This window comes from Armigeres subalbatus, chromosome 3 (assembly GCF_024139115.2).
Source record: "Armigeres subalbatus isolate Guangzhou_Male chromosome 3, GZ_Asu_2, whole genome shotgun sequence".
Taxonomy (NCBI): Eukaryota; Metazoa; Arthropoda; class Insecta; order Diptera; family Culicidae; genus Armigeres; species Armigeres subalbatus.
In genome coordinates this window covers 129,689,804-129,747,634 of record NC_085141.1, presented here as the reverse complement: position 1 = coordinate 129,747,634, position 57,831 = coordinate 129,689,804, and the positions used below count along the sequence as shown (strand labels likewise).

The window sequence follows — 57,831 nt, the reverse complement described above, 5'->3', positions numbered from 1 at the left end:
CTGAACAAAGTGGCCAAACTGACCAATGATCACTTTTATAACAATCGCGAGTCTGTTTATGAAAAATCATGAAGAAAGAGCCGTCGCACGACATGTTTCGGAGCAAAATCGAAATTGTCCCCTTTGCAGGTTCCCTTGGTGTTCCTGGCTGTTCCAGGTGTCACAAGAGTGGTCAAACTGACCATAGACCACTTTTATAAGAACAGCGAGTATATTCATGAAAAATTGTGAAGAAAGAGCCGTCGCACGACATGTTTCGGAGCAAAATCGAAATTGTCCCCTTTGCAGGTTCCCTTGGTGTTCCTGGCTGTTCCAGGTGTCACAAGAGTGGCCAAACTGACCAATGACCACTTTTATAACAACAGCGAGAATATCCATGAAAAATTTGAAATAAAGAGCCGTCGCACGACATGTTTCGGAGCAAAATCGAAATTGTCCCCTTTACAGGTTCCTTGGGGGCATTTCGGGTGTCACAAGAATGGCCAAACTAGCCAATGACCACTTTCATAAGAACAGCGAGCCTATTAATGGAAATCGTGAAGAAAGAGCCGTCGCGTGACATGTTTCGGAGAAAAAACAAAATTGTCTTCTTTACAGGTTCCCTTGGGGCATTCCGGGCGTCAGATTGGCCAAACTGACCAATGACCACTTTTATAACAATAGCGAGTATATTTATGAAAAATTGTGAAGAAAGAGACGTCGCACGACATGTTTCGGAGCAATATCGAAACTGTCCCCTTTACAGGTTCCCTGGGGGCATTCCGGGCGTCACAAGAGTGGTTAAACTGACCATAGACCACTTTTATAACAATAGCGAGTATATTCATGAAAAATCGTGAAGAAAGAGCCGTCGCGTGACATGTTTCGGAGAAAAAACGAAATTGTCCCCTTTACAGGTTCCCTGGGGGCATTCCGGGTGTCACAAGAGTGGCCAAACGGACCATAGACCACTTTTATAACAATAGCGAGTATATTCATGAAAAATTATGAAGAAAGAGCCGTCGCACGACATGTTTCTGGAGCAAAATCGAAATTGTCCCCTTTAAAGATCCCTTGGGGGCATTTCGGGTGTCACAAGAATGGCCAAACTAACCAATGATCACTTTCATAAGAACAGCGAGCCTTTTCGTGGAAAATGGCGAAGAAAGAGCCGTCGCGTGACATGTTTCGGAGAAAAAACAAAATTGTCCCCTTTACAGGTTCCTTGGGGGCATTTCGGGTGTCACAAGAGTGGCCAAACTGACCATAGACCACTTTTATAACAATAGCGAGTATATTCATGAAAAATTGTGAAGAAAGAGCCGTCGCACGACATGTTTTGGAGCAAAAACGAAATTGTCCCCTTTACAGGTTCCCTGGGGGCATTCCGGGCGTCACAAGAGTGGTTAAACTGACCATAGACCACTTTTATAACAATAGCGAGTATATTCATGAAAAATCGTGAAGAAAGAGCACTCGCGTGACATGTTTCGGAGAAAAAACGAAATTGTCCCCTTTACAGGTTCCCTGGGGGCATTCCGGGTGTCACAAGAGTGGCCAAACTGACCATAGACCACTTTTATAACAATAGCGAGTATATTCATGAAAAATTATGAAGAAAGAGCCGTCGCACGACATGTTTCGGAGCAAAATCGAAATTGTCCCCTTTACAGGTTCCCTGGGGGCATTCCGGGCGTCACAAGAGTGGCCAAACTGACCATAGACCACTTTTATAACAATATCGAGTATATTCATGAAAAATTATGAAGGAAGAGCCGTCGCACGACATGTTTCAGAGCAAATCGAAATTGTCCCTTTACAGGTTCCTGGGGCATTCGGGCGTCACAAGAGTGGCCAAACTGACCATAGACCACTTTTATAACAATAGCGAGTATATTCATGAAAAATTATGAAGAAAGAGCCGTCGCACGACATGTTTCGGAGCAAAATCGAAATTGTCCCCTTTACAGGTTCCCTGGGGACATTTGGAAGCTTCCTGGGAATGTCCGTATGGAAGACTAACTTTCGGAAAAATCGCTATGAGACTCGTTATTAGTGTGGCAATATTGTTTTATACTGTTTGATATGGGTTCCATGGAGAAAAATTGAATAACTGGCGAAATACCCCAAACACCAGTTTGCTGGTACCCCAAGGGAATCTGGAATAATTCCGGAACCATCCAGAATTTCCGAAAAACTCAATGCGCAGCCAAAACTAGAATAAAAATTGGACCTTGTGTCAAAATTTCATCAAGATTGGACGAAAAATAAAAAAGTTATGATTTTTTCAAAATCAAAAATCGCTTTCTCAAAGAGCTTGGCCTTTTGGGTGTTAATTTCAAATTTTAAATGTGGTTCTCTCCTCCTCGTCCAGCGGCAACAAGCACAAATACTTCACCGCTCGTCTGATGATCGTGTCCTTGGTCTTCAGAGTAACCACTCGCACGTGGCCGTCCTTCCCTGGATGCAATTCTATGATACGCGCAAGATTCCACTGAAGTGGTGGAAGATGGTCGTCAACGATTAGCACCAATGCGCCCACTTTGATACTAGTCGTCGTGAAGTCACTTTGTCGTCGTTGAAGTTCTTGAAGATAGTCGTTTGACCAGGTTCGCCAATACTTCTGCTTCAGGTCCTGCAACACCTGCCATCTAGACAGTCTACCGTGTTTGATGGCTTCATACGATGGTTCGGATATTGCTTGAAACTCTCTGCCTATCAAAAAATGAGCAGGCGTGATTGCAGTCAAGTCATTTGGATCGTCTGATGATGGCACCAAAGGACGAGAGTTCAACGTAGCCTCAATTTGTGCCAACACTGTCGTCAATTCTTCGTACGAGAGTTTATGATCCGCCAAAATTGGTCGCAGATGAAATTTAGCCGACTTCACCCCCGCCTCCCATATTCCTCCGAAGTGAGGACTACGTGGAGGGATGAAAGACCACTCGATGTTTCGCTCGACGCAAAATACTTTAAGCTTTTTCTTATGCATCTCAGTTTCAAAAAGATCGGCCAATTTCGCTAGCTCATTGTTCGCACCACTTTGGTGGCGTTGTCCGAAAATAATTTCTTGGATAGACCGCGCCGAGTGCCGACTCACAAACCGCTGAAGAGTAGCCAAAAAGTCTGTCGATAAATTTGACACTGCTTCCAAATGCATAGCCTGTGTAGCCATGCAAACAAAAACGCACACATAGCCTTTGGTCATTACACATTTTCGCACAGAGACCGCTGATTTTAACAAAAATGGTCCGGCGAAATCAATTCTTACGTTGGAGAATGGATACGCAGCTTGCACTCTGTATTCCGGCAGGTCTCCCATCAGTTGCGTCGCTCTTTTCGGATTAGAACGGTAACATGGTGTACATTTGTGTGCCACGTTACGAATCAGATTCTTCGCTTGGAGAGGCCAAAATTGTTGTCTTACAACAGCCAGCAACGCTCGCTGACCGATGTGCATGTTGATGCAAGTGGCGAATAATTGCAACGGTCACAGGGTGTTTGGCAGGCATCAAAAGCTGATGTTTACTGCCATACGGAATTTGAGCGTGTCGAATTCTTCCTCCAACATGCTATGTGTCATCTCTTTCGTCGATGAAAGGGTTCAAGCATTTCAGCGGATACTTGAAGTTCCCTTCTTCCGTCAAGGCTCGAATTTCGTTTTTGAAGCACTCTTTCTGGATCAGTCTCACAATCAGTAACAATGCACGTTTCATTTCGTCCGCAGTATAGGAAATCCCTTCGCAATTTGTCTTCTTCCGTTCCGAATGTAGTCAGTGAAACGAACCACGTAGGCCATGGATCGTTGCATGATGGAAAATCGGCTTATGTTGTCAAACAATTTCAGTCGTTGGCTTTCGGTCGATGTGAAAAGGGCAACTACTCGTAATTCTGGAAGACCTACCTCCGGAACCAGTGATGGTGTATCAATTTGGAAATTTCTTCGCTTCAAGATTTCAGGACCGTTCCACCAAATTCGATGTCCTTGCAGTTGATTCGGTTGAGCGCGTCTAGAAATAAGATCGGCAGAGTTCATCTTCATTGGAATATATCGCCACTCAAACTGGTTGGTCAGCATCTGGATCTCCTTCAATGAATGTAGTCGTGCTCCTTCCAAAAATCCACCAAATCCAGCGGCAAAGCATCATCCCAATGTAGTTCAAGAAGCCATAATTCCCTCATAAACAATTTCGCTGCTGTTAGCGCGGGCCCAAGAAACCCCAGCGGGTCGAAGATTCTGGAAATTTCTCTCAAAATCTTCAGCTTTGTCAAGCATGAAAACGGTGATGGTTCTGCAAGTCGAAACATGAACACATCAGTGGTAGGATTCCAGGCGATTCCAAGCGTTTTCATCAAACAGTTGATAGCCGCATCATCGATCGTAACCAGCCTTTCTCGCTTTCCAACTGGTACCAGCTCCAGCAATTCATTCGAATTCGAACACACTTTGTGTATGCCGAAGCCACCGGCAGTAAGCATACCGGTTATCTGTCGCAATAGTTGCAATGCTTCATCCAAAGTTGCTGCTCCCGCAAGCATATCGTCGATGTAGAAGGATTTCTCCACAGCTTTAGCAGCAAGTGGATAACGTTCTTCTTCTTCTTCTTCAGCGAGTTGCCTCAATGCCATCGTAGCCAAAAAATAGCGAAGACGCAAGTGCGTACGTGACCGTTTTCAAAGAATATACCTTCAGTGGTTCGTCACGGTTACTCCAGAAAATACGTAAAAAGTCGTCATCCATCTGCACCTGCCGGTACATTTTCGGAATATCTGCGCTGATTGCAAACATGAACCACAGACAAACAGACGTAACAGCTAGAACAATTTGTTTTAAAATCCATCGACCATTTTATCACCACGTGCATATTGTACGAAACAAAGTTTTGTACGACAATGTCAACAGAAGGCGCTAGTGTCAGGTGTCAATTACAAGGGTATACGATGCGCGCGCCCCTGGATGTGAAACTCGCAAGCATTTTATTTATTATCAGACTAAGTCCGGAGTGGCCTGTGCTGCACATAAAAGTCTTCTCCATTCAGCTCGGTCCATGGCTGCACTTCGCCAACCACGCAGTCTGCGGAGGGTCCGCAAATCGTCCTCCACCTGATCGATCCACCTTGCCCGCTGTGCACCTCGCCTTCTTGTTCCCGTCGGATCATTGTCGAGAACCATTTTCACCGGATTACTGTCCGACATTCTGGCTACGTGCCCGGCCCACCGCAGTCCGGTTTTCGCGGTGTGAACGATGGATGGTTCTCCCAACAGCTGATACAACTCGTGGTTCATTCGCCTCCTCCACGTACCGTCCGCCATCTGCACCCCACCATAGATGGTACGCAACACTTTCCTTTCAAAAACTCCCCGTGCGCGTTGGTCCTCCACGAGCATCGTTCAGGTCTCGTGTTCGTAGAGAACTACCGGTCTTATAAGCGTTTTGTAGATAGTCAGTTTGGTACGGCGGCGAACTCTATTCGATCGGAGCGTCTTGCGGAGTCCAAAGTACGTACGATTTACAGCCACTATGCGCCTCCGAATTTCTCTGCTGGTATCGTTATCGGCGGTCACCAGTGAGCCCAAGTACACGAATTCTTCAACCACCTCGATTTCGTCACCACCTATAGAAACTCGTGGTGGGTGGCTTACATTGACCTCTCTTGAGCCTCTTCCTATCATGTACTTCGTCTTCGACGTGTTGACTAGTCCAATCCGATTAGCTTCGCTTTTCAGTCTGATGTAGGCTTCCTCCATCCTCTCAAAGTTACGTGCCATGATATCAATGTCGTCGGCGAAACCAAATAACTGGACGGACTTCGTGAAAATCGTACCACTCGTGTCGATCCGTGCCCTTCGTATTACTTCCTCCAAAGCGATGTTGAATAGCAGACACGAAAGACCATCACCTTGCCGTAACCCTCTACGCGTTTCGAATGGACTCGAGAATGCCCCTGAAACTCGAACTACGCACATCACCCGATCCATCGTCGCCTTGATCAACCGTATCAATTTATCCGGAAATCCGTTTTCGTGCATTAGCTGCCATAGCTGGTCCCGATCGATTGTATCATATGCGGCTTTGAAGTCGATAAATAGATGATGTGTGGGCACGTTGAATTCGCGGCATTTCTGCAATACCTGACGTATGGCGAACACCTGGTCTGTGGTAGAGCGTTCACCCATTAATCCCGCCTGGTACTGCCCCACGAACTCTCTTGCAATTGGTGTTAGTCGGCGGCATAAAATTTGGGAGAATACCTTGTAGGCGGCGTTCAGCAATGTGATTGCGCGGTAGTTGCTACAATCCAGCTTATCGCCCTTTTTGTAGATGGGACACACGACACCTTCCATCCACTCCTGCGGCAGAACCTCATCCTCCCAAACCTTGGTAATCACCCAGTGCAGCGCTCTAGCCAGTGCTTCACCACCGTGTTTAAACAGCTCCCCTGGTAGTTGGTCAACTCCAGGGGCTTTGTTGTTTTTCAGCCGGGCGATCTCCTCCTGGATTTCCTGGAGATTCGGAGCCGGAAATCGCATGTCCTGCGCGCGTTCTCCAAGGTTCATTACCATACCGCCACCTTTGGATCACCTCACGCTCGTTTGTAAGAAGGTTCCCGTTTATGTCCTTGCACATATCGGGCTGTGGCACGTGGCCCTTACGTGAACGGTTCAACTTCTCATAGAACTTTCGTGCGTTATTAGCGCGGTACAGTTCATCCGTTTCTTCCCGGTGTCGATCTTCCTGCTGGCGCTTTTTCCTCCGGAAAATCGAGTTTTGCCTGTTCCGCGCCCGTTTGTATCGTGCCTCGTTCGCCCTCATGCGGTGTTGCAGCAATCTCGCCCTTGCTGCATTCTTCTCCTCAACTAACTGCTCACATTCGCCGTCATACCAGTCGTTTCTCTGATCCGGGGCCACCGTGCCTAGTGCGGCGGTTGCGGTGCTTCCAATGGCGGATCGAATATCTCTCCAGCCATCTTCGAGAGATGCTGCGCCTAGCTGCTCTTCCGTTGGGAGTGCCGCATCCAGCTGCTGCGCGTAGTCTTGGGCTAGTCTATCGTCTTGCAGCCGCCCAATGTTTAGCCGCGGCGGACGACTCCGACGCGTGTTGATCACCGTCGAGAGTTTTGAGCGCAGACATACTGCAAAGAGGTAGTGGTCGGATTCAATATTCGCACTACGGTAAGTGCGTACGTTCGTGATGTCGGAGAAGAATTTACCGTCGATTAGAACGTGGTCGATTTGGTTTTCCGTTATTTGATTAGGTGATTTCCATGTGGCCTTGTGGATATTCTTGCGGGGGAAGAAAGTGCTTCGGACTACCATTCCGCGGGAGGCTGCAAAGTTTATGCATCGTTGGCCGTTGTCGTTCAATACGGTATGCAGACTATCCGGTCCGATGACCGGTCTATACATTTCCTCCCTTCCTACCTGAGCGTTCATGTCACCGATGACGATTTTGACGTCCCGCAGTGGGCATCCATCGTATGTCTGCTCCAGCTGCGCATAGAACGCTTCTTTCTCGTCGTCGGGTCTCCCTTCGTGTGGGCAGTGCACGTTGATGATGCTATAGTTGAAGAAACGGCCTTTTATCCTCAGCTTGCACATCCTTGCGTTAATTGGCTGCCACCCAATCACGCGTTGGCGCATCTTTCCCAGCACTATGAAGCCGGTTCCCAGCTCGTTGGTGGTGCCACAGCTTTGGTAGAAGGTAGCCGCTCGATGCCCGCTTTTCCACACTTTCTGTCCTGTCCAGCAGATTTCCTGCGGCGCTACGACTACGACATCGAAGTTGCGGGGATGTAATTCATCGTAGATTATCCTGTCGCAACCTGCGAAGCCTAGCGACTTGCAGTTCCATGTTCCAAGCTTCCAATCGTGATCCTTTATTCGTCGCCTAGGTCGTTGCCGATTGTATCGAGTCGTATTATCTTCTATGTCGTTCGTAATAGTTGTTTTTAAAGGCGGCTTATTGGGCCTGCGCAAACCTCCTGTCTCGTCGGAGGGCCGTCGTGTCCCACCTAACACCAGGACTTGGGCTTGTGCGCTTTGAGCGGCACACGGTCGCTTTGGCGGAGCCTACTTGCGGATACATGCAGCTTTTTATAGAGGTTTAACAGGGCCCACTGTCAAACTCCAAACTAGCAAGCAGTTGAATTTAAAAACGCTCATGGTCGATGGGAATTTTCTCAGTGTTACGTCTGTTTGTCTGCGTTCGGAACGTTCGGAATTTCAAGTGAATGGACACCAAATCGTTCTGCACCGTAGGACCAACCATTTGTGTTTGGTTGACAGATACTCCAGTCGACGATTCTGCCGAACCGTCGAATACTACACGAAGTTTTGTAGTTGAGCTGGTTGGCTTTAGCACGCAATTGTAAGGCAAATAAAATGCTTCAGTCGGATCTTCACATTGTTTCGAATTCATTTTGACCATATGCCCCAACTCTTCATACTCGTGCATAAATTTAACGTAGGGTATCTGTTCCTATATTAATAACAGCCCGTATATTAATCCCAGCCGTCGATGAACCAAATAAAAAATCAATTTAATTACAATTTCTCACATCGTATGTACACAATAATGGATGGAACACATTCTTGAATGTTTGGAATATTATTCAAGATTTTTTTAAAGTAATGTTTTAATGCACAAGAATCAAATTATTGAAAGATAAAATTATAAAGCACTTTTATTTTCATTTTCCTACCTCTGAACTGTTGGTTTGATGCACTGCTCGATTGCTACTAGCAGATTCATCTGTTTTCACGCCGTTGTTTTCCAGTCAATTTCAAGCTTAAACAATTCTATTCCTTCACAATTCACTTCACAACACATAAAGAACATCACACTTTCACTATACATATAATTATATTTGAAAAACCAACGCGATTTCCTATAGTTTGATATAGGTTTATTTCGAACAACGTTTGAATTATTCTTGTCCGTATTTCAAACTGTTTACATGCCCTGCAATACTCTCAAGGGTTGCCGACCTAGATTTTTATTTCAAAAATGCTTGAATGAACTTTTACTGTGGAATTCAACTCTTATGTTTGTAAAATAAAGTATATCGAAAAGATAATCTACAACAAACATAAAATTAAACTGATAAGTTGAAAAACTACATCAAAAACTGCAATTTTGTAATTATATTTCAACTCAAATGCAAAACATTGAAGAATTCGGCATCACTGCAATCATATCGTTACGTATACACACAAGTAATAGTGTGCGTATTTTATGTTGGAAACAGTATTATTGATATAGGTACAAGCATGGGATTAACTGTTTTTGAATGTTATTGAAATAGGTGCATGGCGGCGATGATGTTTTTAGCTAAATACTTCTATAATGTGATAATAATTTCATTTTTGAAGTTACCAAATTGTTTTCAATTAAAAATTACGTGAGCCAAGCATAATTATTCTCATGTTTCTTGATTATTGGGCGAGAAATCAATGCATTTTATATGCGCATTGTCTTATTGTTATTGATATAGGAACAGATACCCTATTTCCGTTTCGAATCGGGATCCTTATCCGGCCTCTTCTCAACGGTCAAAAACCTTTTCCTAGCCATGGTTTCGGAATCGCCCAAATGACCCTTCGCCTCGTTGAAGGGTAGTCGCACGAAAAATCGACTGACGATTGAATAATTAATTTGCCTTTCGCCGTTTCAGCCCAAACTTGGCAACCATAGCTTCCGTAATAAAGTGCTTGTATGAAGCAGAATCTAACACAGCCCGGCACTCCATCATTCGCTTCCCAGCACCGTGGACCGAAACTATCGCTGTAGCTAACAACGTATCTTGATCAGCTTCTACGTTCGAGCATAGAACCGATCCGTCATTACTTGTCGTCTCTGTAATTTCAACGGCATCTGCTGGTTTGCCTCGGCGCGTTCGCCTTTGATGCACCGCTGTACTGCTGCAGCCTGGTTCATCTGAACGCATATTAGTGGGATGCAGTGACGTATGATGACGTTTGCCCGACCGCTCAGATTTGCATTTTCCCGTGATGTGTCCCCTCTCCAAACAATTGAAGCAGGAACCACTTTTCCGTAACTAATTATATTTCTCACTCAAGGTCACTTTTTTAAACGCTTCACACTTCCAGAGTTCATGTTCTCCTTTGCAATGCGTACACTTTTTACTCGTAGTAACCAGACTATGTACTTAAGAGTCTTGTTTTCCAACGGAGCGCACTTGCTTCACTGCTTCTGCTGTCGCCTTGGTACTACGACTTATCTTCTCAAACACTTTGCACATTTCCTTGAGGAATTCCATCATTAAGGCATTTGTCCATATAAAACTTGCTCTTACGAGAAACATGTCTTGAGCGACCTGCAAGAACACGCCAAACCCCTTTCTGAACCGAAGTGCAGGGATTGTGATATAAGACTAATGTCAATACGATACCATTGCAATGTAAGTTTTTATCGATCAGCCTTTATTTACTGTGTTGGCTTTTCCGCCCTGGATTTCCACAAAAAAAGAATCACACGGAATAATTTCATCTCCTTGAGTTGCTTGGTATGGATCGAATGGTTCGTGGTTGATTCAACACTTCTCAAGGGATTTATTTCCACTTCAAGTGGAATGATCAGAAACATCCCAGCAATATAAGAGTGAACAGACGTGCAAATGATTTGAATTAGGACAGCATCAGGTTTGTTAGGATTCAAATTATTAGAAGAAATGTTATTTTTTTGCGTGTGCTCTTCTTGATGAATGAAATTAGTTATTGGAAGAGATTATACGTTGAACATCATTTAAAATAGTACATACATATTACGCTGATTCTGATAGGGGTGATCGGGGCAATATGGGCCACCTAAGGAAATCGTTCCGAAAAGCGCTGAAAAGCTCAAAAAAGCATCGTTCAAATGTAGTTGACTTATACTAGAGAATGTTACCTTTCATTTAACGTCGATGAATGACGAAAAATGCGTTTGGAAGTTGTTGCAATGCACTTTTGAAAATGTATTGATTTCAATGTGTGTTCCCGACTATGCGGGGCAATATGAGCCACAATTTGGGGCAGTATGGGCCACCCTTCCAAAACCTTTATTTAGGCGAAAAAAGTTTCGTAATATAGAAGAATATGATATTCCTACAACAGTTGTGAGTATTCCATACCAAATAAAATGAAAAAAATGCACAACAGCGGACTGAACTGATTTGCCACTCTTCACCGTTTGACCAGCCACACATTTCAATTGGTCAATAATCATTTTTTCTGTTTCTGTCACAATAATACGCTGTTGTAATTTTTCCGTAATGAATCTTACATGTATGATAATATTCTTGTATTTGAATACTGAAATTTGAACTTATTCGCATTTTAAGGCCAGGTATCTTGTTCTATGCCTGTATGCCCATATTGCCCCATAGAGACTGGTTTTGGGAAAAAAAAGTTTTATGAAAAATTCAGATTTGTATCAATATAAACATGTGTGCACAATATTCAATTTTAATATATCTTTTGATTGTGGTGTATTTTTGACCTGTATTTTAATCATTTTTGTGTCAAAACCTTATTTATAAACTTGAAATCTTATAATAATTTTGCATATGCAGTGAAAATTTACATTTTCAAGTATATTTTCATATTTGAATTGAATTTTAATGCGGTTTTCACGTTGATGCATATGTGGAGCATCCTCTTAAAGATCATATAACTTTTACATGATAAAACTTGTCAATAAGCTCAAAATGAGGGTGGCTCATATTGCCCCGTATGTTCATATTGCCCCTACTGCCCCTATTTTTTATTATTGGTCGGTAGTTTTACAAGTGCCAGTATGGTATGTTTCGTCATATCGCTTGATTTGGGAACATTGAAAATGAAGTGGTCATATGCAATCATTTGAGCACAACTTCAGCAATCGAACATAAAAAATTGAATGAATGAATACTTCAAAATACGTTTAACAAACATTATACGTTTTCGTGTTTGTTAGCATCATTGTGTATGGTTGTATGAAATTGTAAGCAGATACATTGTTCCACAATTGTTTTTTTTTTCCTTGATACTATTTATCAAAACTTTGTTTAAAATTAAAATGCCCCACAAATGATAAAACTAGAACTCACGACGATGGTACTTATCCGGATCGAAATAGGAAGTAACGACCACACGGTCACTAAACTTTCGTCCGGTAAGCGCTTGTTGCGCTTTCTGACAGTCGACAATCGAGTTGAACTCAACGAACACCTTACCGCAGCCGGGCACGTCGACACCCTCAATCGGTCGCGGAATCTCCACGCTCCGGACCACACCGTACTTATTGCATTCCTCTTTAATATCCTCGAGAATATCTTCGTATTCCTCTTCGTCTTTCAGCTCGTCCGGTGTGACCATGTTCAAGAGACAGAGAACCTCCGTTGGTGGTCCCGATGAACCAACCAGCGAGAGACCTGGGACCTGTGGTTTGAGAAATAAAAAAATTAGTTGAGTGAATCAATATCAAGCGTAGGCCTGAGGAGCAATACTTACTTGAATTTGAACCGGTGCAACAGCTGCGACGTTAGCATTCTTGGCCCCAACGCTGGCTCTTTGTACAATCAGCTTCTTATCGCCCAACTGCATACCGTTCAATCCTGCTATAGCCTGGCAATTGGAGAAAAATACATTTAGGTTCTGCGCTTTGAAACAATAGTATTACGATAAAAACTCACCTGATCGGTGATGGTGTATTCAACATATTCGGCAAAGGCGTAGCCTTTGCTCAACCCGGTCGCAGCATCCTTGACCAGGTTGAAAGCCTTCAGCTGTCCGAAGGAAAGCAGCAGTTCCTTGACCTGTTGGGGAAAATCACGCAACAACGACGTACCATTGTGCGTGAAGAGAACACGAATTGGAAAAATGAAGAAGAAAATAGTCTGTTAGATTGTGCGTTACATCGTTTTGGGTTGGAATGTTGACTGAGGGAACCTAGCCGACGCATTTTGCTACACTCTTCAGCATCCGAATTGTTGGTTTGCGCATCTGGATATTAGAGCTGTTAAATACTTTCTATTTCCCGAATCAAAATACTAAAAAGGCACTATTGAAATACTGAACAATCCAAAATTGTTATAAAAATGCAATTTGTAGTACAGGATTCATCAATAGCAGCTATGTAGCGAAGGTCAGAATTGCAGCAAAGCACCCGTCTATCGTATTTGGATTGTGGCTACTACAGAAGGGTGCCTTCGACATATCTTCGAAATCAAATCTTCCACATGCCGTGAATTTATAAAATGTTCAAACCTATAAAATGCCACGGCTGTTGATCTTTGATTGAATTCGTAGTGGCTGTTATCAAAATTAGAACTTGAAAAAGCAGTTCAGGTTGCTCCGAAAGTAAATAACGAATCAATAGAATGCGATGGAACCCACGCAAATTCAATTGACAAAATGAAATTTAGAAAAAAGAAATATTTTAAGCTCTTTTTAGTGGAATGGTTTGCTTGTTTTAAAATGAAATTCATAATAATTTAATGATAAAAAAACAAAATAATATAATAATTCTGTGATATCCGCGGCCGAAAAAGAAAAGGAAATGCTATACCTACTACCTAGTATGTTTTTTATGGCGGTACCCCGTTTGGCATAAGGGCCGTTTGGCATAATGGCCATTTGACATAATATGTATGCGGTGTCAAATTGAAGGCCATTTGGCATAAGGGCCGTTTGGCATAACGACCATTTGGCATAATTTGTATGCGGTGTCAAATTGAGGGCCGTTTGGCATAATATCAATTTGGCATAATTTACATACTATTCCAAAGTTTTTGCCCAGGAATCTACTTACCATCATCGGAGGTGAATTACTCCGATGATGCTAAGTAGACTTTAAAGCTCTAAAGATTATACAACAATTTGCGGTACAACATTCCGCGGTAATCCATTTATTGATGTACCATATTGCGAGCATTACCATTGCGCAATATTCCATTCTGCGTTTTGTATCATTCCGCAGTTAAAATTATTTTGCAGTGAATCGTTTTGCTGCCAATACACGAGCAAATTCGAGTATTCAAAGAAGGCAAAATAACACATTTGGCCTTATACCGGGCAAATGCGAGCAGTTATAGAAGGCAAAATAACACATTTTGCCTTATAACAGGCAAACACGTGCATCACGAAACGGTACACCATATAATTGTTGATACAGTCAATCCTCCATGAGTCGATAATAAAGGGACCATCGACTCAGGGAAATATCGAGAAGTGGGATATATAATCCTTGAAAAGCTTCCCGAGCAACAAAAGTCAGCCAAAAATGGTGCAGCAACTTGTTTGTGACCAAATCTGGCCACAGATGAATTGCAGTAATCTATGTGAAACATGTGCTGCTAGGGTTTTTCAAGGGACCATCGCAGAAATCCATAACATATTTTATAATATGGCATAACTTCACGGATACAAATTTCATCCATTTGCTTCAAAAATATACATGTTTACTTCCAAAATGGTAAAATGTTTGAATCAAACATATTTATTTTTAAAACCAAATTAAATGCCTGTTTGTTTTATACGAACACTAGTGGGCAGCCCCTCGCTCGCTCTTGCAAAAGTAAACAAAAACTCGAGTACGGATCGGATCCGATCAGAGGAGATCAAAGGAGCAGGAGCAAGCATGGAATAATATGTTTTCTTGCTTCCAAATTGATGATAAGCATGTTTTTCAGGTACAGAAAGGTAAGTAAATGAAATATGAACGTTTAGAATTGTGAAATCTGGTAGTCAAATGCTACCAGAATATGAAAATTGGTAGAATTGATAAGAAAATATTATGAATGGCCGAACCAAAACAATAATATCCATGTTTGCTTCAAACATTAAGCTGGTTGAAACAACTTGAAACGCACATTTGATTCTAAAAAAAGTTTTCGTTCGCTTCAAATGCTACAATATGTTTGATCCAAACATATTTATTTTTGATGCCAGAACAAACTGAATTATTGTTTGGATTTACCTATAATATGTTTGTTTTTAACGTAGTTTTTTCTGCGTGTTGCTTCCATGACTCGATATCGAGTCATAGAACATCGTCTCTTGAAGGGTTCACTTTATATCCCGCTGAAGATTATTCACTTCAATACTTTATCATTTTCATTTCCTATAATTCACCCTTCTTTGAAACGCGAGCAGTTCTTTGTTTATTTCAATGGAATTTTTGAACTGACCATTTCTTGAAAGCCTTGATAGCAAAACTTTTATTCACTTTTTCTGTAATTTACCCTTCTTTTTGCATATAAATTGTTGCAAACGGCAATTAATTTGGAACCGTATATAAATTATGACAAATGGCCTTTATGCCAAACGGCCCTCAATTTGACACCGCATACAAATTATGCCAAATGGTCAATTTGACACCGCATACATATTATGCCAAATGGTCATTATGCCAAACGGCCCTTATGCCAAATGGCCATTATGCCAAACGGCGTTATGCCAAACGACATTATGCCAAACGACATTATGCCAAACGACATTATGCCATATGGCATTATGCCAAACGGGGTACCGCCATTTTTTATCCCGCAGAATGCGACTATGCAAAATTGCAATACATAACATACAACTTTAATGAATAACGTTTTACAGCTGTAATGAGAATAAGTGACTAGTAATCCATTTTGGTTCAATCAAAGTTGATTGCCTATATTCCGGGGATTAAACCACCCGACTTGGACATTAATTTACAATGTTGTGAATACTCATATGTGTGGGGTTTGAGTAAGTTATCATCAGCGTGTCGATCAGTGCGCAGCAAGCCATGACTCGGCCTCTCTTCTGGTCAGACCTCCGTGGCGTGCACACGCACCCACGGAGAGCTGCTGTCATAACAATTCGCTCCGGCCATTTGAGGCCACACATTTTGGCGATCCTGCCAGGTTATTTGTTGGATCCTGACGCTTATTTCAAAAGGTGAGTTGAATTCAATTTGTCAATGTGCTGATGTGTTAAAATGTTTGGTGATTAAAAAACAAGGCAAGGGGTTAGTATTGCTACAAAGCGCGTCTGGAAAAATGCTGCAAAATGGATTGTGGTTTGGAAAATCACAAAGCGTGTTTGGAAGACCGCTGGAAAATGGATTGTGGTTTGCAAAATCACAAAGCGCGCCTGGAAGACCGCTGGAAATTGATTATGTTTCGAAAAATCACAAAGCGTGTCTGGAAGAACGCTGCAAAATGGATCGTGGTTTGGAAAATCATAAAGCACGTCTGAAAGACCGCTGGAAAATGGATTGTGGTTTGGAAAATCATAAAGCGCATCTGGAAGACCGCTGGAAAATGGATCGTGGTTTGGAAAATCACAAAGCGCGCCTGGAAGAGCTGGAAAATGTGTTGTGGTTTGAAGAATCACAAAGCGTGTCTGGAAGACCGCTGAAAAATGGATTTTGGTTTGGAAAATCACAAAGCGTGTCTGGAAAACCGCTGGAAATGGATTGTGGTTTTGAAAATCACAAAGCGCGCCTGGAAGAGCTGGTTGTTGTCTTTCTCGTACAACGAAGTTGTACCAAAAGACTATCATTTCACTCCGGAAACAAACTTTGTATAGAAGCCTCGGAGACCCATAATGTTACCCCCGGTAATATGATCGTTTTTAATCTGAACACTTTTAATTTGAACCCCGTTGGTTTGAACATCGTTCAAATTAAAAATGGTTCAAACGTCATTTCCCACGTGGAATCGAGAGAGGAAAAATGGAACATCGTGAAATGGAACGCAGAATCAAAACAAACCAGCAAAGAGAGCAGCCAGAAACCAGTTTTTCTGATGCTTATAGAGTAACCAGAAGTTCAAATTAAAAATGAACCGCGTTAATGTGAATGAGGTGCCGTACAAAAATACGGGGGTCCACGGTATACCAATCGACTGCTCGACAAACTGAGCACATGTCTTTCTGTCCGTGTGTAGGGTAAACTGGGGTAAAATGCACCCCCGGGGCAAAACGACCTTTTGGAAGTTTTGGCGGTTTTACAGACATATTTCCAAGAATGTTTACTGTTAGATTCGTAGTTCGAGATCCAAACTACATGCGCTGTAGTAAATACTCTCGAAAAATTGTCGAAAATGTCCTCAAAAACGTCAAAGGGTCGTTTTGCCCCGGGGATGCATATTACCCCAGTTTCCACTATGTATGTGTGTGCACAAAAGCTAAGAAAAACATTAGACAACTTTTCGTATAGTAATCTTTAACATATTTTCTCAAAACAAGTTTTATTTAACTGGGGACAAAGCCGTGTTTATCACTATTGAATTTGATAACGATCGAACGATGCGTTTAAAAGTTATGAAGAAAATGGTACATCGAACCATATAGCCCCATATAAGGTTGGTGTCTTGACTAAATGTGTCTGAATCTACAATAGTAGCACAGAATTTTGAAGAGGTGCACCAACTTCAAGTTGAAAACCTCTGAAAAAAGTGCCAAACAGACAAGTTGTATATTTTTTTGCGTAACGTTAATTATTTAACTCCCCGTTTCGCGTCACCAACAATTCGCCATACTTACCAGCTGAAGAGCGCAACATAAAGAAGAACGAGCCCTACACTGAAAAGTCCTATTTTCTGTCTTTGCATAAACAAATCCATTTGAAAATTGTACAGATAATCCCTGACTAAATTTAAAGTAACCCTAACTGATTTCTTTTTCTGTAACGCCACCGACATTAACCTTTGCGAGGGCAGACAGCTGCAAAGAAGAAATTGTTAGATGAAACTTGCCTTGCTTTGCTTCTCTCGTTGTTTCGAGTGGTCTCAACTATTAAAATAAATATTTTCTTGACATTCGCAACAAATTCATTCGTTCAATTTACATATTATCTGTTCAAAACATGGCCAGATTTTCCTAAATCATAAGTTGTAGTGCCCTTACAGCCGGACAGTGACCGAGACCAAGCAGCCAGCCCAACCCGGCCAAAGCATCTACAAACGTGAACATGAAAAAACGAAAAAAGAAGAGAAAAAACTCAGTATCAGTAACGGTTTGTCAGAAAGGCTGAAATTCGAAATTTTGTGCTGTAAAAAAAACGAACGGCCTGCAAAAAGAGAAAATCGAGACGCCCACTCGCACAGGAGGGCCAGAACTTCGATGGACCTAACTGAAACAAAACGCATTGGAAAGATAATCTGTTCCTGAAAACGGGACGATGGCGCTAAAGTTTACGCTTTTGCTGAAAATCGAAATTGCAAATACCCTGCAAATTTAGTTCACTGTACAGAAATGGAAACACTTCGCGTGAAGTATGGAAATGCGCGAGACCTGTAAAAACGGATTCGCTGTTTTGTTCTGAACTTGCTGCAAGTGGTGGCGCAACTGTTGGAACGTTGGTATCGCTAAAAAAAAGTGGCTAGAAAAGAAAATTCGGTCGCTTTCTTGATTTCTTTTGTGGAGGGAAAAGCTGTAAGAAAATTATCATATTTTCGGCGCAGGAAGGCATTGTGAGCATAGATAAGTAATTCTAATGTCATTTCATAAGAAATTAGTTTGCAGAAGTCTTCAGTGCGTACCTGCCGGTTCTTTTCAAGTTGATTTTTGACGTACATACAGGCTGATTTATTTTTAATCCGGTCTTTTAGTAGTATGATTTTTTCCAATAATCGTACGTTATAGAATTCTCAACCTACACATTTCAAAGTCAATTTTCATTTCAGTCTGCTCATCTTTTCCGTTGAAACGGAAATTTTAGGTAGAAGAAGCACGTATTAAAATCGCTGAATGGCAAACCTTTGGAAGATATTAGAATACATCATATTGATTCTCTTTATTTACTATTTTAATGGACATGGACAATTTTCCCTAACTTGGAGACTAAACAGAAAGAAGAAAAAACTTTGCAAAATGATACTTCGTATTACTTATCACTTCTGACGCACTTCCCGCACCACCCAACATGAGTGCAAACAATGTAATGCACCAACATGTTATTAAAAACCCGCGAAGAGCTGAAAAGTGAAAACGTCCGCAAGAAATTGTTTACACAATTTAAAAAGTCGGGAACGAATGGTACAATGTGCCCATTTGTTCTTGAATCTAGGATATACCCGTACTCCCTCTTCTGAAACCGGACTCACCTGATCCTCATTCAAATAATTCGGCAAACCACCAATGAAGATCTTGTGCGGAGAATCTGGCACAACCGTACTAATGACACCGGAGAATTTTTCTGCAAAGTCAAGGAAAATCGTTAACCAATTAGGAGCGAATAAAACAAATACAAAAATTTCATACCTGGTACGGCTGGCACCGCGGAGTCGGTCATACCAGGCATGGGCTGGTAATCGTGCGGTCTCCTAATCTTCAAACTCTGTCCCTTGAAGTTAATGCCATCGAACGCCATTGCTTGGGTGGTTTCATCAATCGAACGGAACTCCAGGAAAGCGAAATTCTTGTCAAGATTTATCTGACAGGCCAACACCGGGTTGCCGGCTGCCTGGGCCAATCCGGACAGATGCATCTGCTGGTTGAAGAACTCCATCATCTCCTCCTCGGTGACGCCGAACGGAATGTTGCCGACGTACAATCGCCGAGCCTGACGCGTGATGGTCGATCCAACGACCGGAACGGCCGCCTGAGGTGTGTCCGCTACAATGTTTGCCGGAATCTGTCCAGCCGCCTGCATAGCCTTATACTGTAGCGGAGTAATGTGTTCGAAGCCCGGCGGCGGAACATCCCAGTACAGGGAAGGCTTCCTGCGGCGAGAGCGTCCCTTACGGTACGGGGACCTGGAACGGGAGCGTTTGCGATCGCGGCTTCTACTGCGCCGCCGTTCACGAGATCGGGACCTTTCACGTCTTCGATTGCGATCACGATCTACGAACGAGACGCGAAATTATTTATTTTAGTAATAGGTAAGAAATCAGAACTTAGAACGCAACGGTCTGACATATTGATTTTTCATACGCTTATAAATTAGCATTGCCAAAAACAAAATTTGCAATTACTCACCCATTTCGATAAGAAACCGTAAAAGCTTTACACAAAAATGAAGTACTTTTTACTTTGCACCACTTTTTCCAGGTTTTGGTGAACGTTTTAATAATTTTGCGCTATTAAATTTAAGAAATTATCAAAACGCATTTAGCTTGAAAGGATGCCGATGCCAGATTGCCAAAATGAAGGAAAATTTTGAACGTGAAGGAAGTGAAGCACGCCAAAAGACGACACAACGCCGGCGTGGTGAAATGGGTGAAATGAGGTGAAATGCCGCTTCAGCAGGGATGCCAGATAAACCAGAAAATTCTAGACCAACATTTGAAAAGGGCGTAACAGACAAAAATCATTTTTTATCAGGGGACTTAAGAGAAGGCTAATACGCCTACCCACCATTCATTCAATATGGCGTACAATGTTTTTGTTTTAATTTCAAGGTGTGGGAGGATGAGCTTCTGCCGCAGGAGTGGATGGAAGGTGTCGTGTGTCCCATCTACAAAAAGGGCGACAAGCTGGATTGTAGCAACTACCAAAAGATATTTTAGTTACTAGATAAAGATTGTCGCTTCGGTTCTCTTTGTTCTGCTGTCCGAAACATCCCAAGCAACCATTAAGCCGTTAAAAATGACTTTATTTCGGTTCTATAGCCGTATTTAGAACATGGTCAACAGTGCTATTAAACCCTAAACTACGCTGTAGTGCTGCTTAAAAGTCACTTTTGGCGAATTATTTGGCTGATATACTGCTTGCCCCTACCTATTTTTCCACGCCTATGACAAAAATGTCAAAAATTTTAGACGAGTGGGAATGGAACGAAAATAAAAATGAAACGAAAAATGTTTATTTACAATTTTAATTCGTTCTTTCTTTTTCTTCCCATTGGAGACTTGATATTTTTTTGTTATTTATATTTTATTTCCGGATTTGAACCGCTTGGCTGTGTTTGGTGGAAGGATATGGTTTCGGTTGTCCGATGAGTTTGCCATCTGATCCAAAAAAGAATTGAGCAGATTTATGTCTGGGGAGGGTAAATAAACTGAAGGAATCTATTTGCCTCCATATCAAGGGTGAGGTAACATAAATAGGTAACATGATGAATCTGTAATAAATTTACATTAAAATTTTCTCGTATTTATAAAGTATTCGTTGTGATGAATAATAAATATCGCTCTAGACTAAATCTACAGCTCATTATTCATCCATCAGGCATATTTCTTGCGTCATGCTGCAGTTCTCTTCCTCTACACGTAAAAAAATTTAATGTTATTTATTATTAAGATTTCTAATACTTTTTTGCCAAAGCAGGCGCTTAATGATATGTATAAGAAAAAACTTATACATCGCATTAGCCACATACATTCCAAAACTTATACTTTTCATTAACTTATGAATGCTATTAGCTTTTTGATGTGGGATCATTCATTAGCTGGCATAATGAAGAGTATAAGTATTTTCGAATGGTTTTTTGTCATAACATATAAGGTTATTTTTTTACGTGTATACATACAAATGATAATCATCGTTATCAAATTTATTACTGAACGGCATACACCACAGGTTTAAAAACAATCTCTGTTTCAAATGCGAGTAAAAGAGACAGATTGTGAAATTCTATGCGTTATTGTTATTGATTGCACTCAAACGTCATAGATTGTAGCTCTAAATTAGAAAATATAGATCCCTTATTCGGCTTGTATCAACAGAGCTCATCAGCACTGCATCGAAGCGTTATATACCGATATACGGCTTATTTTACTGCTTGAAGTTTAAACTGCCAATAAGCACTTGGAAATCAATTATATAGCTTATTGGCACTGAAAAGCTATTATATGGTGTATATAAGGCTTGTTAAAATGCTTAATGGTTACCTGGGGAGTGACGAGATGAAAATAATGAAACTGTATGGTGCAGAAAGTGTCTTTTTCATTACAGTTTCTGCTGCTGGGCAAGCGTTAGATCACTATTCGGCTTTTGTACCGTGGTAAGTATTTAAAGTGTGTGCGCGTTAGAGCATCATTACTGGGAGCGAGTATTATGATCAGTGCTGTCATTTTAGATTAGTCACTCTTTTTCGCATTCGGTCACTATTTTCGGTTATCATTTTGGTGGCTGCATTCCGTACCGGTGACGTTCGACGTTTGATAGTTCATCAAATAGCAGCGCTGTTAAATTTGGTCACCTGTTAGCTACGCTATCCCGACCAACCATTCGTCAAACTACTTCAAAGTAATTTATACAAAATTCAATAATTTTGTCGGTATTTCTTTACCCTTAAATATTTCCAAAAACGATATAAATCTTAATGAATCGTTATCTCAATTCATGTAAAGAATGTTATTATGCATCTCGAGATAAAATAGAATACTGCGGTTTCCTGCTGGTTGCTTCTCAGGTAATCGCAACGGTCACTAAACACAACAGAGTCAATGAAAATCTCACCCACCGTATGCACTTGCCATGATAAACACTCTCCATGTACTCAGTGACTCCGGTTGCCTCTCACTAATACAATCGAACACTGCTGTCATTTCGCGAAAAGCACGTGGTTTTGTTTTGAGCGGGAAAATTCTGCCTATCTTTTAACACGGCGGCTATCTTGACGTTTACCTTCGCAGTCAAGCCTGCGAGTGTAAGACCGCCGCAGCACTCTAGAAAAAGATAAGCGCGACAATATCAACGGAATGACATACTTTGACAAAGCATTTCAAAGATGAACACCGCCACATCTTTATTATTAAGTTAATCGCAATAACGATATGAATATTCATGAAACGTTAACTAATATCTGTTAAAGAACGATCTCAAAGCAATGATATATTTTGACAAAGAATTTCATAGATATACACCGTTGACCCTTTATCACTTTTTAGTTCATCGATTCATATCACTGAATATCGAAAAATCGATTGTCTTTTTGGCGTTTGTTTATTTCCCCGGAAATAAAGATTTTCGAAAACAAATGGATTATGGAATGAAACGACTTTCAAAGAAAAACTATGCCGTAATGGAAAACCATTTTACTTCGAAATGACCGATATTGATGTATGATAATATTAGCATGGAGCTAAGTGAACGATGATTATAAGAAAGTGCTGTAGGGTGGAAAATAATTCCCCTACATATAAGTAATATTTCAAATAAATAATATGCTGTAGAATGTTAATGCAATTTAGCTACTCACAATCAGAATATAAAGTGGTCTAGTGGTTAAGATCTCTGTGTGAAAATATAACATCTTCAACAATTCTTCAGGTTCGATTCTCGAATAAGCGAAAAAATGAAAAAAATGAAAAAAATGAACATGTTCTCGAAGTACCTCTGAAGTTTTTTGTTTTTGTCGAAAATTTTGACAGGTCGATAAAGAAGAACGGTGAAAAATCATATCGTTTCAACGGCATCAATTGGTATCGATACTTTGGAAAAGATCGTTATAAATTTTCCGTGTTGTAACTTTTGAACAATTTAAAATTCTTCATGAAATGGCATCGATCGCTATCGATGGTTGATAAGAAAACCTTTAAAGATCTATATGAAGATTTTTGAAGAAACTTGAAGAAATGGTTGACCGGGATTGTTTTAGCAGCGCGTTTAGTAGCGACCGGTAAAGTGTCAAGTAATGATACTGCGCTGACAAACGGTTTATACTCACCACCGGTAATCGTAATCTTAGGGTGCGGCCAGAGTAGACGCGAAGTGCGTAATCGATTTTAAGACAGGATGCGAATCTTTAGTCATGATCGTTAAACTTCTTTGAGGGCATCACTGAAATGTGCAGTGCAACATAGTAGCCTGAATTTGTGTGTGCTATCTTTCGCGCCACGAGCAGCAATGTTGCCTGCTGAGGAGTTATGCAATTATCTCCAGAAAACCACTGTATACATTAAATTCGATTACTAATTATTGGAACGATTAATCAAGATGCGGTTTTCGTTGAGTGAAAGGTCTTGAGTTTTCCTTTTAGCTAGTTAGGTTTTCTTTTAACCTGCGCTTAATGGGGAAGCGTCATTATCAGAATAATGAAAAAATAAATTTCCCCATACTAATTTGCATGCAAACTTGAAACTGCTTGTGCTAAATCAGTTTTAATCCAAATGAGCTCAAATTTTCAGAGGACACTCAGAATATGATAAAGAATCAGATGAGCACTGTGGAGCAAAATCGATTTTTTGAACCACCCTAATCTATATATATAAAACTCAATGTTTGTATGTTTGTATGTATGTTCCAGCATAACTTCTGAACCCATTTACCGATTTTAACCAAATTTGGAACACACATTCTTTATCTTGAGGAAACGACGATAGGGGGGTTAGGCATGCTCTTTGGAAAAGGGGGAGGGTGTGGGGGGAGGGGTATTGCTCAGTTATCGGTCAACTGAGTGTAAATTCTGAACCCCTTGGACGATTTCAACCAAATTTAGAACACAAATTCTTTATCTTAAGGAGGGGACGGGTCGAGCATGCATTTTGGAAAAGGGGGAGGGTATGGGAGGAGGGGTATTGCTTAATTATCGATCTACGCAGTTTAAATTCTAAACCCCTTGGCCGAATTCGACCAAATTTGGAACACAAATTCCTTATCTTAAAAAGGGGACGATAGGGGGTTAAGGCTGCCTTACACCTCGGGAAAATTTTCCGCCGGATTTTGATCCCCGTGCATTTTAAATGGGGCCGGGATTTTGATTTTCCGTGCCCAAATCCCGAAAACATCGCATATGCAAAAATGCATGGGAAAAAAATCCGTGGACCAAATTCCCGAGGTGTGAGGCTGCCTTTAAGCATGCTCTTTGGAAAATGGGGAGGGTGTGGGGGGAACGGTATTGCTTAGTTATCGATCAACTCAGTGTAAATTCTGAACCCCTTGGCCGATTTCAACCAAATTTTGAACACAAATTCTTTATCTTAAAGATGGGACGATAGGGGGGTTGAGCATGCTCTTTGGAAAAGGGGGAGGGTATGGGGGGAGGGGTATTGCTAAGTTATCGATCAACGCAGTTTAAATTCTAAACCCCTTGGCCGATTTCGACCAAATTCGGAACACAATTACCTTATCTTAAGAAGGAGACGATAGGGGGCTAAGCATGCTCTTTGGAAAAGGGGAAGGGGGTGTGGGGGGAGGGGTATTGCTTAGTTATCGATCAACTCAGTGTAAATTCTGAACCCCTTGGCCGATTTCAACCGAATTTTAAACACAAATTCTTTATCTTAATGAGGGAACGATAGGGGGGTTAAGCGTGCTCTTTGTAAAAGGAGGAGGGTATGGGGGGAGGGGTATTGCTTAACTATTGATTAACGCAGTTTAAATTCTGAACCCCTTGGCCTATTTCGACCAAATTTGGAACACAATTTCCTTCTCTTAAGAAGGGGACGATCGGGGGTTAAGCATGCTGTTTGGAAAAGGGAAGGGGTGTGGGGGAGGGGTATTTCTTAGTTATCGGTCAGCTCAGTTTAAATTCTGAACCCCTTGGCCGATTTCAACCGAATTTGAAACACAAATCCTTTATCTCACAGAGGGAACGATAGGGAGTGTTCGGATGAACTAAATAAGTTCCACTAACTTCTTGTAGCAGCTGGTCTTTGCAGCAGCTCAAAAACTGAAATGAGTTTTGCCTTTCTCGTACACTAAGTGTACGTAAAGGCTATAATATTGCTTCAAAATCAAAATTTTGATAGGAGGCCCGGAGGGCCGATTTTTATATACCGATCGACTCAGCTCGACGAACTGAGGTGATGTCTGTATGTGTGTATGTATGTATGTGTGTGTGTGTGTGTGTATGTGTGTATGTGTACAAATTTTGTAGACACACTTTTTTGAACTTCCCATTGTCCGATTGGCTCGCAACAAGTTGCAGTCGACGCGGAATTCAGTCCCATTGTTTGCTATTGAAAATAAGATCAATAGCTCATCGCAATCTGGAGTTATGGCCAAAAAACTGTTTTTGCGTATAAGAAAAAAGCAAAATGTTCTATGCTGATTACACCTAGATTCGAACTGCTGACCTTTGGGGTGGAAAGCGCTTGCTGTACCACATAACCAACGGATCACACTTGGTATGAGTAAATATAAGTCGTACAGTATTCATCAAATTGGTATATGTTCATTTCTTTTCCAAGCCACAGAGTTCACTCTGCTAGGGTGACGGTACCAATATTGGAAGTATTATTGAATCAATGAAAGAAAATATGTATTTGATAATTCGAAATTGGTAGTTTTAATGCATTAACTAATAGACAAACTTTGAATTAGCTAGAAATGAAATTGGATTCATTTCGTCTTGATAATTAATCTAAATTTTTTGGAGGTAAAATGAGCTCCACTATACTGCCGTCGCAAGCATAATAGTCCAATATTGATTTTGCTTGGAAGAAAATATAGAACAGTAACGCTTACGGCGGCAGTATATAGGTAGGAAAGCCAATTTGTGGGGGAAATTATTGTTTTCAATTAGTATTTATAATGGCATAATTACAACGTGTCGTTTCAAGCAAAGCAAACGTTCAGTAATGCAATGATGAACAATATTATTAAGAACCCAGACCGCATCGTGCTTTCGTGCTGTGCGGTTCTTTCTCTCTTTGCGGAAGGAAGTTTTTAATACTACCCGAAGCTATTTTAATTTCAACGGTGCTTCTTAGCGCTATTTGTACTTACTGATCCCGTTACGATCTTTGCAAGGACCCGTGCCTTCGTTTTACGTTGGACCCGTTTGCGGAAGTAAAATTCCGACAAGCGGTGGTAATCCTGCAGGGACACCGTTCTGGGAAAAAACCTCTTAGAAGGTCACGTCTCCACGCTCAGCAATGAGTATTAACAAAACAAGAGGAAGGGGAGTCTCTGAATTCTCCACTTCCTTCAAAGAAACAAGGTTTCAAGACCGTCCTGCCCAAGCGCGGAAAAATAGAAGGAAGCTGGAGAATTCAGATATTCCTTCTAACTCTAATATCGGAAATAATTTTCTCCAATCGAACTGAGCAATCAGTTCGATTTGATTAATGATGATATTGAGCAAATCGAATCTACCTCTAGCCCAGGTGATTCGATTCATGCGAAAAAGCAAAGGATTCCGCCAATTGTGGTATCTGTTGCCGAGTTTTCTGGCTTCCGGAATGAGATTTTGAGTAACCCTCAGGGGATCAAGGTTTCATTTCAGATTGCTAGGAAGGGTGACTGCCGCGTTTTGCCGGGATCCTTTGACGATCGCAAACGTCTTCTTCAATATTTAACTGAGAAGCGCCATAAATTCTTCACATACGACGACAAAACTGAGCGATTGTTCAAAGTCGTCTTGAAAGGTCTCCCCAGTGATGACAAATCACTGGATGAGATTAAATTGAAATTTCAATTACTTGGATTTTCACCAGTCCAAGTAATTAAGATGAAAAAGAAATCCCACTCTGGTACTTCCCAGAGGGCATTTCTCAAGAATTTTATTTAGTTCATTTTAACAAAAGTGAACTAAATAATATGAAAAGTTTGGAAAAGGCCTGTATTATGTCCCATGTCCGTGTTACATGGGAACATTTCCGCAGGCCTGGGGAAATTTCCAAAACCCTACCCAGTGCCGTAAGTGCCAAAAGTGGGGTCATGGAACCAAACATTGTCACATGGATGCTAAATGCATGATTTGTGGTGGAACCTCTCACGCCAAGTACGCATGTCCTGTGAGAGAAGATTCCAATAAATTTAAGTGCGCAAACTGTGGGGGAATCACAAATCCAATTTCTGGGAATGCCCTTCACGCAAAAGTTTTGAATTCCCGTGCAAAATTGTTGACGGGAATTCCAATCGGATCCCAGATTCGACGGGTAGAAATTTTTCAAACGCTCAAATTTCGAAACCGGTTACCGGTCGAGCAATTCATACCCACCACAATTCACAAACAAATTTTGCCGCTCGTCAACGGGTAGCAAGCACTTCAGTAAATTCCAATTTTTCCAATGTACCTACGTATGCAAACATCGCTGCTGGTAGACCAAATTTCTCTTCTCAAAATGAGGTTTATACCCATGTCCCAACGGAAAATAACGGTCATGTTGCTGATTCAGGTAGCATGACTGCTTCCGATTTTGATTTTTAACTGAACAATTGCATCACATGATTGATGCAATGTTCAAAGCAAATACCATTCCTGAAGCTGTTCAGGTTGGTATAAAGTACACACAAAAATTGTTATCGGACTCCGTTTCAATGGATCCAAATAATTGTGTGAAAGTTCTAAATTGGAATGCCCGCTCTCTAAAGGGTAAGGAAGATGAATTATTCAACTTCCTTTCAGTTCATAATGTGCATATTGCCATTATAACTGAAACGTATTTAAAACCAGGACTTTCCATTAAAAGAGATCCAAACTATTTTATCTACAGAAATGATCGTCTTGACAGCGCCTGTGGTGGGGTCGCCATTGTCATTAATAGACGTATCAAACATAAATTATTTTCTTCGTTTGAAACCAAAGTTTTTGAAACCTTGGGAGTTTCTGTTGAAACAAATTTTGGACAATTTTCCTTCATTGCAGCCTACTTGCCTTTTCAATGCAATGGGCAGCAAAAGAATTTGTTGAAAGCTGATCTTCAAATTCTGACTCGCAACAAATCAAAATTCTTCGTAATTGGTGACTTCAATGCTAAACACCGTTCATGGAATAATGCTCAAAGCAATTCCAATGGTAAAATTTTATTTGAAGATTGTTCTGCGGGATATTATACTATTCAATATCCCAATGGACCAACTTGTTTTTCTTCCAGTCGAAATCCTTCTACAATTGATTTAGTTTTAACGGATTCAAGTCAGCTGTGTGGCCAATTGGTAACTCATGCTGACTTTGACTCTGATCACCTTCCTGTGACGTTTGAAATCTCACAAGAAGCCATTTATAATCCAATCAGCTCTACTTTTAATTATCATAGAGCTGATTGGGATTCTCTCAAAACATATATCGATAGGAATTTTGATGTTGATATTCCTCTCGATACCAAAAGTGATATTGACAATGCGCTCGTATCTTTAACAAATTTAATTATCGAAGCCAGAGGCATTGCAATTCAGAAATGTGAAGTTAAATTCAACTCCACTATTATTGACGACGATCTTCAGCTACTGATCCGTCTTAAAATGTGAGAAGAAGGCAATACCAAAGAACTCGCGATCCCGCGTTGAAAGTTATTTGGCGAAATTTGCAAAATGAAATTAAAAAACGTTTCGCTATTCTGAGAAATACCAACTTTGAGAATAATGTCTCGAAGTTGGATCCCAGTTCGAAACCCTTTTGGAAATTAACGAAAATTCTTAAAAACCTCAAAAGCCAATTCCAGCGCTTAAAGGGGGAAATAAAGTTTTATTGACAAATGGCGAAAAGGCTCAAACTTGCTCAGCAGTTCGAGAGTGCCCATAATTTTAGTCTAGGTCTCACTAGTCCAATTGAGGATCAGGTTACACGGAGCTTCGAAGACATTCTCAATCAAGAGAATGTTTTTGACCCTTCGTTGGGAACCAATTTGGATGAAGTGAGATCTATTACTAGAAAATTTAAAAATATGAAAGCCCCGGGTGATGATGGTATTTTCTACATACTTATCAAAAAACTTCCTGAGAGCTCTTTATCCTTTTGGTTAATTTATTTAACAAATGTTTTCAATTGGCATACTTTCCAGATAAATGGAAAAACGCCAAAGTTGTTCTAATTTTGAAGCCGGGCAAAAATTTAGCTGAGGATTCTAGTTATCCTCAATCAGTTTGCTTTCTTCAATAAGCAAACTGTTTGAAAAGATTATTTTAAATAGAATGATGGTTCATATTAATGACAATTCTATTTTTGCTGATGAGCAATTTGGTTTTCGCCATGGGCATTCAACCACTCATCAGTTATTAAGAGTTACGAACTTAATTCGGCTCAACAAATCTGAAGGATATTCGACTGGAGTTGCTCTTCTTGATATAGAGAAAGCATTTGACAGTGTTTGGCATGAAGGTTTGATTGTAAAATTGATGAATTTTAATTTTCCTCTATACATCATTAAACTGATCCAAAATTATTTATCAGATCGCTCGCTGCAGGTAAACTATCAGAATACTAAATCTGATAGATTACCTGTAAGGGCTGGTGTCCCCCAAGGCAGCATACTGGGGCCCATATTGTATAACATTTTTACTTCTGACTTACCTGATTTACCTCCAGGGTGTCAAAAATCTTTGTTTACAGATGACGCGGGCCTCTCAGTCAAAAGGCGAAGACTTCGTGTCATTTGTAGTAGATTACAAAAAAGTTTGGATATTTTCTCCACTTACTTGCAAAATGGAAAATTTCCCCGAATGCTTCCAAAACTCAGCTTATAATTTTCCCACATAAGCTGAGAGCTTCTTATTTGAAACCTTCTAGCAGACATATTGTCACTATGAATGGGGTTCCAATTAATTGGTCTATCGAAGCTAAATATTTAGGACTTCTGCCAGATCAAAAATTAACTTCTAAAAGTCACATTGAATGCCCTCCAGCCAAATGTAACAAATATATTAAGTGCCTATATCCACTTATAAACAGCAAATCAAAACTTTGTCTTAAGAACAAACTTTTGATTTACAAACAAATTCTTTTAGACCTGCCATGTTGTATGCTGTGCCAATATGGGCTAGTTGCTGCAATACCAGAAAGAAGGCACTCCAGAGGATTCAAAATAAAATTTTGAAAATGATTCTGAAGTTGCCTCCGTGGTATAGTACCAATGAACTTCATAGAATTTCTAATATTGAGACATTGCAACAAATGTCCAACAAAATAATTTCCAATTTTAGACAAAAATCGTTGCAATCTTCTATTGCAACGATTAACTCCTTGTACCCTTAGTATAAAATAGGTTAAGTTTAGTTTAAGTTGAAAACATTGTAATTCCTACATGGTTCAATTCAACCAGAGGAAAAATTCTAACTGCCAGAGGCAATTGAAATGTATTAATAATAACTAAAAGCGTAACATAGCAAATAAGGATGATAGTGTTAAGAAAACACGGAACACCTAGTCTAAGAGATGAATGCATGTATTAGATAATTAGCAAATAAAAATAGTTAAAAAAAAAAAGAAAAAAAAGAAGGAAAAAAAAATTATTAAGAACCCATTGTCTCCACTGAGGGCATGATCGCCCTATAAGTGTTTATTTGGGTAACCTTAAACGAAGCGAAATCTGTTCAATAATTAATAATGTTTCTCTTTACTAAGCGTAATCAGGCCCATTTTTTCTATTATTTTGCTATCATGCGCTCGCATACCCTATATACGAGTGAACTTCTCAAGTGGTATCTTTTTTGTGGCGTGCAATAAGCGTATGGGAGCGCAGTTGGTTTGCGTGAGGCAGGCTTGCCAAAAACTCCTCGCCGAGTAGAAAATGAGCAAGAGCAAGAGTTTTTTTGAGGAGCAGAAATAAGCATCAAAACTCACAACACTGTGCATCATTTAACGCGAGCTTGTGCATTGCAAAACAAGAGCGAGTCTATCTGTTCATCTTTTTCTTGTGGTGCGTCACTCACTTACACTCACACTCAAAACAGCCTCCAAGATTTTTTTCACATACGGAGGCTCAATGAGAGCTCTTTCGCCCGACGCCTCACTCACATGTGTTTTTATTTTGCTTTTCCTCACTCTGTTTTTGTGTGCCTCTGCTTTTTTACGCTTCCACTCACTTGTGAGGATGCGAAGGCAGCATTTTGCTGATGATGATTTTATTTGACTCTAGCGAGCGTGAGGAGTTTTGTCAAGCCTGGCGTGAGGACGCTATGCAAGCACATTTCGGCGGGAGCGAACGGCACTGCATTCGCTTCAGTCGCTTGCCGTCGGATGAATATCGCAGAAGGAAGCATCACCAACACACCGCATTGGCCCTGACGAAAGCGAGTAAACAAAATAGGAGCCGGATGATGCTTTTTTATTTCACCCGGCAAGGGATATAAGGCGTCAATTTTAAAATGATTGGTAAAACGTTAAAACACATGTTAGCCGAAAATAGTTTAATTTTTCGGGTTCGAAATTTAATTTACTTTTAGATCAGCAACACGAAAGTCTAATTATTTCGATTAAAAAACATGTGTAGATCTGGGTGCTGCGGATAGAGCCGCTTTTCTGCTCTCAAGCGAGTAGCGGTATATTTTGAAATCAATCCTATAAGCAGAATTATTTTGCAGCTCTCCGGCTGTCAAACATTTCCCGCTCTTCGAATTTCGCTTTCCATGCTGCATGAAGGCGCACGAATGCGCAAGACTCTACATGACTTTACGATGGTTTACACACATTCCTGCTCCAATCAGCTGCTGTATCTCGTGAAATCTCGTAACGAGTGCTTTTTAGTTGCATTCCTACTAATTATCCACTCGAAATATAATGTGAATATATTTTTTACACGAAATGCAAAACTCAAACTAAGTTTATTTTTATGTTTTCCCCAAATAATAACAATACTTCTCAATATAAGATCTTAAACGAACATAACCACAATCTTCAATGTTTGGCTCCGGCACAATAGAAAATTTTGGCTTCAGTTTGACAACCAAATCGATTCTATACGCACCACCCAGGTGTAGATATGTAGCCTAACATATAGGTGAAGATTTCGGCTATCTGTTGGTGGTGTTGGATTGCGTGGGAGTGCTCTCGGCTCTCAGATTTGACAAATCGATGTTTCGTTTTAAAAATTTTATATTTAGTTATAGAAAATAAAAATTGTTTATAAATATGTTTTTGAAAAAAAAAAGTGGACTGAACGAGCGTCGAACATACACTCTCTGAGTGACAGCCTAGAACGATACCTCTCAGCTATCTTTGCTTCTTGGAAGCGAGGTGATCGGAGTAGAACATGTTATACGCAATTTGCACTGATCATCGGCTGCTTGTGCATTCGTGCGGCAACGCGCGGGTGCTGTGTTTAGGTTCCGTGGCATATTTAAATCATCTGACGTTGAAAAACATTACGATTGAGTTTACATCATGTGTTTTTGTGTCAATTCGGTCAATTCATTTAAATATGTCACTTAGTATTCATAATGTTTTGGTGTGCCGGGAAGCAACTTCAGAATCAATTTCAACATTTAATTTGAATCCTCTGTAGGCATTCTTCCTGGCGTTGCAGCAAATAATCCATATTGGCAAAACATGGCTGGCCTAACAATTAATTTGTTAATAAAACAATTTATTTTAGTAAATGGTTTTGATTTTTCTATAAATATTAATTTACTATATTCGTACCTTTTCGCTTGCATACCTTCTGTTGAAAAACCACTGAGATATAGCCATTTGAAAATTTAGTTACTACGATTTTCTGCACGAATGTATCCGCGTAAGTTTTTTTTAGCGAATCAATCCTTGTGTTAATTGGAACATTCATGGTGACAACATATCTGTTTGAAGATTTCAAATAGCACCCGGATTATGTGGAAGAAGAGTTTCGGAAGGATTCGGAGAAAATTTTTCATTCTTGCAAATCAATGGAAATGTATTCAAACTTTTCTACAATCCACGCATGTTTTGGATCATGTAGTAATCTAAGTTCGATCATTTAGTTTGCCGATGACTCATTCCGGAGGTTAAATTTCAAAACGTGTTTTATGGTGGACTTCTGGTGCGAATATTTTTCGACAGCTCTGCCCAACAGTTTTTTTTTTTAATTTACCTAATAACAGAGTTAAAGCACTAGTGTGTAATAACTTATACTAAATGATAACAACATTATTTTTTTATTGGTCATTATTAGTCAGTATAAGTAAACAAAATGGGGACCGGATGATGCTTTTTTATTTCACCCGGCAAGGGATATAGGGCGTCAATTTTAAAATAATTGTTAAAACGTTAAAACACATTTTAGCCGAAAGTGATTTGATTTTTCGGGTTCGAAATTTAATTTTCTTTTAGACTGGCAACATGAAAGTCTAATTATTTCGATTAAAAGACTTGTGTAGTGTAGATATGTAGTCTAACACAGAGGTTCCCAAACTTTTTGGATATGCGACCCACCTAGTAAAATCCCATATTCTTTGCGACCCACCAGGTACCAAATACATGCATTTGAAGAAGGTGGATAAAAATAAGTTCACGTTGGATTGATCAAATCATAATAATAAATTATGTCATACCCCTGTATTGTATTTTTCAAAATCTCAATTTTTAATTCAATTTGGCACGGAATTAAATTGGATTTGAGTTGGATTTGGATTAGATTTGGATTGGATTTTATATTCGGTTTGAATCGAATTTGGGTTGGATTTGGTTTGTAGTTTGATTTGGACTAGATTTGGATTGAACTTTGTATTGGATTTGGATTGAATTTGGATTCTAGTTGGATTATGATTGGATTTGGAGTGAATTTGGATTGGATTTGGATTGGATTTGCATTGTAGTTGGATTTTGTTTGGATTTGGTTTGGATTGGATTTGAAGTGAATTTTTATTGGAACTGGATTGTAGTTAGATTGTAGTTGGATTAGATTTGAATTGATTGTATTGAACTTCTTTGTATTTGCCAACATCTCTCTATTATTCTATTTCTAAGTGTCTGCCTCTGTTCACTTCACTCTAAAAACAAAAGAAGGCCATTGAATTCGTCTTCCATTCATTACTTAGATCCATATCTATTTGGTGGAATAGATTTGTGGGACAAAATAGGCCTAAAAGTATGAATCATAATTAATCTTTCGCGACCCACCATTGATCAGCCCACGACCCCCCTGGGGGTCGCGACCCACAGTTTGGGAAACCATGGTCTAACATATAGGTAAATTCTTCGGCTATCTTTTGGTGGTGTTGGATTGCGTGGGAGTGCTCTCGCCTGTCAGATTTGACAAATCGATGTTTTAATCTTTGTTTACACACGCAGAGAAGTCGTTTTAAAAATTTGGCATTTAGTAAAATAAAAATTGTATAAAATTTATTTGTATTATACCAAAAAATTATGTTAAAAAAAAGAGGGTCAGGATGAGTGCCGAGTGCTCTCCTTGCTATAATCCATTACAAATTACACTAAGGTAAACAACGATTTTTGATTCCCTGACACATTATTGGCACAAGTATGCTGATTTAGGTAACACCAGCTCTGTCACGAGTAATTTATCAAATTTTGTACAGGAGTTTACCTGTAGATCTGAGTGATCTGATAAATAAGTTTAGTTCAGTTCAGTATAATATATACAAAAGCAAATTAAAATTAATCAACTTTAATCAAACCTTCGGATAATCACTTCGAAATTTTCTCCATATGAAGAAACGCAACTTAGTATCGAATTTGATCCGACTTAATAAAATCTGAAGAGAAGATTTTATTAAGTCGGATCAAATTCGTAAATTTTAGTTGAAAAGTGGTTAAATATCAATGACAAAAACGGAACTGCTCATCAGCAAAAATGAATTCTTATCTATATGATGAAGAATCATACTATTCCAGAAGGTGCCAGAAGCCTAAGCTGGATTCTGACTTCAAAACGGGAAACATTCGAAAATTTGTCATTTGACCAAAATTATGGATCATATTACCGAAGTTATGGATCATAATCACGATAAAAATTGCGCAAAGTTGTATTTTTTATTAAATGTAGTTTTCTATGGATAATTTTAAAACATTTATAGATCATTTGTCATACGCTCATGGGAAAATAGCAGGAATGATATTGTTTTTCTTGATCATGTTTAAAGGTACATACTTATTTTCCAATTATTTGATTTATTTTTTTTTCACTTAGTTATGCTTAGTTATGGATCTTAAAATTATTCTTTATGGATAAGCCTGAACTATTTTATGGATTTAAAGTAACGTTTTATGGAACATTCAGATGTTATTTATGGATCGTTGTTGTGCATTTAACGGTACAAAGTAAGGGCTGCCATAAACAAATGTGAAAAATAAGCCCTATTTAGTGTTATATTAGACTTGTATAATATGTTTGTCAACCCTTTTGAACGAGCGAGAAAGGCATCATCACCGCTAGGTGGATTAATCAGGGTTTTTTTTTTATTATTTCATGCGCATACATTATTTGCTATATAATACCCACTCTTATAGTGCCCTTCTTCCTTACAATTGCAAATCCGTTTCGACTTCTTCCTTTTCTTCTACTGCACTTTCCTAGCAATTTAAAACTTAAATAATTACAATTTTCTTTTCTTTTTCAGATTTACTTACAAGCAGATCACCGTACAAACTAGCGTAAACTAACGGTTCGGGCAGTATAATGCTACTGGGAAGTGTTCTGTAAGAAAAGATATTTTAGTTACTAGATAAAGATTGTCGCTACTGTTCCCTTTGTTCCGCTGTCCGAAACATGTGTGGTACATACCTGTCAAATCGTATGGATTTTCCTTCTTTGACATTTAGCTCCCCTATCCTCGCCAGCAAAAGATGTTTCGGACAGCGACGACAGCGACAATCTTTATCTAGTAACTAAAATATCTTTTTCTGTAAGCTATATAATTTTGTTTGTATTTCAGTAACTAATTACATATTTTTCTTTACTTACAGGCAAATCTTCGGAATTTCTACGTTTCTCAACGATTTCTCCGGCTATCTCTCCTTAAAACACTGGTTTTAGCAAGAATTTATAATAAGCTATTTACACTGCATTCATTCAATTCAACTTTCTGGTTTGTTTTTGTTTGTTCCTTTCCCATATTCGCCTATAGACGAATCCAAGTAAAAATAAGAAGAAGACACACGACGGTGTTAACTTTGACAGATCCTACAGCTCAGCATAGGGAGATCATTTTAAAATGCTTATAATAAATTCTAGACAAAATGTAATTAAAATCTGATTGATGGGCGGTACGGAAAAAGTTCTGAATTACATATCTGAAAGCTTATCTCAATTTTTTGAATATTTTCCAAAAATGTATCTATCATACAATTCGGAACTTTTTCCGTATCATACATCAATCAGATTTTAATTACATTTTGTCTAGAATTTATTATAAGCATTTTAAAATGATCTCCCTATGCTGAGCTGTAGGATCTGTCAAAGTTAACACCGTCGTGTGTCTTCTTCTTATTTTTACTTGGATTCGTCTATCGCGCGAAGCGCTGTTTGCGTATCGCGCAAATTATATTGGCAGAGGGTTCGGCTATTTTACCGACTGCGGACCTAGCACTGTTGAACATTCCCCAGCCCGTAACATCCGGTAGCTTCACCTGAGATTCCGGATTTACCGTCTAGAACCTCTAACACCGCTAAATTCGCCACTGCTCGCCTATGCACCTTTCCATCTGAAGTTTTTACATCCGCTTGACGTATACGTCCATCTGACCCCTCGATTATCTTTTCCACTCTTCCTCGCACCCAGTTCTTCCTGTTTCTTCCGTCGACTACGAACACCAAATCACCAGCTTCTAAAGATTTTCGCTCTTCGAACCACTTTGGACGATGGTTCAAGGTACACTGAAACTAAGAGCGAAGTAATTTTAACCATGGTCGTGTAGTAAAAATAACAATTATGTGTATTGTTGAAATAAATTGATATAGATCTTATTAATAACAACATTGTTGTTAAATTCACTATGTTGTCATGACATATTTTACTATGCCCATAGTAAAAAAACTGCTACTCCTGTCAGCTTGATATTTTTTTTTCAAAAGCACGCAATTTTATTCACTCTGTGCTAGCAAATTTTAGTTCTTTAATTATTTATATCATATAATGTAAAATGTGTGCAACAAAAGGCAATCAAATTGTAGTAATGGATGCAGAGCAAATTGATGGTTTGTATAGCCATGTTTCAGACAAAATTTATCCTCAAACTTCGTTTCTTTTTTCAGCCCGTGACAAAAATCCGGAGCTCTGGGAAATGTTCGATGGATTCATCAATTTATTTTATTTTTACCGGTATGATTTTTGTTGTTGCAATGAATTGTATTGAATTCATATGTACTTTTCTATAGAACATGGCGTAATGATGGATTTTGTGATGATCTCAGCGGCCATTGACATGCGGCCGTGAAGGAAGTTTTTTCGGTGACGAGAAAAAAAAATGTAGCCACGAGATCCGAGGACCGGTAATTCCCCCGTGTTTGCATCCAAACAACATCTCTCGTGAATACCTTCTCATATTCTTTCTACACAAGTAACTTTGACTTTTTGAACAACAATCTCGGATGGAACGAAAAGGAAAATTGGGACCCAGTTTCATAAAACGCACCTGTGTTAAAACAATCAACATAGCGAACAGGTTTACCGTGGTTGACCAAGTGGTCGAATATTACAATGTGAATGGCAACGTCAGATATTTTACGATTTTAGTATCACGTAGAAAACTTTACCATTTCTACTATTAATTATTCTCGTTATGTAACTTGTTGTGTAATAATTGCAATTCGTAAAGAAAAAATAAAACATTATTTGTAATTTAATCATTGTGTATATTTATAATACCAAAAATAGAGACTGTAGGAGAATGAGCAGATACGTTCAACGAAAATATACATATATCTAAAGAAACAATAAACACTCAAATTATAAATTCATATAACAATATTACGAAATATAGAAGTGGAATTTCAGATACAAAAAACAAATGAATAAAGAATTTGCATTCAATATTGAGACAAAACAGATAATATTCTTATTATACCAGAAAGGCAAATGACAAGTTGGATAATAGACGAATCCAAGTAAAAATAAGAAGAAGACACACGACGGTGTTAACTTTGACAGATCCTACAGCGCAGCATAGGGAGATCATTTTAAAATGCTTATAATAAATTCTAGACAAATTGTAATTAAAATCTGATTGATGTACGGCACGGAAAAAGTTCTTAATTACATATCTGGAAGCTAATCTCAATTTTTTAAATATTTTCCAAAAATGTGTCTATAATACAGTTCGGAACTTTTTCCGTATCATACATCAATCAGATTTTAATTACATTTTGTCTAGAATTTATTATAAGCATTTTAAAATGATCTCCCTATGCTGTGCTGTAGGATCTGTCAAAGTTAACACCGTCGTGTGTCTTCTTCTTATTTTTACTTGGATTCGTCTATAAGTTGTGAGACATGGACCTAAGATGAAATTATAGTACACATAATAATAATAATAATAATAATAATAAATACTATCAAAAGTTGCCAAAATAATTCAAAGTATTGTTTGATAATAAGATAATAAGAATTATAAATAAAATGGATGAAACAAATATTTTCGTTGAACGTATCTGCTCATTCTCCTACAGAGACAAACGAAAAATTTCCATTACAAAAAACTACTGCGAAGTGCAGTTGAATTTACCGCACAATTATTATTTTAAATGCAACAAATTGTTATTTTTTTAACCTTTTAATTCAGTTTAAACAACCATGTTTCATGGTAATTTTGACATTTGTTTGTACATTTGTTGCCATGGTAAAATCCACTACATATTATGTTTGAAATGAACGCGGTATGTAGTCTGCACAAATCAATTGGTACTGTGCATTTAAATTGAACTATCAATATGGTAATTTTTACCACAATGCTGTTTTGAGTGTACACTGAAAACAATTTACACGCTCATGCTACTGTTTTCACACGTGAATTTTCACTACTTGAAAAGCATACCAATGTAACGTGTAAATCCAGTTCCATACGTCAAAAACTGAAACGTCCAATGTTATAGAATTCGATGAAGAAACGAAATGAAAAACACGTTAAATTTCTATGGAATGCTTTTCCCCGGAATATCAGATGCATAACGTGTACTTTTTATCGCTTATCAAAAGTAAATAACAAATCGATGATACTAATAAAACACTTGCAAGCTGCCGAATTAAACAACATAATTATTTATTTACAAAGAAAAAATATTTGTTTCCACATCCTTATTCTCTATTTTTTCTCTGATACATAGTTCATTTGATTCCGGCAAGCTAATTCCGGTTTATTACTGGATGTTAGCATATTGAGGTCTTTCAAATTGCACCATTCAGGAGTTGGCAAATTATAATGTATTCATCGTCTTAGCGCAAAAAATGTCCGATTATGAAGCTTTGATAAATCTGTAAATTGAATTATGGCATACAATAAACTTTAGATAAAACTAGATAAAATTCATATCAAAACTTACTTCACATGTATATTTGCAATTGAAGCTTGGTAAAATAACAACTATGAAAAATAACTATTGAAAAAACTTCGTGATTTAACGATATACTGATTCTGAACAGACACTTTTTGTCGGCGTCATATTGTTTATATTCACCACAATTCATGCTATATAAAATGATGTTCAAAACACGTTATAATGACTGGTATTTTCCAGTGGTATCAATTCATGTTCATTTGTTGTGACTTTAACGTGAATCGCTATCGGAAGTCTCGGTTGATAATACACGTTCGATTCACATGAAAATGAACATTGGACAAACGTGTAACATATTTTCAGTGTAGGCAAGTATAAACGCGCTGCTACACTATAAAAAAATACACGAGAGGACCGTGTGTTCTACACATGAATTTGCGCATGTTGTCAATACAAATCAATATCACGTGTAAAACACATGACATTGCTCATTCAAAACTGAGCTTTTTTTTATATAAACAAACCACACGGTATTAACGTGTAAAGCAAATCGAATTCGGTTGCTCGACTTGTCATAGTCGCTTGTTTGATATGATATCTAAGAATAATTGTGTTGATTTTCATTTGAATTGTGAGTGAATTTCGTGTTTTCTTTCACATTTTAATAATGATAATGATTGCATATCCGTCCCATCCGTCCGGATTCCGATTTCCGTCATCGAATCGAAATCCATTTCAAGAAACAATACATCAAGCTCTATCTGGAATAAGGGCGAATGTCGCAAGAGAGGATTCTCTTCGTCAACTTCCCCTCTTTTAAATAAAAGTGACAAGCAGCTGATTTCTTTGTGGTTTATCACCTCAGAACGATAGAAAACAATGCGAACTTGCATTTTGAGGTGAGATAAACTGCCAATGAGAATAGATAGAAGGTGAGGAAGAAGACCGAATGCAAGTGTATTAGTCGATGATGAAAAATGTAAACAGCAAATGGTGACGTACATATTTGCACGGCTGCTTATGGGAGCTCGTTCGTATGTAGTAGTGAAAGCTTTTTCGCCATACACGAAAGGCACGCACACAAATTATGGATTTCCATACCTTAGTATCTATTTTCATTGATAAACTGCAAAGAAATCCTCTGCTTGTCACTTTTATTCAAATGAGGGGAAGTCGACGAAGAGAATTCTCTCTTGCGACATTCGCCCTTTTACCAGATAGAGCTTGACATTTCGTTTTGTTTACTTTTGTTACATACGTCCTTATGGAAAATTATGCTTGAATTACTGATTTTTTCAGCAGGCTTCAAAATATTGCTGATTTTATAAAATTGGTGTGTGTTGTGTTTTGCGGATGTCGTGTTATTTCGTGACTAAAATTTGTTCCAGTTTCCTGAATCTCCGATAAGTTCCATCAATTTACACAGACCTTCTAAGTTCTTGATTAAAATTATTACTGAATGGTTCTTCCCTAACGCTTTGTGGAATGCCGAACGTCGTGTTTAAATCCGTGGAAAGTTTCAGCAGCGAAGATCCGGTAGGCTATACAATCATCAATAATTATTATTATTATCTTTATTACCGAGATTTTCAGCCCGTGGCTGGTTCATCTCGTTCAAATCAAGCGATACGCTAATCGATTATTCAAATTCCTTTTAGAACTTTCCCGCTTCTAATTTACTGGCCAAGGAAGCGCGTAAATGGAAGTGTCGCGAAGCGGGGGAAAAGAGCGCTTTGGTGGTTTTGCGGTTGGAAAAGCCTCTGACCATCAGTGGAGTCGATATAGGAAACGAACACTCGGCCTTTGTAGAAGTGCTGGTGGCTCGAAGTGGGCCATCTAATCCCGAATTCAAAGAGATCCTTTTGACGTCCTCGTTCATGTCACCGATAGAAAGCCGAAACTCGACCAGCACCAATCGAGTGAGATGTTTTACCCAGGCTGAACTGATCGAATCGGTGGCTCGGTGTCAATGGGATCTGGTTAAAATAATTTGTACCCAGCCGTTTAATAGTCGCGTTCAGTACGGGATTTCATTCGTGACTTTGCATTGTCCTAAGGCGCAAAACAAGCACGAGTTGGAAAAGAAATCGCTTGTTCCAGATAAATTTAAGAAACAGATTCAGGAAGAAGCTGAGAAGCACGAGGCGCCGAAAGCTGTAAAGTTGGGGAGGTTTATAATACGGGAGGAATCTCCTGACTCAGATGAGGCGAATAATTCATCGGCCCTTTTTGCGCGATGGAAGGAATCTCGAGGCGGAACAGCTGCGACTGTGAATGCCAAAGTTTCAAGCAACTCGACGAATGTGGTGTCAACAGCAGCGGCAATTCGTAATGCGTCTACACCAGCTGCAGTCAAAAACAAACAATTAACACCGGTGGTCAATAGAAAACCCGTTGCGATAACACCCAAGGTAAAACCGCGCTTGTTCGACGACGATGATGAAGAAGAAGAAATTACCAAGCCGCTGAATCGGAACCGCGAGTCACTGCTTTATGACAAGGATGATGACAAACCCAATGAAAAATTAGAAAAGAAAATGGCTGAAGATCGGGCTCGGATACAACGGGAAAAAGTTAAATCCGACAAGGAGAAGCGCGATCATTTATTGGCGGAAAAGAAATCCAAGGGCCATGACAAGTCTGTCACGAAGTTTAAAGACTTTTTATTCGAAGATCCGCCGGGAACTGCGAGTGGTGATAGTCCAAAGAAGATCAGCTCTTCTCAAGAAAAGCGGCATCGTTCGAGGTCGCCGCCAACCGCAGAAAAAACAAAGCATCATAAACGACGAGATTCGGGACGGGATTCGAGAGAGGAACATCGTGAGCGGGAAAGGAAGCCTTCCGAGCAAGAAACTAAAAAACGTCCCTCGGAGTCGCCGAGGGACAATAGCAACAAAAAACAGAAGCATCAACTGTCGGGTGATGAATATGAAAATCGGAAGGGTAAGCCACCGACCTACAAGCATTTCAACAAGTTGCTGGAAAACGTGGTACTCGTTATCAGTGGAATACAAAATCCCGACCGGGCAAATCTGAGAACTCAGGCGCTTGCAATGGGGGCGAAATACAAGTCCGATTGGGACTCCAGCTGCACGCATCTCATGTATGTATTAATTTTTATCTTTTCCGACAATGTTATTAGTTTGAAATTATCAACCAACGATGCCTATTTGCATGTTGGATGTCTAAGCCTTCTAAAATCTAGTCAATGCCTCATTTGTCATTAGTTACTTATAATATCCAACGGCTTGAATATTTTCAGTTGCGCCTTCAAAAACACCCCCAAGTACAATCAGGTGCATGGCAAAGGTAAAATAGTGAAGAAAGGATGGATTGAGCGGTGTCACGCACTTCGGAAGCGTCTGTCATGGCGCAAATTTGCTCTGGATTCCAATGAAGCTGAGCAATCAGACTCAGAGGGCGAAATCATTGACATCTCCAAGAAACCAAGCGACCTCTCGTCGTTCGGTGAGAAGGCAGAAGTGCATAGCAGTAGGGTTAAGGAATCAAAGCGCGAAACGGACGAAGAAGCCCTGTCTCATTATGATTTGGACGACGTGGTGTTGGTGGAAGACCGAAAACCGGACACGGTTGAAATATCCGGATCGGACACTGAAGAGGAGATTGAACGAGTCAAAGAGATGCACAAGAAGGAATCCGGGAATGCGAATGGAGTGTACGATAAGAGTACCGAGGACGAGGGTGCGAGTACCACGAACAAGGGTGCACCGTTGGACTTCTTCAAAGGACAAACGTTTTTCATCGATTCTGATATTGGGGCCGTGGACATTATCAAATTGGAACGATATGTGACTTTGTATAAAGGGTGATAATTTTAATACTGTTTTACGATAGTGAAATTAACAAAGAATAACATTAATTTTGCAGAACTATTACCAAGACTGCGAATGAAGCTGATTACGTCGTAACACGTAATCAAAAACCAATGGGAGACGGCTTCAAAGGTCAACTAATTAAACCACTTTGGGTGTACGAATGCCACGACATGGAATGCCTTATCCCAATTCAACGATATCAACCATAAAACAGAATAATGACCTCTACATTCGTTACTCATGTCTCTATTTATTAAATTATCTGTTCTTTTATACCAATAGAAAAATCAGTGAACCTTACGCACCTAATGGAGGAAAGAAATCCTGCTCAAACGATCATCTCAAGCTCACGCGCGTAGAAAATGGCCTGTTCGGCCAGCTCCTGCGACGGCATCGGATCTTTTGGTTTGACCAACTCACTAACGAAGTGGTAGAACCCGTCCGATCCGAGCTTCCAGCCTTTCTTCTCACCGAATTCCTTCACCTCTTCCTTGGTTTTGAGATTCAACCGTTTGGCTGCCTCCTGGAGGGAAACCCGCTCGTACGAGCTTTCCAGACAGGCACCGATTTCATCCCGCACCGTCTGCAGCAGAATATCGGTAAAGAAGTTGTACCGCTCCGACGGGGCATTGCCCTTCGCTTGGAAGATTTTGTTGTAGCGTCCCTCCATCAGATACTGCTCCAAGGCCAGCGGGTGACGGATGTACTCGTTGGATTGGATAATATCGGCCGGAAGCAGCTCCAGCTCCGTGTGAAACTCGGCTACACGATTCTGCGACAGCAGGAAAAGTAAGTTCATTCCCAGCACTTGGTTTTTGTTTTTGGATTCGCCCAGCTGGTTTCTGAAATGGCGATTTTATTATTATGTTGAAATGAGAAATTCAAAATTAACGTTGGTTATTACGTACTTGTAATCGTAGTAGTAGCATTTAAGCTGTGAAATATATCTCTCGAAGGCAGGAATGTTCTTTGTGGCCACACTGTACTCGACGGCAATTTCGAGGACATCCCGTGCAATTACCAGCTCCTGTTGCGTGGCGGAACTGTTTCCAGTGGGCAGATAGGACAGTTCAACCAGGGCAACCTGAGGTGCGAAAAATTGCCATTCAATAAAATATGCAGCAGATATACTCCAATTTATTTCAACCAACCTTCAGCTTGTCCAGCAACGAACCGCACAGCTTCATGTTGACGGGAGCTTTGGTCCACTCGGTGCGCAACTGCTTGTACAAGGCGACGACGTTATCCATCTTCGAGTGGTGCTGCTTCGTATGAGATCTACAGACGCTGGTCACGGCACTGGAGGCGGGTCTTCGGAATAAACTGCAAAAATCGAGATGGATTTACGATTTTAGAAAGAAAACGATAAACACAATGCGATCGTCCAGCAAGCTGCACAAAATTGAAGTGTCATGACACAAATGACGAGCCGCTTGAAATGAACAAAATTCTGACAAATCCGTCATCATTAAGTCATCGTGATGACGAGTTGCCGACCTCGTCAATCATCGAATAGGTGCCGGTGCAAATAAATGCACACTGATGGGTTGTTCGATTAAATTAGTCCCAAAAAACTTTGTAATAAAGATAAAATAATGTTTGATAAATGGTACCTACCTGTTCAAATTGAAATGGAGCATTTTCAAAATTTTTATGTCCATATTTTTAACAAGAAGTATGAAAGCAATGAAAATTTAGCGAACTGTCAAATTTACCACAGATTGTTAACAAAGTTTCCCAGCCTACTATACACTGTGCTGATACTGCATCTAAATATTATCTGCAACGCACATATATTTTTGCAATCAAAATCAGGCTTGTAAAATGTCATCTGCATGTCATTTGACTAATTTGCTCATAACTTTCTTTAGAAGCAAAATTTCTTCCATAATTTTGAATGTACTCATAACGCTTGAGTAGGGTTATATTTTTTATAAGGGTACATTGCTCTAAGTATAACATCAAAGGCTGGAGAGTGAAAACTCTCCAAAATGTCACGTGTCATTTGACATAATGTCATTTGAATGACATTTTGCCTCCCACGCCCCAGATTACATATTTACAGCAAAGTCTCGTTAGACAAAGTTGTAGGCCCATTTAACCGCTATAAGTTCGTCATACAACATGAATTGATAGCTACCTTCTGAAACAAGTTCTGGGAAAATTATACAAACGAATGCAAATGACATTTTACAACACTGATCAAAATGCATTTCGAATATTATTTATCTAACCCCTCCAATGTGTTTTATGTGCGCCTGTTAATAATAAATATTTGGCTATAGCTTATAAAAACAAATAGGAAACATTTTTGATACTGGAACAGAAAAATTAAATTAAAAATCCTCCTGTTCCAGGATAAGGGGAGAGGGTAATCGAAATGTCAAACCCTAGTCAGATGTCAAAGAAATACAGGGACGGATACACTTTTAAACCCACAGAGCCGCCATTACCGTGCGCGAAAAGCTGGATACATAAAAGTCTTCTCCATTCAGCTCGGTCCATGACTGCACTTCGCCAACCACGCAGTCTGTGTGGAGTCCGCAAATCGTCCTCCACCTGATCGATCCACCTTGCCCGCTGTGCACCTCGCCTTCTTGTTCCCGTCAGGTCGTCAACGTAGTTGGTCAACTCCAGGGCCTATGTTGTTTTTCAGCCGGCCGATCTCCTCCTGGATTTCCTGGATATTCGAAGCCGGAAGTCGCAGGTCCTGCGCGCGTGCTCTTAGGTTCATTAGGGTCGATGCCCACGTAGCGTTTTTTCAAGCTGCGTCCACACAAGGTACCCAGCATCAAATGTAGTCGTGCACACGTTTACGTGTTTTTTTGACGTAAACTACGTCTAAGGGGAAGACTCAGATACAGGGTGTAAAACCGAAATTTCCAAATTCGAGACCGTCACGAAATTAGGATAGATTTCAAACGCTAATAGCGTCTTTATCTTTCGATGGATTTTCGACATTTGCTTATCAATCGATTCAGAAACTCTCCAGCAATTTGCCAATTATATCGATACTATTGATTATTGCTTTTTGCATTGAAACTTTTCGTTTCGTCACTGAAACCATTGACACTTGTCTTCAGCGACTGCTTCCGCGATAGAGCATTTGCACATTTTATTCACTCATACATCTATATTGCTGTCAAAATGTGCATTTGACAATTAAATTTTCAGCTAAAAGCTCTATTTTTTGACACCGATGCACTCACACAACCAATCGACATCAGTTGTCAAAAAATCAGGAGTACCAACTTGACCACTATCTCCTATAGATAGTAGAATCTATAGATGAGCGAAAGCATGGCTGAGTCGATTTTTTTGCCCGTGCGCACGCGCATATGACGTCACAGCCCTTAACGTTTCCATTGAAATTGTGACGTCATGCTCGTTTGGAGACACGTTTGACAGTTCGTTTGGAGACAGTGGATTTATCTTCGCTCATCTATATATTCCACTATCTATACTATCTCCTTGTCGCCGAGTCTGGCGCTGAGTGCTCGGCGCGGAAACCCAAAGGTGGGAATAAAATTTTGGGGCTTATGCGCAATATCAACGTTAAACTATTGAAAATGTTGTTTCTTTCCAAACTGGGTGAAAAATTCAATTCCGTTCATAAATCAACAACACGGACATCAGATTGCAGTAAGGTACGGGCCTTTTGATCCACTGCTTCGTTTTCCCTGTGTATAAAAAGGCTCGTGTTTCGCGTGCGCGCGTCATTTTCATTCTGGATGTCACGGCAAGCGGACCAGGGCGTCCAGAAGCGGTCCCAGTGACAACGGCTGTCTCAGGGGATGAAGTTTTTTCGGTCGGTGGTGGTGGCGGTCGTGGAAGCAGCAGCACATCATTTTCATCCGTGTCCCATCTTCGGCGGATCTGGCAAACGACGGCGTTCGTTGAGCCGAATCATCGGATGGCGGTCACGCTGCCCAGTAACTGCTGATAAGGCACATAAGCAGGAACTAATAACCGGGACGTGATTGTCCCGAAGAACCGATTAAAAATTCATGCAACCCAGAAGAGCTGACGAGACCAGCACCGCCAGAGGCGCTAGTGTAGTTTACTCACATTATGGTTAAATGTATTTTGAAGTGTTTCGGAAAGTGTAGACTTTTTTTGACAGACGTTTTATTTATTTACGTTTTATCTGAGAAGCAAAACGCAAAAAGTTTTGTGGTTCCGCTCGGAAGCAATCTGCGAGTCCATTGAGAAATGTTCCGGCATGTGGTTCGCCTTGGAGGACATCGTCCTATCGGAGCGGTTGTAAGGCTGAACCACCGGCAGGCCAAGCGGTGTGATCCATTCGACGTTCCTTGCGCATACGGTGAAGATGAGCCTTGCACAATCGGTAAACCAATCTTGAATTTCTCTACCCGACGTGAACATTTCGCTCAAGGCATTGAAGGTTTTCACCGTTAAGTAGCTGGAAGCGGACCAAACCCATTCTTTGGGAAAATCTTCGATGTATTCCAACTGGCGGGCGGTTTGTTTCCGAGAACCGAAGCGCGTCACGCCGTACACAGTGGTCATGACAGTTTTTTTTTTATAACTCCGTTGTATGCGACCTTCAAGGATCTGTGCAACTTTCACGACATTCTCAGAATCTTTGGCACGATTTTCTTCTACTAAGGCAGCTACCGCACTGTATACATCCTGCCTGGGGTACATGAGAAGGGGCGAGATTAACGCTCTTTGCTCTAACCGTAGCGTGGGGCCCTCCTTAGCCGTGTGGTAAGACGCGCGGCTACAAAGCAAGACCATGCTGAGGGTGGCTGGGTTCGATTCCCGGTGCCGGTGTAGGCAATTTTCGGATTGGAAATTGTCTCGATTTCCCTGGGCATAAAGTATCATCGTGTTAGCCTCGTGATATACGAATGCAAAAATGGTTAATTACTGTGGAAGTGCTTAATGAACACTAAGCTGCGAGGCGGCTCTGTCCCAGTGTGGGGATGTAATGCCAATAAGAAGCTCCAACCGTATCTCGACCCAACGCTGCATAGTGCTGTAGACCATTGCACGAACCATCTTGATGGATAGGGAAGCCACTCATGAATTTTGCTGGATCAGGGCATCGAAGCACCTTTGCAACTTCTATGAAGCATCCCAAAGTTTGCCACGGTTCGTCAGATGTATTTCCCCACATTCGACCGGTCAAGGGTCGATCAGCAGAATCTAAAATATCGTCCATTATTTCGTCTGCGTACTTCAAACGATCCTCAACTGACACTCGCTTCTTCAATCCGGTTAGGTTGATGCAATGCAACTTCAACCATTTAAAGTTTAAATGGTTTAAAGCCATCTTGACCCAAGGGCTTCTTTTGGTGAAAGATCATCAAACTGCGAGCCAGATCGTGTCCCAAATGGTTCAAATGGGGTGGAATCGGGTATACTCTTCCACGAAAATCTATGTTTTGCGGAAGCCAAAATACTTTGTCCCGGAAATGGTTGGCCAATGATAGCCGGTACAGTGCATCGCACCACAAGCTGTACATGTCTCCTTGCTTCCGCCGATGCGTCATCTTTTGGCGCATCATTTTAAAACGATCGTAGCCGGTCATTTCATTTCGCGGTATGGTTTCAACAATTCCAGGAAGCGCACTCGGTGGCTCCGGAATATCGAGTTTAGCATTGCCTCCATTGTTGAACACCTCCAGAATTATATTCAAAACTTCCTCGTGGATTTTTCAAGGAATAGCAGCTAGTTAATTGAGTGCATCGAGCGTAGGGTACATATCTTGGGGATTTGCCTGGTTGATGCGTTCGGACTGTTGATGGGCTTGTTGAGGTAGCCGCAGCTCTGGACCACGACGCTAACTGGATATCCAAACTGAGTCCATCGTTCCTATTATCATGGACAAGTCTTTGCCACAGTTGTCTCGAGTTATCGCTACTGTTTTCTTCCGACAACACATCGCAATACAAACTGTAGATTTCACACGTCTTGTCCTACACTCCGCTTTTTCGTTTTTGCTCCACGTTATATCGAGACTCAACCTTGTAGCCAAGTTCTTTTTGCAGTTGCGATTGGACATAACTGAATGTATCTGATCCCTCGAGCAACATCTGGGCTTCATCCAAGATAATTTCGGTGAACTGTGCCACGCTCAGAACCTTGAGGTACGAAAACAGGTTGATGGCACGGTTAGATTTTGATTCTGTTACTGCTTTCAATGTGTTAAGATCCCGTTGGAATGTCAAAGTGATTTGTTTAGCCCAAACTTTCCAAAGCTCTTCAAGTTCTTTGCGCTAGAATTGAAAAACAAGTGTTTTAGTAATTGTTGGTTGGTAAAATAACCAATTTTAATGGTAAGGGAGCTTTGCTAAATTCTTCCAGTTGGTCCAGCGTAAATCCTGCCTTCGGTTCCATTATTTCAGAACCAGCTACTTTAACATCTCCTCCACTGATGTGCCTTTCGTTGGGAGGCCTGACATTCTCGTTGAGTGAGTTCAATAGGTGATTGTCATACAGCAACGGTGGAGCAGTATAGTTAGGTTTGTACTCCGGCTTCAACTCACAGAACAAATTCAGCACAGTTTCCCGCTAATCGCGCACAAATTTGCTTTGGTTCAACACAGCGTCCATTGTGAATCCTTTGGCCTCCGCATCCTTGAGATACGTTATCGAATCTGCCTTCACGTCATCAGTGGTTTCCAATCTACCAAGACACTCGACAATGGCAGCATATGTTTGAGGCGTTGGTTCAATATTATCCTCTTTCAGAATCATCAAAATATGTTTTATTTTTAAAACATTGCCATTCTCAGCGTAACCATGTAACAGAAGGTTATATATTCCAATATCTGAAACATTGCGTTTTCGTTTATGCCTGTAATTGAGCACGGTTGCGTAGGCACGATTGATCATCCCATTGGCGAGACAAATGTCCAAATAGGCAGACAATGTTACGTGGAAGCTTTTGTCTCGAGCCAACAGTTCCATTTCTGGATTCTTGTAATACTTTGATGAGAATTTTTTTTCTTTGTTCTGAGATTGTTTGCCTTTCTTTGATTTTCGTTTTGGTTTTTGAGCGCTGGACAGTTCAAGCATCTCTTCTTCGATTAAAGTCTCGTTAGCGTCTAAAAATTCTTCCTCTACCATATCCTCTGCAACGGCAGCATCTCTTCTTATTCTTCTTCTTCATTGGCATTACATCCCCACACTGGGACATTGCCGCCTCGCAGCTTAGTGTTCATTAAGCATTTCCACAGTTATTAACTGCGAGGTTTCTAAGCCAGGATACCATTTCTGCATTCGTATATCATGAGGCTAACACGATGATACTTTTATGCCCAGGGTAGTCGAGACAATTTCCAATCCGAAAATTGCCTAGACCGGCACCGGGAATCTTGCTTTGTAGCCGCGCATCTTACCGCACGGCTAAGGAGGGCCCCTCGGAGGTAATCATCTCGGCAGCATCTCGGAGGTAATAAATCAACAGTTGTTCAGTCAGCAGTCGTTTTTACTTATTCGTCGCCCGGAGAATCACCGTTAAAAAACATCACAACGTAGGGTCGTCCCACCCTGGAATAGTATATAATGTAAAACAGTAAAGGAAATTTGTGAATTGAATTTTTATGGTGATTTTCTTTCAGGAAGTTAATTGTTTCATTTTATTGTAAATAAATATATATTTATAAAAACAATTTAATAAACCGAAGTTAATTAATTAAATTTTCTTTAGATCGCGTAGTAACGCTTGACGGTTTTGCTACATCAACGGTCTTCTTTTCACACAGAGAGGGGTATATTCGTGGCAGCATTATATGTTTCATTCAACCTAATGCCGGAGTGGCCTCTGCAGTATATAACAGTCGTATCCATTCACCGGTCCATGGCTGTACCACAGAGAACAGACATAGATGCTCGAACAAAATTTCGTTAAAAACCTGTGTAAAGATTTAAATCGCACCTCAGCGCCGCCAACGCAGGCTGCCCGACATAAAAACTCAATCTCAATCTAAGTGATGGCGTTGGCATACACTACATAAACAATGTAGTGCTGCCACCTAGGAGCGAGCCTAGGCTCGATTCGGAATGAACACTAGCGCCAGAAAGTAAAATACGGCAAATTTTAACCATATTTATCAGCACACTAGCACCACGCAACGGGGGCATAACAACATACTTCAAAACGACCAGTACAAACTTTTACACAAGCACGCGAATGAAGATGAACGTCTGTTCTCTGTGGCTGTACGTCGCTAGCCAATCAGTCTACAAAGGGTCCGGAAATCATCTACCACCTGATCAATCCACCTTGTAAAATCCTCGAGGTTATACCTTTTGTTGACTTCAGTGAAACGGACGCTTCACGGAAACGGACACGCCTGTTAAGTCAGTAGATTTTGGTTTGACGTTCGGTGTCCTATAAGAGAAAAAAATTGAATTAAATCCTTCTAACATTCAGAATAGAATGCTTCTGAGATTACGAAGGGATGCCTTCTGGAACTCCGAAGAGAATCTTTCTGGAATCGTAAAGAAAATTCTTCTCAGATTCCAAACCGAATTCTTCTGTCATTCGGAACGCAATCCTTGTGGGATTCCGAAGAGAAACCTAATTACAATGAAATTGATCTGAGATTCCGAACGGAATCCTGCGATTCCAAAAAGAATCCTTCTGAAATTCCAAAGCGAATCATTGTGAAATTCCAAAGGGAATTCTACGGCATTTTCAAGAAAATTCTTCTAGGATTCCAAAGAAAATAATTTTAGGATTTCGAAGAATTTTTATTGAAATTCCTAACGGAATCGTTCCGAATTTTTGAAAGGAAGAGTCCTTCTTGGATTCTGATGTTTTTTTTTCTGATATTTAGAACGGATTCCTTCTGGGGTTCCAAAGAGAATCCATCTAAGATTCCGAAGGAAATCCTTCTGGTATTCCGAAGGGAATCCTTCTGGGATTCAAAGGAATCTGTTTGGAATTCAGAAGATTTTTTTTCTATGATTCCAATGGAAATCGCTCTGGAACGCCGAGGAAATTTTTTGTCAGAGTCCGAATGGAATCTTTATGGGATTCCGAAGGTATCCAGTTTTCCGCGAGCGGTGATGGCCGCCAGCTTGCTTACGGTTCAGTCTCTGATTTGACGTGTCTGGAGGTCAACTGCACCCACCGCTCCGAGGATTCTGACCAATGTTGCATATAAGAAGGTGCTGATTCAGTGAATTCAAGCCTTCTTATATACACCATTGATCAAAATGCTCGAATGGTGGGTGCAGTTGACCTCCAGAAACGTCAAATCAGAGACAAACCCGCAGGCAAGCTGGCGGCCATTGCCGCTCGCGGAAAACTGGATTGCTTCTGCGATTCCCAAGGTAAACCTTCTGGGATTCCGAAGGAAATCGTTTTTGGATTCCTCTGAAAAATATTCTTAGATTCCGAAAGGAATACATCACAGATTTCAAAGAGAATCCATCTGGAGTTAAAAACAGAATTCATCTGTGATTCTTTTTGGAATTCTAAAAGGAATCCTTCTGGTATTCCGAAGAGATCCTTCTTGAGTTTCGATAAACATTCTTCTGAGGTTCCGAACGGAATCCTTCTGCGATTCAAATGAGAATTTTTCTTACTTACGTATACTGTGATCTCAAAGGAATGCATAAGGGAATTGTTCTTAGATTCCAAAAGGAATCCATTGAGATTCCAAAGAAAATCCTTCTGGGATTGCAAATGGAATCCGTCAGTGTTTTCTTCTGAGATGGTAAAGGGAATCTTTCTGGAATCGTAAAGAAAATTCTTCTCAGATTCCAAACCTAATCCTTCTGTCATTCGGAACGCAATCCTTGTGGGATTCCGAAGACAAACCATCAAAGATTTCGAAGGGATTCTTTCTTGGATTACAATGAAATTGATCTGAAATTCCAAACAGAATCCTTCTAGGATTCCAAAGAAAATCCCGCTGGGACTCCAGAAGGAATCCATCTGGAATTTTGAAAAGAATCCATGTAGCCAGGCATGTAGCTATTCCAAAGAAAATCCTTTAAAAGAGGGATTTCAAGGGGAATCCTTTATGGATTGTAGAGGGAATCCTTTAGGGATTCCAGAAGGAAACCTTTAGGGATTCCAGAAGGAAACCTTTAGGGATTCCAGAGGGAATCCTTTAGGGATTCTAAAGGTAATCCTTTAGGGATTCCAATGATAATCCTTTAAGGAATCCTTTAGGGATTTCAAGGGAAAATCTATTAGGGATTCCATTCCACTAAAAAGCTCAAAATAATTTTCTTAACCCTTAGGGATTCCAGTGGGAATCCTTTAGGGATTCCTGTGGGAATCCTTTAGGGATTTCAGTGGAAATCCTTTAGGGATTTCAGTGGAAATCCTTTAGGGATTTCAGTGGAAATCCTTTAGGGATTCCAGGGCAAATCTATTAGGGATTGCATAGGGGAATCCTTTAGCGATTCCTTGAGGAATCCTTTTATGAATCCATGAAAAATCCTTTGTTGATTCCATGGGGAATCCTTCAGAGTTTTCATGGGGTATATTTTAGGGATGCAAATTAGAATGGATGTCATGGGGAATCCTTAAAGAATTTCATGTAGAATCCTTAAGATTCCATGAGAAATCCTTTAGGGATTTCAAGGGAAATTCTTTAGGGCTTCCATGGGGAATCTTTAATGAATGTTAACGATTCCATGTGGATTTCTTTAGGAATTCCATGGGAAAACATTTAGAGACTCCATGGAAAATCCTTTAGTTAATCAATAGAGACTGCTTCAAAAGGATTCCTCATAATACCCCTAGGTACTCCCCAAGAAATCTCTAAGGGATTCTCTACGAAATCCCTAAAGAATTTCGCATGGAATACCAAAAGGAATTCCCATAGAATTCCAAAAGTATTCTTTATGAAATCGCTAAAAGATCCCCATGGAATCCTTGAAGCGAGTTCTCAAGGATTTTCCATGGAACTCCTAAAGCATTCCTCATGGAATCCTCGAAGGATTGCTAATCGAATCCCTAAAGCAATCTGAATCCCTAGTAGATTCCTCATCTAATGGATTACAAATGGGATCCCTAAAAGATCGCTAAAAGAAAAAATCCCTGAAATATTCCTTAAGGAATCCCAAAAGAGTCTCCAAGGAATCCCTGAAGGATTTTCAATTGAATCCCCAAAGGATTTCCCGTAGAATACCTGAAGTATTTCTAATGAATCGCTGAAGGAGTCCACATAGAATCGCTAAAACATGTCCATGGAATCCCTTAAAGAATTGCATAGAATATAGAATCCCTAAAGGATTCCCCATGGAATCCGTAAACAATTCCTTATGAAATCCCTAAAAGATTTTCATGGAATCCCCAAAAAAAATCCCATTAGGATCCCTAAAGGTTTCTTCGTAAAATCCGTTAAGGATTTCCTAAGGAATCCGTAAAGAATTCTTCATGGAATCCCTAAAAGGCTTCCTCGTGGAATCCCTAAAAGATCTTTCACGAAATCCCTAAGGGAATCGTAATGGAATCCCTAAAGGATTTCCCATGGAATCCCTGAAGCGAGCTCTCAAGGTTTTCTAATGGAATCCCTAAAGCATTCTCCATTGAAAGTATTCCTAATGGAATCCCTGAAGGAGTCCACATGGAATCCCTAAAATATTTCCATGGAATCCCTAAAAGAATTCCCTGTGGAATACTTAAACGATTTTTATGTAATATCTAAAATATTACCATGGAATCCCTTAAAATTTTTTATTAGGATCACTAAAGGTTTCTCTGTGTAATCTCTTAAGGGTTCCCTATGGAATCCCTAAAAAAATCTTAATGGAATCCTAATGGAATCCCTAATAGAATCCCCAAGGAATCCCTAAAGGAATCCCCATGGCATCTCTAAAGGATTCTCCATGTAACTCGTAAAAGATTTCTCAAAATATTCCTAAAGGATTCCCCATGGAACATCTAAAGGTTTTCTCATTTAAGAATATTAAAGAATTTTCCATCGAATCGCGAGCGAGTCTTCAAGGATTGTCATGGAATCCCTAAATGATTCCTCATAGAATCCCCAAATGATTCCTCATAGAATCCCTAAATGATTCTTCATGGAATCCTTGAAGCACAGAGAAACAGACGTCTCACTGAAATCGTCTCACAAAATGCAATCGAAATCATCGTCACGGAATCATTATCGCCCAATTCTAAATTCACTGTGTTTGAACAAGCAGCAATCAGATGGCGGTCACAAACACAAACGAAATCGATGAAGACGCCATCAGTAGCTGGATAGACCACACAAAATGAATCCACCGTGTGAATGTATTAAGTGAGACTTAAGTTAAGAATTCTGTTTACTCTGTGCCTGAAGTATTCCTCAAGGAATCCCCAAATGAGTCTCCAAGGAATCCCTAATGAATTTTCCATGAAATCCCTAACGGATTTCCAGTAGAATATCTGAAGAATTCCTAATGGAATCGCTGAACAAGTCCACATGGAATCTCTAAAATACTTCCATGGAATCCCTCAAAGATTCCCCATGGAATCTGTAAACAATTCTTTATCTTATGGATTCCCTAAAAGATTCCCAAATCCTATTCCTAAACGTTTCTTTGTAAAATCCCTTACACGGTTAGATCACTTTACCCATCAATGGGAACTCTGTTATTGTTGATATTATTCCCACCATGAAAAATTCACCCATTTTCTCACAAAAGTGCCTTTTCCCATTTTAATGGGTAGAGGCACTTTTACAAGAAAATGGGTAAATTTTTCACGGTGGGAATAATATCAACAATAACAGAGTACCCATTAATGGGTAAAGTGATCTAACTCGATAAGTGATTTCTATGGAATCCTTAAAGAATTCTTCATGAAATCCCTAAATGATTCCTCATAGAATCCTTACAAGAATCCCCATGAAATACCTAAAGGAATCTCTAAAGGATTCCTCATAATATCTCTAAAGAATTCCTCACGGAATCCATTACTGATTATCCAGGAAATCTTCAAAGAATTCCTCATAGTTCGCCTTAAAAATCCTACTGAGATTCCTGAAGGATTCTCCACAAAATCTGTAAAGAATTCTCCATGAAATTTCTTAAAGGTCCCGGAAAGGGTTCGGAATTCTAAAAGGATTCTGTTCGTATTGCCTAAAGTATTAGGTTCGGAGCCCCGAATGGATTCGGTTCGAGATACGGTTCGGATTCCCAGAAGCATTCCAGAAACATTCCATTTGCAATCCCAACAATTTTTTATCGGAAAAGCAGAAGGATTTCCAGAACTATTTTCTTTGCAATTCCAAAAAGATTTGGTTTGTAATCCTAGAAAAAAATCGTGCAAGATCGTATTCATTCAAAATACCAGAAGAATTCCGTTCAAAACCCCAGAAAACCATTAAAAAAAGTCCAATCATTCCGTTCTGAATATGATCCGAATATTAACATAATTTATCGCATTCAAAGGATTTCATACGATATCTCAGAAAGATTCTCTTCACAATCAGACTGATTCACTCTACAGAATCGCAGAACGATTCTATTCAAATTTCTAGAAGGGTTCCGTTCAAACTTCTAAAAACATTTTCTTTTGAATGTTATTGTAAACCCAGAACTATTACGTTCGAAATTCCGGGACACCTTCTGTAATCCCAGAGGGATGCCGTTTCGAAATCATTCAAATGTTTGTAAAATCATAGACATCTGATTTAAAAGATGTCGTTTGGTATCCCAGGAGGAAATTAAAAAAAAAACATAAGAAATTCCATTCGATACCTAGGAAAGATTCTGTTTAGAACACTAGAAATATTTCGTTTAGAATCGAATATGTTTAAAAAATCATTCAAAGATCTAGCTAAGTTCTGACTTACGTTACATCCGGTACATCCTCTAGGAATTTCAAGACATCAATGCAACCGATCCTTTTCAATTGTGATTGCTTTAACCGGCTCATTCATCCCGGTATATTGCTCGGTAGAACATGTCGTGACTGTATTCAGGAAACCCATTCAGATTTTTCAATAGTTGTTTCAAAGTTACCGTGCATGTTGTTGTTGACTCTGAATAGAAATATGGGATAAAAATTAAACTCTTTCAAAATTTTCTATATATGTATATGTATATAAAACTTACCAGAATAGATTATTACAAACTTTTATCAGCATTAA

General features: G+C 39.9%; 4 protein-coding genes, 2 long non-coding RNA genes and 1 pseudogene across 7 annotated transcripts in view; 1 reads left to right on the top strand and 6 right to left on the bottom strand.

Annotated features, from left to right (window-relative positions):
- Positions 1 to 2,317: 2,317 nt before the first annotated feature.
- On the bottom strand, positions 2,318 to 3,439 carry LOC134221984 (uncharacterized). The gene has a single exon (XM_062701141.1). It carries the CDS (start codon positions 3,437 to 3,439, stop codon positions 2,318 to 2,320), a length of 1,122 nt encoding a protein of 373 aa, XP_062557125.1.
- Positions 3,440 to 10,403: 6,964 nt separating this feature from the next.
- Positions 10,404 to 20,100, bottom strand: LOC134224946 (splicing factor U2AF 50 kDa subunit). The gene is made up of 6 exons (XM_062704605.1): positions 19,923 to 20,100; positions 19,206 to 19,787; positions 19,049 to 19,140; positions 12,656 to 12,778; positions 12,474 to 12,587; positions 10,404 to 12,401 (listed from the first exon to the last, which is right to left on the bottom strand). The coding sequence occupies exons 1-6, from the start codon at positions 19,924 to 19,926 to the stop codon at positions 12,060 to 12,062; spliced, it is 1,257 nt and encodes a 418-aa protein (XP_062560589.1). The 5' UTR covers positions 19,927 to 20,100; the 3' UTR covers positions 10,404 to 12,059.
- A 15,858-nt stretch (positions 20,101 to 35,958) lies between these two features.
- LOC134219733 (uncharacterized) lies at positions 35,959 to 36,660 on the bottom strand. Its single transcript, XR_009981646.1, has 3 exons — positions 36,389 to 36,660; positions 36,055 to 36,121; positions 35,959 to 35,997 (listed from the first exon to the last, which is right to left on the bottom strand). It is a non-coding gene; the product is annotated as an uncharacterized LOC134219733 (long non-coding RNA).
- A 4,547-nt stretch (positions 36,661 to 41,207) lies between these two features.
- LOC134226549 (DNA repair protein XRCC1) lies at positions 41,208 to 44,039 on the top strand. Its single transcript, XM_062707395.1, has 4 exons — positions 41,208 to 41,452; positions 41,575 to 43,019; positions 43,179 to 43,742; positions 43,805 to 44,039. The coding sequence occupies exons 1-4, from the start codon at positions 41,402 to 41,404 to the stop codon at positions 43,959 to 43,961; spliced, it is 2,217 nt and encodes a 738-aa protein (XP_062563379.1). The 5' UTR covers positions 41,208 to 41,401; the 3' UTR covers positions 43,962 to 44,039.
- LOC134226550 (26S proteasome non-ATPase regulatory subunit 8) lies at positions 43,983 to 45,173 on the bottom strand. The gene is made up of 3 exons (XM_062707396.1): positions 44,904 to 45,173; positions 44,661 to 44,836; positions 43,983 to 44,594 (listed from the first exon to the last, which is right to left on the bottom strand). The coding sequence occupies exons 1-3, from the start codon at positions 45,000 to 45,002 to the stop codon at positions 44,081 to 44,083; spliced, it is 789 nt and encodes a 262-aa protein (XP_062563380.1). The 5' UTR covers positions 45,003 to 45,173; the 3' UTR covers positions 43,983 to 44,080.
- A 2,700-nt stretch (positions 45,174 to 47,873) lies between these two features.
- On the bottom strand, positions 47,874 to 50,875 carry LOC134221983 (uncharacterized; annotated as a pseudogene).
- Positions 50,876 to 51,411: 536 nt separating this feature from the next.
- LOC134219317 (uncharacterized) overlaps positions 51,412 to 57,831 on the bottom strand; it is an 8,837-nt gene continuing 2,417 nt past the window's right edge. For both annotated transcript variants that reach the window (XR_009981538.1, XR_009981539.1), the window contains 3 exons: positions 57,797 to 57,831; positions 57,535 to 57,723; positions 51,412 to 52,118 (listed from right to left, as the gene is read on the bottom strand). The exon at positions 57,797 to 57,831 is cut by the window's right edge and continues 163 nt beyond it. This is a non-coding gene — a long non-coding RNA (uncharacterized LOC134219317). The remainder of the gene's footprint in view (positions 52,119 to 57,534; positions 57,724 to 57,796) is intronic.

What these genes read in the sequence shown, in the direction of transcription:
- LOC134226550 (XM_062707396.1), bottom strand. Translation starts at nt 45,002, where the DNA reads ATGGATAACGTCGTCGCCTTGTACAAGCAGTTGCGCACCGAGTGGACC. An exon ending in CGTTGCTGGACAAGCTGAAG is followed by an intron (nt 44,837 to 44,903) that starts GTTGGTTGAAAT and finishes TTCGCACCTCAG; the next exon opens with GTTGCCCTGGTTGAACTGTC. An exon ending in TGCTACTACTACGATTACAA is followed by an intron (nt 44,595 to 44,660) that starts GTACGTAATAAC and finishes TCGCCATTTCAG; the next exon opens with AAACCAGCTGGGCGAATCCA.
- LOC134221984 (XM_062701141.1), bottom strand. Translation starts at nt 3,439, where the DNA reads ATGCACATCGGTCAGCGAGCGTTGCTGGCTGTTGTAAGACAACAATTT.
- LOC134226549 (XM_062707395.1), top strand. Translation starts at nt 41,402, where the DNA reads ATGCCGAACGTCGTGTTTAAATCCGTGGAAAGTTTCAGCAGCGAAGAT. An exon ending in TCCAGCTGCACGCATCTCAT is followed by an intron (nt 43,020 to 43,178) that starts GTATGTATTAAT and finishes GAATATTTTCAG; the next exon opens with TTGCGCCTTCAAAAACACCC. An exon ending in TATGTGACTTTGTATAAAGG is followed by an intron (nt 43,743 to 43,804) that starts GTGATAATTTTA and finishes TTAATTTTGCAG; the next exon opens with AACTATTACCAAGACTGCGA.
- LOC134224946 (XM_062704605.1), bottom strand. An exon ending in AATACACCATCACCGATCAG is followed by an intron (nt 12,588 to 12,655) that starts GTGAGTTTTTAT and finishes TCCAATTGCCAG; the next exon opens with GCTATAGCAGGATTGAACGG. An exon ending in TTGCACCGGTTCAAATTCAA is followed by an intron (nt 12,402 to 12,473) that starts GTAAGTATTGCT and finishes CTCAAACCACAG; the next exon opens with GTCCCAGGTCTCTCGCTGGT.